Source organism: Porites lutea, chromosome 6, assembly GCF_958299795.1.
Source record: "Porites lutea chromosome 6, jaPorLute2.1, whole genome shotgun sequence".
Lineage (NCBI taxonomy): Eukaryota > Metazoa > Cnidaria > Anthozoa > Scleractinia > Poritidae > Porites > Porites lutea.
The window spans coordinates 5,391,460-5,463,028 of NC_133206.1; the positions used below are offsets into that span (position 1 = coordinate 5,391,460).

The 71,569-nt window shown below is 38.2% G+C and overlaps 4 protein-coding genes across 4 annotated transcripts; 3 read left to right on the forward strand and 1 right to left on the reverse strand.

Moving 5' to 3' along the window:
• The first annotated feature begins 1,788 nt into the window (after positions 1–1,788).
• Positions 1,789–6,052, forward strand: LOC140942373 (hemagglutinin/amebocyte aggregation factor-like). The gene is made up of 5 exons (XM_073391332.1): positions 1,789–1,942; positions 3,209–3,421; positions 4,856–5,078; positions 5,183–5,335; positions 5,776–6,052. The coding sequence occupies exons 1-5, from the start codon at positions 1,801–1,803 to the stop codon at positions 5,825–5,827; spliced, it is 783 nt and encodes a 260-aa protein (XP_073247433.1). The 5' UTR covers positions 1,789–1,800; the 3' UTR covers positions 5,828–6,052.
• Positions 6,053–30,864: 24,812 nt separating this feature from the next.
• Positions 30,865–35,777, forward strand: LOC140941115 (ribosomal L1 domain-containing protein 1-like). Its single transcript, XM_073390080.1, has 6 exons — positions 30,865–30,931; positions 31,057–31,199; positions 31,822–31,933; positions 32,397–32,545; positions 33,600–33,698; positions 35,149–35,777. Exons 1-6 carry the CDS (start codon positions 30,878–30,880, stop codon positions 35,375–35,377), a joined length of 786 nt encoding a protein of 261 aa, XP_073246181.1. The 5' UTR covers positions 30,865–30,877; the 3' UTR covers positions 35,378–35,777.
• Positions 35,778–38,643: 2,866 nt separating this feature from the next.
• On the forward strand, positions 38,644–57,395 carry LOC140940352 (splicing factor U2AF 50 kDa subunit-like). The gene is made up of 14 exons (XM_073389304.1): positions 38,644–38,810; positions 40,217–40,349; positions 40,510–40,542; positions 40,883–40,953; positions 41,890–42,023; positions 43,837–43,953; positions 44,098–44,154; positions 44,335–44,392; positions 44,876–44,979; positions 47,910–48,032; positions 49,827–49,916; positions 50,280–50,424; positions 55,509–55,612; positions 56,604–57,395. The coding sequence occupies exons 1-14, from the start codon at positions 38,702–38,704 to the stop codon at positions 56,736–56,738; spliced, it is 1,413 nt and encodes a 470-aa protein (XP_073245405.1). The 5' UTR covers positions 38,644–38,701; the 3' UTR covers positions 56,739–57,395.
• A 3,212-nt stretch (positions 57,396–60,607) lies between these two features.
• On the reverse strand, positions 60,608–70,360 carry LOC140941801 (polyunsaturated fatty acid 5-lipoxygenase-like). Its single transcript, XM_073390815.1, has 12 exons — positions 70,110–70,360; positions 69,074–69,184; positions 68,110–68,464; positions 67,252–67,396; positions 66,947–67,053; positions 66,613–66,814; positions 65,917–66,023; positions 64,932–65,186; positions 64,183–64,289; positions 63,772–63,880; positions 62,298–62,516; positions 60,608–60,841 (listed from the first exon to the last, which is right to left on the reverse strand). The coding sequence occupies exons 1-12, from the start codon at positions 70,358–70,360 to the stop codon at positions 60,608–60,610; spliced, it is 2,202 nt and encodes a 733-aa protein (XP_073246916.1).
• Positions 70,361–71,569: the final 1,209 nt, after the last annotated feature.

Here is a 71,569-nt window from a genome sequence, read left to right on the forward strand (position 1 = left end):
CGAACCAAAATCGATTTCCCCTGGATTTCCTTCCTACATTTACTAGGATTTTACTCTAGATCGGTAACAAAAACCCTCGATATCTCGAACCTCCCGTTAACTCGAAGCAATTTTCGCTTTCCTTCCGATCAATTCTATCATATGTTATAAATTTACCCTGTCGAACCATGCTTTAAGCGCCTGACAAGTAGGGAAAAAGTGTCACGCAGTCCGGAAAATTGAAATTATTTTTGTCTTAGTCTTTACTTTCTTTTTCAGTCCAGTTTAAATACAGCGTCCAACACTGTGTATTTATCAAGCTTTGTCGTGGCATTTTTCATAATTCATTCACCATCCCATTTCCATATTTCCAGTTGTTTGCTCCGTCAACTCCCGATTCCTCGAACTCCCGCTAACTCGAACTTTTTTCGATCTTTCTAGAAGGTTCGAGTTATCGGGAGTCGTCTGTATTGCAGCTCTTTTTTTATTTTCATCTCGTTTAATATACTAATGAGATCTTCCGAAATAGGCTTCCTGCTTTTTGGCACCTGAGGCAGTTTCAGAACTCCTGGTTGTCGACATGAAGAGGAATAATGGGTGTATAAACTTGGCGGTAAGAGCGTTTTCCCACTCTTTCATTTCGGTACGAAAAGTATAATTTTTGGAAATAAAAATAATAAAAAGCGATTACGAAAATTCTAATGATAATGAAACATTGGTTCAGTTGATCTCAAACATGTGAAAAGAAAAGACCTTGGATTTTGTGTTTCATTCTCTTTTGTAAAATATTCCGTTTTAATAAAGAAACAAACTGAAGGCCAAAGCAATTCTTTTCAGTTCATTCAATGAAGAATTTGGGTTTATAATTCGCTTTTAAATTTGTAACGGCTCGGCAACATTAGGGCGAAATATCTTTAAACAAGTAACCTATAGATTTTTCATAAAACGAAAATAATTTCGTGAGCAGTATTTACAAAGAAAATTTCTTCTGGCGTTTTCAGGACTCGACTTTTCTCTTAGGGTTGATTTCTATTGTCGCGTAATTTTTTACGCGTGTACGTGCGTAAAATTTACGTTCGCAAATAAAATATAGGCAATTTAAGCTCAGCACTTTTTGTCTTGCCCCTGCTTTATTTACGTGATTAAAATTTAGTATACGTGCGTTAACGTGCGTAGCCAAAAACGCGTCAGTGGAATCAACCTTTAATCTTATCCATTCATTTGAGGGTGATCTACAGTTCTAAACAAGTGTTTGAATTTGGAGAAGTCAAATATTTGGAAAACAGAAGAACAATACCTGCGAAGAAGAAATGATTAGTAAGGGTAGTAACTCAAAACTGAGCCTCACTATCAAGGAAAACCGACTCAATATTATCCCGGCCACATCAATTTAATCATGAGGAAATAACATAAGAACATTTCAAGCCGCAACTTAAATTTTACTTCCCTGTTATACGATTATTTTTTTGTACTCCTTGCGGCTGCCTGTCTCCAATAATATGTAGTAAAAACAATGTCTATGATAGTCATCCTATCGTCTACTAATGAGCTGCCGAGTCGAGAAATAAATTTGTTGTCTAAGGAAAGCGAGGCATCCATGAAACTCGATCATAAAAGGCCAAGACGTAAGGCAACTTGGAAGTCATTTTGGGTTAATTGGAACGGGTAGGGCGCCTTTGGGGGAGGGGGGGGGGGGGAGATGCTCTGCAAACACGTTATTTTGACCATGTTTTTGTTCAACGTCCTGTAACATTTATTAGCATTTGTTTTTTCTTTCAAACGTGTTTTGAACTTGTGGCCATAAAATAGTCTTACGTAAGAATGTCTATATTAATATACACACATCAGACTATAAAATACGGAAGACTTCTGCGTTTTCTATCACTATTTACCAACAAAACTCTCTTAATTGTTGTTCAAGCTAAAGATTTTTTGTGCCAAGGCCTTAGTTACTGCGCTGAAGGTGAGTCCCTGCTGTTCGGCGGCCGTTTCTAAAGTCTAGATACACATAAGTTTCGCTCGCCTACGCTGCACTTTATTTATTGTGGCGATTTTAAGCCGTACTTTGTTGTTGCGAAAATTGCTGTAAGGTTGTTTCAAACCAAATTTTGATACTACAATTAATTGTCATCTAATTTGGCGGATACTGTTTACATCAAATGACCTGATTCCCTAGGTTAACCTTTCCATAAAGGCAAGAGAGAATGAGACATTATTTTTTTCTTGATAAAGCTTAGAATATCGTATCCTCAAGACATCGTAGCAAATCGCGCAAAAAACAAAAAGTTAGAGTCGCCCTTTACATCTCTCAGATAACGCGAATGTAATACAAATATAAATGATCAGCTACAAAGCCAGCAAGGAAGTACTGCAGTGCAAACTTGTCTCCAACTTGTTTCTGTTAATAGTATAAAATAATGAGACAATCGGCGGAAATATTGTGATTCATTGAATAAAGGCGTATTGTGATTCATTGAATAAATACAGATCATGAATGCGGCCCTCTGTTTCACAACCAACTGGTCAGGTCCGGAGTAGCTCGAGATTCCTTGATCAAGATATTTTTGGCCGGTTCTTTCTGTTCAACTTAATTACTGTAGGAGGTGATTAAATGACTTGATTTACGGTCAAATAATTATTTGGTCAAAATGATGTTTTGTCTAACTGGATATATATCAGTGACTAAAAGCTGGTTAGGTAAAATTTTATCCTGATATAACAAATATTTTTGGTAGCTTTTGGTCGCGCCCAATGATCATAAAACTCTAATGTCTGTATATTGCTCAGTTCAATTCATCCAAGTCATTTTGTCCGTGTGATACTAACGCAAATTGAAATCGTAACTGAATCGTTAGGGACGGACCATCAGCACTGTTATGGGGTGGGGGGCGGGAATTTTCGAGGTGCATGAATTTGAAGTGATTATTATGATTTCCCTTGCATAAATTCTTTTAGGCCAGCGCAGGAAAATTTTTAAGAACCACTAAGCGTGTATGATCCTTTTCTTTTTTCATAAGATTTCCCCTTGCGAGAACATCTTTTTTGTACTTCGCCCCCACCTTCTTGTAAAAACTTTTCAAATGGTTCGTCCCTTTTTAATTATTAAGAGTTAAACCCTGTCAGTTTTCATTCTATAAGGAAATGAAGACAAAGAAGACAACTTTTTAGAGATTAGCAGCAAAACGGTGGTTTTCTCTTTCCTTAAGCTCATTTTCTCTTGCCAGTCTAGAGACGACCATGGATGGAAACAAAATGGCGAAATTTCTGTTGTTGCTGATAGCTGTTGACCTGCTGTTGTTTTCGTCGACTGAGGGTAAACCATGGTGGCGACGTCGAAGATCAAGACGTCGTCGTACCCAGTCGTACTGCCCTTCGTCCACGCCAAGTGGAGTTGCATGGAAGAACAACTGGCACGGTTCCTTGTACTTCAAATGCCCAGCCAGTACGCCAATTGATACTTTTATATAGAATCACTACATGACGATCTTTTCTATCAACCTTGTCCCAAGGGCTTTTCCCTTCATTTTTTTAAGGGAAAAGCCCTGGGGACGAGGTTGCCTTTCTGTAAAGTTGCCTTCCTGTAAAGATTCAACTCACTCGCGTTTACCGTATGTAATACAGATACCCCGAAGCGTTTTTCACAACTTTTAAACTGAATTCCTGCACACAGGAGCGTAGCTTGGGGTTGGGGGGGGGGGGGAGGGGGGGGGAGTCTGGGGTGCCCGTGACCCCCTCTTTGTGAAATAATTGTTTGTCCCCATAAATCAGCCGGCGAAAACGCGCATCCGAGGAATCAACATGCGATAAATCTTTTCCAGAGCTAGATAGCTATATACTTCAACTAGAGGAGCACACATGCACACATCTGCAGTTGGCCATGCTCAATTATGAACAAGATAACAAATGACACAATAATAGACAACACATTCGATCCCTCTCGCCTCTTAGTAAAATACATTCTGACTGATGGCAGTGAGACATTAGACTAAATTATATTACGTTGAACTTAACTCATCTGTTCATCTATGCAGCTATTTTGTAGGCTTGTTCCTCTCCCCACTCTCACTGCTCATCCAAAAAAGTGTCTCTTTCAGTAAAACACGGTGTGGATGTCATCATGCCAATCTGGTAAGAACCCTAGGGATGACACAGTGTGGGCACTCACCTCCTTCCCCCTAAAAAACTCTTAGCTACGCACCTGGCATATGTTCAGTCTAAATATACGAATGGGAATATTATTATTATTATTATTATTATTATTATTATTATTATTATTATTATTATGTTGATTTTATAATTATCATTATCATTATTACTAGTAATAGTTGACACTACAGCTGGCCCCGCTCTGTATATTGTCGGTCAATAGTATGTGTTGCTCTTTAAAATATAGCGATTCAAAATGAACATTTTCACACATATTCCATACAACACGTGAGATAAAAACAGGAAACGCAAGGTTCCACCACCCACAGTTTCAGTTCGATTTACACAGCTTTGATTAAAAAAATTCTCAGTTTCGAGAATGGTTTTTTCTAAACCATAAGAAAAAGAAAAGATTTCTTTTTTTCTCTTTCATTTTTAACATACAGTTCATTTTATTTTCCGGAAACTAAGCCTTAGAAATTAAGAGGACGTTTGATCAATTCACGCTCGCGGACAAAGTAATGGACAAAGTAATGGATCATATAACTTTAAATTATGTTTGGCAAACTGACACACACGTTTTTTGGTACACAGTAATTAACGCTTTCTCCTGACTGAATAAACAAACGGAACTGAAGAAAGATTAGAATTGCATACATTGTCCTGTATGCTTGCACAAGTTTTCAACTTCGTCTTTATTTCTAATTTCATTCGCTTGTGTAATGTTTAGGCCAATCTGTTAGGCTTTGGCAGAGCGTCCATAGAAACTGCAAACAAGACCGCATCCACTATTTCGAATGTGGGTATGGTCCGATACGATACAGTGAGAGAAACTGCCGATGGACCAATCATTACGTGAATGACTATGACGGCCCAGTGACGTTCCAATGTGAATATAATGGATTTATCACAGGAGTGCAGAGCCGTTATGGCGGCGGTGCAAGAGACCGCAGGTACTTGATATCTCTTTCCCTGCCTCTCTGAAACTACTGAAAATATTATTTTTGAACAAATAGTTAACGTGTCCGTTTCTCTCTTCCCTTTTAATTTCATCCAGGTTTCATTTCCGCTGCTGTCATAAACCGCGGTATGTTGCCTACAACTGTAAGCACACTACTTATGTGAACGGTTGGGATGCTGAGTTGAAGTACAGAGTCCCGTCTGGATACTTTTTGACAGGAGCGTACAGTTATCATGAAAACCGTTATGAGTAAGTTTTAACAACCATCTTCTCGTCTGAATTTCAGCTGTCTCCTCTAGTCACAAACTCCGGTCATAGCGGAGACGGTTGAAATTCGGGTTAGAATCTTCTCAGAAGGTCATCATTCTTTGCCTACTTTAAGCGTTTACTGCTGGTGAAAGTCCGTATTTCTAAAATTACTGCCAAATATGTATCACAAGGGAGGCTGTACGCAAATCGCAACAAAACTTTTGAAACATTAATTATATTGTCCTATGGGATTTTAACCTCAGCACTTGAAATATTCTTCCGTCAGCTCTTAGAACTGAGAGACAACACATAAATTTCACTTTCTAACACAAAACAAGGATTGTAATGATAAATTTGCCATATCATTATTATTATTATTATTATTATTTTAGAATGAAACTTTTTTACAATTTAACTTTTTGTGTCCATATTATTTCTAGGGATCGCCGCTGGAATTTTAAGATCTGTCAATTCAAAAAAGGCCGTTATTAGCAAAGGCGTGTTGCAAGCAAGGCATCAGCAAAGACGGATTTTAAATCATCAGCAGAAATGAATAAGTTAAGCTAAGCTAACTGGTGAAGGGAAAGTGGATTGATTGAACCACATTTTTAGATGGATTTAAATTAAGGAAAAATTTTAAAAACTCTCGCGATTTCCTTTGCTGAAAAGAGTTGGCTGTATGGTGATGGGAAAATAAAATTACTTTTTGAATACACAATAAAAGGTGTTTTTGTTTGCTTAACAAAATCGGTTTAACCTTTTATCTAGACAAGCTCAACTATCGAGATACAACAAAGGTATTTCCTAGGTAGTTCAACAAATCGGAAAAACTAGCCTTTTGGAAGAGAAGATAAGAAGATAATTAAAAAGCCTCCATTTAAGACAATTTTCAGAGAAGTAAAAGGCGCTGACGAACTCTGATAACTGTTATCCTTCTTTTTTTGATGCGTACATTCCAAAAGTCCAGCTAATTTGCTTTAAGAAGGCAGGTCATTTAAACCTCTCATATGAATCCCTGATACTGCCCTATGTTCTTGTACCTTATTATAGGAAGTTAACGCTCCATGAAATTAACGCGGATCGTTAAAATTCGCTTAAATTTAAGTCGCGTTAATTTTGTTGAGCGTTAATTTCCGCGACGTTAATTAAGTGCAGCGTTAATTTCCGCGCTCTTAATTTCCAGTATTTTTAAAACTCCAAGTTTGGAACCTGTCCAGACATTCTTGTTACCAAAAAACGTTAACTACAAGCTTTCTTTCTTTCCATTTACCCTTTATTTTTCATCTTTCACAAAAACTAAGTCGAAGTTTTACAATATCCGGTCAATATCTCGAGTTCATCCATCGTTGTCGCCGTCATAAGTGATGTCAGCTCAGTTTTGTTCAGTTTTGAATTTTTTTTGCATCCAGTGTTGAAATAAATTTGTTCCAGTTGTCACCACCACATGTGCCTTAATCACGTTAAATTCCTTTATTATGAAATTCTACCTCCTCCTTCACGTTAATTTTCTTTATTCGAAAGTCGTTTTCCATTTTTTATATTAAATTCGCGTTAATTTAAGTCGCGTTAATTTCCAATACCTTAATTTCATGGAGCGTTTATTCCCTATAATAAGGTATTTCGTATTCTTTTGTAATACTGTAATTATGATAAATTAAATATTAAAAGACCCTTCAAACGGTTTTTTCTCCTTTTCGACTTTTGACATGCAAAAGTTAGAGAAAACCTGTGGGCACCATCAGAAAGAGGGCCTTAAAGGGGCTGTGTCACGGCAGTCCAGTTCACTTTGTTTAATTTTGCCAATTACTCGCCCTCCATCGCTATGAAACTTAAAGTTAAAGCAAAGAAATTATATGGAAATGACAAAATCAGAGTTTCGAGACAAACAAATATGTCTCCTGAGCATTATTTTCGAAGTTGCAAACAGCAGAGATCAACTTTGAAAAACTGTTAGGCTGAACAGTTTTCAAAAACCCTTCTTATTTCAATCCATTTCAATCTTCTTCAGTTTTGCCCATCCGTGGCATCTGTTGTATATATTGTGTTATTTTAACCTTTTTTTCAGTTTAGCTTCCTTTAATGTTTTGATAAGCGGCTATTTTTACGTTTCACTTAATTTAACGGGCATTTAATTTGTAATTAACTAATTTGGCTGAATTTCGTGACACAGCTCCTTTAAATTGCTAAATTTGAAAGTAATTTGTTGAAAACTAGTACTGGTACTTTTTCAGCGAGCGAAGATACAGCTCCTTAAAAGCACCTTTTGCTGTTCATTACGAGAAAATACGCAATCATTTGCGTGAAACGGCGACGAATAGTGCGAAGATACATTCATTAGCGCGAAAATACGAACATTTGCGCATAAATCAGATTCAGTTACGATTTTTGCATTTTAATCAACTTTCAATAATACTTTTGGGCATTCATATGCGTCATTGAGCATACAAAAGAGAAAAATATACTTTCACTAACGCCAACCTCAAAGTCATTAACACCATCTTGAGAGTCAATAGGGACAACTGACATACCTTACAGTGCAAACACTATTCATTAACATTTTTATGACACTGTTTGCAATTCAACAGCATTCCTGGACAACCTTAGGAAGGATAAGACAAACATTAATGCGCTTGTACAATCAATTGAGTGTTCTTTACATTTAATATACAAAATTCGGCTTTCAATTAAACAACAGAAATTCAAACAAATTTGGCCTGAATTTCAGTCCTTTAAATGTATATCCCTCGAAAACCTCGCTATTTAAACATTTGGGGAAGTAGGTTTGCATGAAATGGTACCCTTTAGCACATTTAGCTGCGGTCACAATGTCATGTTTCTGCGCAGAGCTTCAAGCACTGCAATTGTTGTTTCCGAACTCCGCTAGTGGGATTACTAGGGCTCATTCCTATCATACATCTGTAAACTTCCGAACTCGAGATGTCGGCCTAACGGCCTTTGATATCGCTTCCTGACAACTTAAATCCTTTTCAACGATGTCGAGGGGGGAAGCATAAGCTGTGTACGTATGGGGCGGGAATGGCCAAATCTAGGTGGGCTGGCACCCCGTCATACGCAAAGACCACCGACTTATCGGGATCCATTTTTTCCCCGCCCGTGCTAGAAAGTCACCGAAAAACCGACACAGTATTCTTTACTTCAGCAGCTGCCAAGGAAAACAGTTGATAGGTAATATTGCCATGGTCATAGTCAAGTTTCGTCCTCGTTGGCCGCACACTTTACGGTACGCCCTCCACTCCCTGTCGCGCCTCACCATGACTTCTGGCCGTCTAAGGTAAATGTATAGCCGCAGCCGTCGACGAACACACAGTGGCGAAGTACGGCGTGATTCTTTAAACAAATTCGGGCCAATTTTGGGGGGGAATTGGTATTGTTTAATTGAAAATATATTTTTGTATATTAAATGTAAAGAAGGTTCAATTGATTGTAGAAGCGCATTAATGTTTGTCTTATCCATTCTTAAGCTGTCCAGGTATGCTATTGAATTGCAAACAGTGTCAGAAGAATGTTAATGAATAGCATTTGCACTTAAATGTTTGCCTATTGTCCCTGATGATTTTCAAGATAATGTTAATGACTCGAATGTTGGCGTTAATGAAAGTATATTTTCTCTTTTGTATGCCCAGTGACGCAAATGAGTGCCGAAAAATGTTATTGAATGTTGATTAAAATGCAAAAATCGTTATTGAATCTGATTTATGCGCAAATGTTCGTTTTTTCGATGAATGTATCTTCGCGCTGTTGGTCGCCGTTTTACGCAAATGAATGCGTATTTTCTCGTAATGAACAGCAAAAAGTGTAGTATTAGTCGTCTGTTTGTCACACTCCATCATGTGGTGGTCACGAAATGTCCTCAGTCATGAAAGATGGCGAAGGCCGCCGACGATGACGTCATCAAAAAGTCGGATGGTGTTCGGAGAGTGTTCGCAACTAGTTGCTAAGCGCCAAGGTAGAAAGTGTCTATATATATGAGAATAAACATGTCAGCTCACACTTGTGGGATAGTATTTGTGTCCCCTGCGCAGCTGTGCAATACGCATGCGTAGTAGTGAAACTTGTGTCAAACCGTTTGAAAACGATTTTAACGTAGGTTTAAGGGATAGCAAAGTGAATGGGAGTGTGTAGAACGCATGCGCAGTCAAAGACTAGAGGCTTATTCACTGTAAACCATTGCTATGTGTCAAGCGCTATCGATCGTTCGATCCATGGATTTTTAACTGTACGTGTATCGATCGTGAGTGTTTATGGGCGAAGAAATGACACTATCCTTGTTCGTTGTTCTGCAGAGCGCTTTCCTAGGTTTTTTTCGATGCTATACATCTGTGTGAATTTTGATCGTAGAGGTCTTTGCTATGAAGCTGTACTGTTTTGTCTATGGATCGTCACCTAAGATCGTGGATTCCTTGTCTCGTGGTGACTTTGTCTGCTATAAAATTCTTCAATTGAACTATTGGAATAGCTAGGGCTATGTATCTAAAAGGTTTAGCAGTTGAATTCAAGTAAATTGGGTCAGTCTTGTCACCGCTACGTTCGTTTAGCTTAGAAAGAGGTTTCCTCTGCGGTCCGCTATAGTAAAATGTATGGGTTCAGTTATGTGTCAAGCGCTATCGATCGTTCGATCTGTGGATTTTACTGCACGTGTATCGATCGTGAGTGATTATGGGCGAAGAAATGACCCTATCCTTGTTTGTTGCTTTGCTTTCCTAGGTTTTTCGGTGCTAAACATGAGTGTGAATTGGATCGTAGAGGTCTTTGCTGTGATGTTGTACTGTTTTGTCTATGGATCATCACCTAAGATCGTGGAGTTTTTGACTCGTGGTGACTTTGTCTGCTATCTATCCGTAGATGGAGCTAGGTGAATAACTAGGGCTATGTATCTGAAAGATTAAGCAGTAGAATTCAGGTGAATGGGGCTAGTCTTGTCACCGCTACGTTCGTTTAGCTTAGAAAGAGGTTTCCTCTGCGGTCCGCTATAGTAACATGTATGGGAAATCGGCGATTTAGTACGCAAAAGAGGTAGAGACAGTGTGTAAATTTATAAAAACATGTTTAATTGACAAAATTATTACAATGTGTCCTATTGTAGGTTATTCGTATATGACTTTAGGACCGAATCCTTTGTGTTGTCTAGCAATTGTAATAAGTTGGTCCTGGAAGGTCGCTGTAGGATTCAACGATTCGTCCTCAGAACTAAACGGTTCCGCCTCAGAGTTAAACTCTTCCTCCTCAGAGCTCAGAATCTCTCTTAGTGGTGTTGCAATAAACCGGGCTTATAGACTTTCTGCTTTGCCTGCTTCTTCTTTGCTTTCTTTGTGGGTTTCGGTTGCTTCTTTGCTTTCTTTGCAGGTAGTTTCGTAATATAAGGTACACTTTACGTTTGACTGATACTTAGAACGTCTTAGGAGAATGGTTTGGTCTTTGTTTTTTAACGTCTGACTCTTCAATAGGTAATGATCCCATGTCAGGCATACGTTGGGTTACCACAGGGATGGAATGTGTACTTGTCGTGATGTGCGGGTAACTGTGGCAAGAACCAAACACATCGGAGACAACTTGTTTATCTGTTGTCGTCTTGGGTTGATTGTCCACCAACACATATCCATAAGGCTTTGCGGTTACACTTTCGTACGCACTCATTACGTTTGGACGGTCTTTTCCAAAAATCCTCTCTGCTATAATGTCGATCTGCTTACCATCGCTGGGACTACGAAACAAAACCATATACCGTGCGTTTCTTGAGATATCTGTGTTGAATTTTCCTTTCAGAAACATATTTTGTAGCAATAATATCACGCTAGCGTTGCGGTGTCTCCCTTAATTGTGTAAATATTGGGAAAGCACTGGACTATCTGTGGCCTGTCACATCAAATCGTCAAACACAAGTAGATTGTTAAACTTTGGACTGATTTCATGTAAATCTTCACTCAGCTCAGGTAAGCCTTGAGTAAACTGTATCTCATCACCGAGTGTTGATTTCAAGGACGCATAGCGAGGTTGCCATTAATTGTAAAACCAGTAAATACGCTTCGGTTTCTTGCTCGGATACTTGACACAGTTCTTTGTTAAGAGTTGCTCTACAGAATACGTTTTCCCACACTGACGAAGCATCCAAAGTCAATGTATCTACACCTAATCTGCACTCTGGAAAACGTTACATACTTCATGAGTTTAACCAGCCTAGACAGAAGCGAGCAAAACCCGCACACCTACAGGTTAAAACCAAACAACGAGTCAAGGTAAAACTCCACACAATCACCTGTTAAGAAAACACGGAAGCAGTCAAAACCCGCAAAGAAACAGGCTAAAGCGAAACCAAACGCTAAGAAGAAACCACGTACTCCCAAGAAGCAGGCAAAACCGAAAGTCTACAAACCCAGGTTTATTGTAACACCACCAAGAGAGACTCCGAGTTCTGAGGAGGAAGAGTTTAACTCTGAGGCGGAACCGTTTAGTTCTTAGGACGAATCGTTGAATCCTACAGCGACCTTCCAGGACCAACTTATTACAATTGCTAGACAACACAAAAGATTCGGTCCTAAAATTATATACGAATAACCTACAATAGGACACATTGTAATAAGTCTGTCAATAAAACATGTTTTTATAAACTTACACACTGTCTCTACCTCTTTTGCGTACTAAATCACCGATTTCCCATACATGTTACTATAGCGGACCGCAGAGGAAACCTCTTTCTAAGCTAAACGACCGTAGCGGTGACAAGACTAGCCCCATTCACCTGAATTCTACTGCTAAACCTTTCAGATACATAGCCCTAGCTATTCACTATTAGGGTAGTCTTTTCATTCCGGTTGGTACGAACCAAACGGAATGTTGCTTACAATTAACCAATTTCTCGGTTCCAGACTCACGCTACACAAATTCGCCCTTTTTTGGATTCAAACCGTAACGGATGTGGCATTTCTTCGGTAAACTGGTAAATCGCTTACCATTACGCTTTCGACATCCCAACCGGATTTTTATTTCTGTCAAATGGTAAGCAACTTTGGTAACTAGTTCCAAACACTCTCCGACTTTTTGATGACGTCATCGTCGGTGGCCTTCGGCCGCCATCTTGGATTTTCATGACTGAGGACATTTCGTGACCACTACTTGATTGAGTGTGACAAACAGACGACTAATACTACTCTCAAAGGGGCGAAATTTTACAGACGTTTGTATAGTGGGGAGCACAATAACTTGCCCCCGCCCACCACCATACAAACGTCTGTAAATTTTCGTAATTATGCGGAGTCATATCTTCGCTCCCTTAAGACATAGTCCAGCTTCAAATTTGGCAATTTTTCTAATTTAACTTATGGCGCTCTTTCCAGTAGTGTCGACGGATTTTCCCTTATTCAGGGCCCATGTCAAACGTAGAAAAAACCTTGGAAGGGTCTATTTGGAACAATTTTGTATTATCGAATTTAACGCATTTGACAAATGTTGAGTTATTCATAAGTTATTGGAAACAAAAAAAAGAGAGTAACTGAAGACCCATCAATGTTCAATTTTACCTTTGTCTTCAGATCTTATTATGGCTAAGGCGCGTAGAAATAAGCCTCCTGCTTTTTGGCACCTGAGGCAGTTTCACAACTGTTACTCCTGGTTCGCGACTTGAAGTGGGATAAAGAGTGTTCAAAATTATTTTGTAAAAAAATCCGTGGTGGATCAGAGAACTTTGGAGGGTTTCAAGTGCTATTTCCGCAGTCGCCGATCTGGGATAAAAACTGACCGATTTCCTAAACGAGCGCCAATGGTGCAAGTTTCTAGAGGGAGTCTGGGGGCATTCTTTCCCGAAAATGTTTTTGGATTTTAATTCCCTAAAATAAGTCACCTTTCCAAGGCTTCTGAGACATTTAGAAAGTATTTTTACTAGAATTTAACTTGGAACGTTTTTTTTTTCATTAAAGATATATTTATTTATGAAAATTTGACTTATTTTCGTAAAACCTTGAAAAACCGGTATGGATCCGCGCCTGTACAGAGTACTGTACAATAAAAACGCGAGAAATACAGTGTGAGGCACATGGCTAGTTAATTTGCTCAGAAAAATTATTGCGAAAATTTAAGAATATTTTTTAAAGAATAAAGTCGAGGCTGTGATTTTAAAAATGACTCAATTTTGTCTTTGAAAATAATAAATACCGTACAATTTATGTAATTTTAAAACTGAACCGTTGAAAATTCTTCCCGTTACTAAACGGCAAGGACACTGCTAATCGAAACCCCAGTACATTCTAAAGAGAAATTGCCATAAGCTATAGTTTATAATTAAGAATAATTATCAGCCTGAAATAGACAGAAATAGGTATGTGCCGCTGTGAAGGGTATGGTTTTCAAGCAGTTTACTCTAGGATAGGGTATATAAATCAGAGCGTTTGGGTCTAGAATAGGGTATCATTTTTCAGGAAACTGATCAGTTGGTTGAAGATTTTATCTAGACTAGGGATTGTGGTATAAGCTTTTGTTTTCGCTAGACTGTGCTAGTGACCTCAGTAGTTTTTGGAGAACAGCTGCTTTAGGATAGGGGGGATTTGGGGAGTTTACTCCAGTATAGGGTAACAAAATTCAGCTGAACTAGCTCTGGTATAGCTTAAGAGTTCCAGGGTCCCAGCGGCACATCCCCACCCAGAAATTCCTAAAGTATCCCCTCCCCCGGGCGCTTTCATAGCTTTCGCCGTCGTTGTTAAGCTTTTAGAAGCTCCCTATTCTTTCCCCAGAGTGGAGCCTGGTCCCTACCAAATCCAACACTGTTTTGAATCAACCACCACGTGCGTCCACCTCCCATAGGCGACCACCTTCCCAAAACACCAAAAATGTTCTCAGTCAAAGCCTTACACTGGAACCTCTCGTAAACGACCACCTCCGGTTAGCGACCACTTGACACATGGGCTTATCTTTTGCGGGTGAAAATTGGATGACGCGATATCAGGCGAAGAAGTCTCCTCAAGTGTCCACGCTCTGGGGCGCCATTAAGCTCGCAAATAATTTGACAGAGTTCGATGACTGGAGGAATAAAGAAGAATTGTCTTTGGCAGTAGCACGTGTAAATGACTTGCTATGTGTCTTGCAGCTAAAGAATAGCAAGCAAGTCACCCTTGATTCCTAATTTACTAAACAGTGAAGTACATTGCAAAATTAAAATGGACAAAAAGGAATTTATTCTTTGGTTGTCATTTTTGTCTTCACATCTCTTACTATGTTTATTAGTTCGTTCTATAACAGAGGCACCCGATGGGACAAAGCAACTACTCTAGACAAGAAATACCCTCAGACGCCCAGAATTGTCTTTTTCCCCAAAACACTTTCCATCCATTTACATATTATTACTTAAACATCTCCCAGCAAGCAAAAATTGGCCTGAAGAACAGATATTTGGAGGAACAAATCCATTTGGTGTCCCTGTTTATAGCTACAATATTAATAATATTACCCCTGAGAAAAAAAAAACACTCACATTTCCAGGTTTCAGTTTAAAGAGTTAAGTTTTTGTTCGTCAGACGTTTTAGGGACATTTCTGTACAAACAATCACGTATACACAAGTAAAATTTTTTAACCACAAATTTACAACTCAGGTTCTCTAATTAAGTGCACTTCCGTAAATGAACTTTCTCATAGAATAGCTATGATTTTATCAATAAAACTAGATGTAATTGACAGGGGAAACTAAACTTTCATTATTTAATTTTTAGAATAAATATGCCACTCCATTCTTGGTTGACTTCAAAATTTTGCCCTTGCGGTCCGACTCTAGTTCTCGTACGCGACCACCTTCCATAAATGACCACTAAGCCTTTGCATTTTGGGTGGTCGCTTACGGGAGGTTCGACTGCAGTGGAACCTCCATGTGCGACCACCTCTCGTAAGCAACCACCTCTCATAAGCGACCGCCTATCCAAAACACCAAAGCCTATCCAGTTTAAGTCTTACAGTTGGAACCTCTCGTAAACGACCACCTCCTGTAAGAAACCGCAACCACTATTTGGGGATTACGGTTGGATGATTTTCCATTGTTTTTAACCTCTTGTAGGCGACCACTTGACGATTTGTCTGATCTGCTATGTTCGCTCTGTGTACTATACTTAGAATATACAAAGAATTTTAGTATCAACATGGAACTACACATGGCGCAACTTAGAAATTGGATGCAATAAATTGTATTCCATAAAGTAGATGTGCCCGGGCATCTTCTCGGAAGAGGCCCCTTGTGGTTCGATTCTTCTAAGAGACCACCTCACGTAAGCGACCGCTATGTCTTCGCATCTTGGGTGGTCGCTTATAGGATTGTATGTTTATACATTCGGTGAGCATTCGGAAGTCAGCCAAGCGTGGTCATTGCACGCGTGCTGAACAAGAATGCTGTATAATGACAGACTAGAAACAATAGACAACTCCCAAAGCACAAACTCAGCCAAAACGCTAAAAATCTTCAATGTTTACTCAAGTTTGGGATTATAGAAGGTAATGTCACAGTTTTTCAATGACCATGAAATTCAGAGTCCGGTAGTTAGTTAATCAATTGTGGCCCTGAAAAAAATTTGAAGGAAAAAAAACTACGAATTTTTAAGAAAATGCTTTTTTCGTGAGAAGGACTCTTAAACGCTGACAAACGTCAACAAATAGCGAAAACTATAATTTCTATATGTTTGCTTTGCTCGAAATCGCGCGCATTTACAAGGCCCTAAAGCGTTTTGCTGACTTGCAGGGACCCATCTGTTATACGGATGCCCAAAATACAGAGGTGAATCTCATAGTTTATTAGACATAATCCGTGTAAAGTTTGCTTATCATTTTCGGATAAATTATGACCTTAATTTGGAAACCGCTGAATTTCTCGAATTGGGTCTTTGCGATTTTGGTGAAACTCTGTTCAGCGCAAGGCACTAATGCGCACTATGTGTAGCCGAGAGATTTTCACGAAAAAATGCCGGCAAGAGCAGATTTTCGACTTAGACCTCGAAGGGGCGTGGCATTATAACCACGTGACATTTACTCCGATCGCCAAAAATTTTATGTTATATTGTAAATTGATCTATATGTTATCCATTCTATGTGTTAGACTTACGATAAAAGTAAAGGTGGGGAAACCAGAGAGCTTCAAAGTAGGATGGTACCCCCCCCAAAAAAACTGCGTCGAGTCACCTTAATGAAGTGATTTTGAAGACGCTCTGCAAAATTTGGGAAAATAATAATAATATTTTATATATACCTGGATTGTTGAAAACCAGGCCTTGGCAAAAAAATCAACTCATTCTACTACTTGGCACTTTAAAACAATAAAAAAATCACTCAAAGGCCTATTAAAAACCTTTATCTGGAGCCGGGCAGTAATTTGGTGGTCCCTAGAAGCATTTCAACAAGTTCAAATTTAAAATGACACAACGTTTAGAACATTTATTCAGTAAACTGACTCCTTGAAGTTTCAATGAAGTTTCAGTCAAGTGAACTGCAGCTAAAAAGTGCCTGCTAAGGCTTACATATCAACTTAAATAGTTAGCAAAACACTACTTTTTCGCAGTCCGATAAACGACAGGAATAGACAACAAACTGATTGAAACATAGTACGCAAACTGTATTAACCAAACACCAAAACAGACTCAGAATCTTGTTTTGGAAACAGGCAGTTTATTCTAATTATCATATTCCTTACTTACATAAACCACTAGATATATCTAATCAAGAGTTCATTTTTGATAACCTAACTACGGTCCATACAATAACTGATTCATAAGGATATCAAAGATAAACACTACTTACAAACAACCAAACACGAAACAATAAGAAACTTCCTGTGGAGTGGGTGGGAGGGAAAAGTGAAATTCAAATTCAAATTATAGCTTAATCTTGCTTGCTTCTTGTCTTGCATATCAAAAGTACCCTGACCTGAAATACTAAGCCTTAGTCTAATAACATCATACATTGAGCAATAGTATACATACAGCGTGGGGTATTACAATTGGTTCCGAATAGTCTTATGACTCTCTTACAATATATTGCTTAATCCTGAAATAGGGCGCCTCCTATACAATGTACAACTGCTTGTTCCCGGCCCAGACCTCTCCTTCCTTTAAGTGTCTAGATACCATCAAACTTACACGGAAAAACTCATTCTATTGGCAGATAAACACCATTGGAGTTTTCTCTTACACTCGTCTTAGCTTGTTCCCGGATGTACCGTCTTGGCCCGGGTCAAAGTTAACCTGCAATTTCGATCTTGCCCAATATACTTGACTCCTAGAAGTCTGTTTCCGAGGCCAAAGACTTATTGGCCACCTTACAAAAACAAACAATATCGTAGCTTTTTGTTTCAGCCCGGATCAGGGTGACGTGATTAATCTGTTTAGCCAAATGAGACGAGAATACAATACCGCATTGTGGACGATGTAGGCTCTGCGAATCGTATTAACTTTGTCCCATCTCAGAGCTTTACATGATGCTCTCCGGGAAATAATTACTGACATTTAATTAGCTTTAGAATTTCTCCCTTAACTCTCTTGTTTCCTCTATAATACAATATCGGGTTTATGCACGAACATATGGTAGCTAGAGGAATTAAGGCGCGATTAACTAGTTTTATATATTCCTTTTTTGTAATAGCAGTTATAATCATTCCAGTGGAAATGGGTATGAAGACCAGTGCTAGAACGCCCACCACATATGCTGTTGTTTTGCTCAGTCTGCGCTCAATCGCGGCATTGACAGTGTTAGCAGAGTTAGTTTGATTTTCTGTGTCCCTCATTTCCACAACTTTGTTGTTATGACGACGGAGGTAATAAATTGTCATACTCTGGCATATTATAATGACAGCAGCCGGTAGAATGATGACTCCAACCGAAAACGAGTTAAATGATTGTGACCGGAAACCTTCATGTTCTCTTAGAGCACCCAATGTTATGGAAGTCAACCAGACCACGACGCAAGAGACGACTGCCCGTCGCCTTGTCACCCAGAACCTGTACTGAGTAAAACACTTCACTGCTAGGAAGCGATCGATGCTGAGGATAGCGAGATTGAAAATTGTACCAGCATAGAGTACTACCGGAGGAGCAATCAATGGTATATCTGTAACTTCCGAGTATACTTCACAAACCTGAGTGTTAAGTAAATGTTTAAGTCTCAGGCCGGATTCCACTGGAGCGACAGTTGCTCCCCAAAGAAGGTCAGTAATGGAGAGGCTACATAGCATTAACAAGCCAGGGCGAATGGACTTGAATCCAATTCTATATAACGCTATAATGACGGCCGCATTCGAAACAACACACCAAATACTCAAAAGCATTGTTACCGGAGAAAACCAATTGATAATGAAGAAGAAACTCTTCTGGAACGACACAGAAATTTCTGGGATGAAGCACGACTGGTCAGCTTGATCTTCCATGGTGCTGGTACTTGTGTCTGTATTATGTCGTTGTGTCAGCTACGAAAGAAAGTAAAAATAAACAAATTCCCTGGTAAAGGTGGATACAAGGTGAAGAACGACGGATTTTAATTCAGTTTCGATTCCAAAAGTAATCAGAACGAAAGTTAGATAACTTCATTAAGAATGTGGCCTAAAGCATTTGTAACTACTCCAAGAAAGTGCGAGGATAAGGACATTTGCACGATGACGTCATTTTACTACTACGACCAGAATCCTTCTAGTTTTACTTCTTTTGCAAATTAAGGTTTTTGTCATCTGACCCTCGCTGGGATCTGAAAAGAAAGACGAAAAAGATTCTGGTCTTAGTAATAAAGTGACGCCATCGTGCAAATGGTCTATTCAAGCGCTTGCCTATCGAAAATCCCCCAATACTCAGTGTTACTTGACAACTTAACATCATTTCTAGTTTAGCGAGATAGAGTCACGTTTGTTCCAGAGCCACCCGGATATATTTGTCACCACGTGACCCACCAAGGTGACGGGTCCTGGGGTCGAGTTTGTTTCAGTTTCGCGCAGGCACACAAAACGAAAACTTTTAAAATCAATGATAATTAAGGCTGAACGAGAGAGGATCGATTATCCTCTCTTGGCCTTAAAATCCCCAGTCTTTTTACTGCAATTTTTTGAAATTTAACTGCGGCGATGATTATTTCTTCGCTTAATCTACTTTTAATTCATTTTCTATATGATATATTTCCTTTAGGTCATCTTGAATCATTTTCACTTTTACGGGATCTGGGGCCCGTTTCTCGAAAATCCTGGTAATCACATATTCAAATCAACTTTAAAGACAAAGAGCGCTAGTCCTAGCAGACTGATCATTCCATTTTATTTTGTTATAGTCTTTGTACTAGAAAACATGATAAAGTTTATAACGTTTTCGCAAAACTATTAAAATCTCTCTCCTGAATGTAATCATCAACGGCAGCTTTCCGGGCCGGCCCGTTAATTACAGGGACTTTCGAGAAACGGGCCCCAGTGCGTTTGCAGTAAAAGCAGGTCAAGCGTTCCCTTCCCTAACGAACTAATAAATTCATTAATGGAAAAAAGATTTCGTTTTTTGGTACAATAATCCATTCATAAAACGAACAATCCAATATTCATATCCAGCCTCGATTCAATAATCGAATGTTGATTCGATTACTGGTTTTTGAAAAACTGCACTTTCCACAAGTCGACCTCAGAATTTTGTTTTTTCTCCTTTTTTTCTAAGAGTCGAGTGCAGGCGAGTTCTGAAGTTTAAACCCAAACAAACTGTTACAACTTGTACGCCATTTTGCTGCCAGACGTGCCAGTAATCAGTGTAACAGACCTGACCTCTTAGAAAACACGATGGCCAAACTGAGGTCAGTGTAAGTGCGGTGATTGGTGGATTTCCATCCTTGGCCTTTGTCAGTTTCTTTGCGTTTGCGGTCTGTCTATTCTAGCCGTTATTTTGATTAAAGGCAATGAAAAACGCAATTATCGTAAACGGTAGGAAAAGGGAAGCAAATATGATTGAACACAACAGACAAGAATAAAGAACAGGTAGATTTTGTTCATAAACCAAATCAACATTTGTAATGAATCGAGGTCCAATTTGACTATTGGATTATTCAGTTTATGAAAGAATTATTGAATCGACGACCCGAATCATTTTTTCATTCATGAATTTATTAGTCCACTAGCGACAGGAACGCTTGACATGCTTTCACTGTAAGTGCGTTTCAGGATTAATCTCGCTTGCCAGTTTGAACCATGTGATTGACTGATCATCCACGAAGCTCATTGCGTGCATAATTGCCAATATCATTTCTTCATTTAGTTTCACTTCAGTGGTTTTATAATGATTTGTTTCAATTAAAACCATTCGTCTAAATTTAGTTGTGCACAGATTTTGATACAAATACGTTTGTTAGTGGAATCGTCTTTGTTTGTAACCAAGGCAAGCTCCTGAGTCTTCAGTCTTAAAATGAAAATCACTGCAAACACTGAACTGTGGCCTAACTGTCTGCTTGCCAGTATATAGAAGGCCCAATATGTAAATAATCGAATTCAGGTTAATTGTAAAATGTTTCGAGCCAATTATTAGTGGGAAATGTATTCCTAATGGTATGCTGACAGAGTCTACATAAAACAATTTTCTTTCAGTATAAATTACATCCTCGTTGATATACACAACTCCGCTTGTTAGAGATACTCATTATCTTAAGTTATAGGTGGGCATGAATTCATTGTTAAATTTTCAGAGGCAAAACTGAGAAGAGTTTCAATCACCCACGCCAACGAACTCGCTCGTCACTGCTTTTTGTGAGAACAAAATAGCGTTGTTTACAGTATCTGAAAGAGCTTTCGATGCATGAACAACCAGGGGTAATCAGCTTGAGAAAGGCTAAAAATCTCTGGATAACCGTTCCACTCGTCTACGATATTCGGAGGATTTCTAATACCGGTAACTTAACTACGATTTTTGGAGGTTGACCAATGTGTTATTCACATTTTAATACCGAGTTATTGCAATTATTGTTAAAAAGGTCTCCTAAAACTTTCGGTATAAAGAAAAAACGTCCCCTATAATTTTCTAATGCAAGCAAGGCTATATACTTCATGTTCTCGAACTTTCGACCGGACGCATAAGGGTAGCTAACACTTTTAGATGAGACGAAAAAGCCACATATTCTTGACGACCAAATTAGCAAAGTTCTCCTAAGACATCCGAACAGATAAATAGTTTTTAGGGCAACTCCAAATTAACCAAACAGGCTTTTGAAGCATAGAGAAAACCATCTGAGATATTTCTGGAGTATTCAAGGGAAACATTCGTTCGTTGGGTGCCCCTGAAAAATCTTCTTAAAAAGGCTTTACACTGTTTTAAAGCTGGATTCAATATGAAAACTACGAATTGTTTCGGAATTTCGTTAAACCTAACATTAAGAGCAAAGAAGGTACAATATTGTTCCTTACTTGTTAACTGTTAAATCCGTCGATGTCTTATCGCGTCTCGTGTCGGTAGCGGTGCTCGGATTAGGGATTCCTCGGGATTTTTTTTTTTACATGAGAATAACGATTTATAGGAAACTTGGCAACGATCGTAGTTCAGTAATAAGGTCTCAGAAACTTAATACCTTGAAAACCCCAATCCAGGCGGAAGTACCTGATTACACTAATCTTGCTCACTATCCGAATAATGATCTTCCGTGACTACCAACGATTACAATATCAAGCTGAGAGGCTCACGCCTAAGTTGCCTCAAGAGGAAAAGTATGTTGACATTAAAACACATTCAATAACCTAGCTTTTCAAGATTACCGTCCAATATCCTTAATGTCTATTGTGTGCGCTAGTGAAAATGAAAAACATTTGCCCTGAACGGAACCACCTTGGACAACTAAACGGTTCTCTGTGTTCAATTATATAATCAAATAAGAGTGAAACAACATAAAAGTTGGTGAAAGAATGAAAGATGGTAAATATTAAGCTCGGTGAAACAAATGTAAAAATGAATTAATCAGCGAGTCACAAGCGTAGGACAAAGAAAAAATCTGAGTTCCAGACAGGATTCGAACCTATGAGTTCTCCGTAGCTCAAGTGAATAGAACGCCTGCCCCGTTGGGCGGTCATAGGTTCGAATCCTGTCGGGGATTCAGATTTTTTCAGTTGTTCCACGCTCGTGACATGCTAATCGATTAATTCATTTTTAACATAAAACTTGGTGCGTTTAATAGTCGGTGCCAAATAGACTAACAATATAACGATGTTTTTTCTTTAACAATGACCCCCACCGTATACCACTTACACACGAGGCCTGATTTATTTAATACATAATTCAAAACGCAAAGTAAAGCCATAAAATCTCGATTGAGGGATTTAGTATAATCAACCTGTTTGGTCGCTGATTTTCGCGCTCTTCTTCACGCTCACCCGAATAAACAACAAAAAAAATCATCTCACGTAAGCGATATTGTTAAGAGTCATGAAAGAATACCACAGGAGGTCTTGTCATTGTGGTGAATGAAATAAGCAATGTAAAACGCTTTTAAATGATGCCCTGTATTATAAAGCTAATTCTTGTGAGCAGAAATAACGTTTTACTTGCTTACATCTTTATAAAATGCTTGAGAAACGTTTTGAGGAGATGTATCTAATCAATGTGTTCGACCCCAGGAGAACGCAACTCCTAATAGTTCTAGGTTATCCGTTGGTGTTTTATGTCAGCGGTTCGTCTGCTTTTTCAACGCCAGTTTTGATTACGTCACGAGCAGACCATGCATTTCAACCTGCCAGGCAACAAACAAAGCCCACGAACAGCAAGTTTTTTTTTTCGTTTGTGCGGTCCTCTTCGCTTTCGACTCTTTGACTTTGTCGAAATTTAGATACATAAGACTCTAAACACATGTCAGAAAAAGACCGAAATACAATGTTTTCAAGAGGACATTATGCTCTTGTCATTTCTTCTTCTTCTTGGTCGCAAATAGCTTATCAGCATGTATGAAAAAGTTTCAAAATTTGCCGGAAGAACGCATTTAAACGCTTGCCCTCTATAGACTATTGAAACTTTCATAATATTTATTTAAAAGGAGTAACTAGCAGGTATTTGTCTTCTTAAATTGTACAATGGATGAAATATTTAGCGACATTTCAGGAGGCCAAGGTAGGGCGAGACATTAGGACGCATCTTGATAAGCCATTAAGCCATTTCCGAGTTGCAAAATCACTCGATAAAACGAGACTATAAGTGAAAACCGTTCTTGTGAAAATGAATTTCATTTTTTTATGAGAATAAAGAAAGTCATTTTCAAATCAATGGCTTTGCAATTAGTCTTGCTTTAAAACAGAGGCGAGATTCGACTCGGAAAAGGCCTATTATACACGAGTCCTTTTGGTTAAGTAATCGATTATATAAAGAGCATTGCATGTAAACTTCTAAACTCGACATTTTGGGCTTCACTGTACTTGCTTGTCCTTTTATCGTCTCTTACTTGCATGGGTTTCGATAGTATATACAGATCGTATATCAAGAAGAATATTCACATATTGTCAAGTCAGTTTGGAAGTCAATTTGCAGCACACGGATATTTGAGCCGCCATTGTCCAGTGTAAATGGTGGAGAAAAATTGTGTTAATCATGTCGGCCTTTTCAATGTCCCATACAGCCAGTATACTGTCATTGCCTTTAAGGAGACCAATTATTTCGCAGCATTTGAAAAAATCCATATTGCAGTCTTCACGAGCCTCCAGTAGGTACTAGAACTTTGGACATCATCAAAACGCTGCCCTGCCCTTCTTGCGTCAGCCATACTCTCATAGATATTGAAACAAATTGTTAATAACCCACCGCTATAATTGGTATAGGAATGAAGATGATAATTGTACAGTAATAATAATAATAATAATAATAATAATAATAATAATAATAATAATAATAATAATAATAATAATAATAATATCAATAACGATTATGATCATAAAGCTGACAAACTAGTGGCCATTTTGCACATATACAATTAATGCACAATTACCTAAAATATGAAAAGTCAAGGATAAAAGTTCGCAGTTTTTTAAAATTAGTTTTTGCTTGTTTGGTTATGTTTTTATTTATTTATTTATTTATTTTGCAGAGAGGTTTCTTTTAATTTTGTTTGTTGTTTTCTTTTCAAAACCTTTGCACTCAAGTTTTCAGTGGTTTTCTGCCAATATGGGTTTTGGCCTGTTGATCCAGTAGTTTTAAGTTGCACTTTAAGCCAAAAGGGAATCATTGGTTTAGTAGTTCAGTTCAGTTTGCTTTGGCTAGAGTGTAAAATGTTCACAGTATTCGGGGTCAGACATGGAGTACGAAGTATGAATAGTCGGAATATGAACCATGCATGTGCAAGCGTTAAAAAGGCGCAGAATTGTAACAAGGATTGCATTATTACTGGCATTTCATTAGATACAAAACAGACCTTTTGTTTGACTGTTCGCGCGTATTTGAATACGCAAAAATACGGATTGTTTTGTAGTCTAGCATTTAATAATCTTTAATATTTCTACCCTCACTCTCCTGTTTTCCCTATAATACAATACTGGGTTGATGCTCGAACATATGGTAGCTAGAGGAATTAAGGCAGGATTAACTAGTTTTAAATATTGCTTTTTTATGACAGAAGTCATTATCATTCCAATGGCAATGGGAAAGAATACCAGTGCCAGGACACCCACCACATATGCTGTTGTTTTGCTCAGTTTGCGCTCAATGGCGGCATTTACAGTGTCAGCAGAGTTGGTGTAAATTCCTTGGTCTCTCATTTCAGCAACTTTGTTGTTATGACGACGAAGCCAATAAATTGTCATACTTTGGCATATTATAACAACAATTGCTGGAAGAATGATTATTCCCACTGCTACTGAGTTAATTGCAAATGGTTCAAACCGGAAACTTGTCTGTTCTCTGACAGCGCCCAGTGTAATGGAAATCAGCCAGACAATGACGCAAGCGACAACTGCCCTTCGCCTTGTCACCCAGAACCTGTACTGAGCAAAATGCTTCACAGCTAGGAAACGATCGATGCTGACAATGGTGAGGTTAAAAATTGTACAGATATATAGCACTACCGGAGGAGAAATGAATGGTATCTTCGAAAATTCCGAGTACATTTCACAAACCTGAGAATTCAGTAAGTGTTTAAGTCTCAGGCCGGATTCCACTGGAGCGACAGTTACCCCCCAAAGAAGGTCAGTGATGGAGAGACTACATAGAATAGACAAGCCAGGGCGAATGAACTTGATTCCACTTCTATATAATGCTATAATGACGGCCGCATTCGATACAACACACCACACACTCAAAAGCATTGTAAATGGAGAAAACCAGTTGATGATGTGGAAGAAACTCTTCTGGAACGAGACGGAAAATCCTGGGATGAAGCACGACTGGTCAACTTGATCTTCCATGCTGCTGGTGGATGTCTGAGTGTCGTTAACGTTGTACCAGCTTCTCTAGGAAAGAAAATAATATAGTTAGAATTAACTTTAAATTTCCGGGTATTGCCAAAAGTAGGAGTACTAGCTGTAGAACTTTCATGGTTTTAAATTCAGTTTATTCCTAGGAAACTGAAACGAGTGTTGGATAACTTCAGTCAAGATATGACTTTTTTTTTTCTTGCTGGCCAAGAAAATGCGTGGAATTTAGGTCACGCGTGACCTTCCCGTAGCAGAAATATCCCTAAAGTCAATTGCTTGACCACGAACTTGTTTTCGTTTCTAGCTAGTGTACTACGAAGAGGAATGCAAATAAGGCCTCCTCGCCTCCAGGGCCGACACCAAGTGGTGGGAAAAAAGACGGGCTTTTAGGAAGAGAATGATCAAAATAAGCCTGAACAGGGAAGAGATAACTCAAAATCCCTTGACTCCGGACGTGTTGGCATGTCGATCTTTTTACAACGCCAAGGTAAGCCCCTCTTTCTCGCCCTCCGCTCTTGCTTTCCCCGCTTCGCTCACATTTTAATTTCCCGTTTCTTTTTTAGCTCGACCTGTGTTCAAGTCTAACAAGAGCAAGTTAGTGGTACTACGTAAATGTCCTGAATTTTTCTAAGCTGCTAGCGCTTTTCTTAGATTGCCATGATATAGGCTCTTTTTCAGGGCTATCAAGGCGTAGAACGCACTGGGAAATGACAAACGTACCAAGGAAGAAATTCCCATTCTAAATGTTTTAAACTCGTTGTTCGTCTTGTCCTAGCACCGCGAGTTAATCTTGCCCTCCAGAAAGGCTTTTTTTCCCACCACGTTCATAATCAGCTGTAAAGGGCCCAATGTATGATTGCATAATTTCTGTCAGCAATTATAATTTCTTAATCTAGGTTCACTTCGGCAGTTTAATATTACAATGAATTCATGATCATTTCACATTATCTCAATTTATTGTTCCAAAGATTTGACGTCTTGTTTGTGTGGAACAGTTTATTTTTCTTTTTTTCTTTTCTTTTTTTTTTTTTTTTGATCGCATGGCATTTTCCTTACAAAAAGAGTGACAATTGGGAAACATTTACACGATCGATTGTAGACTTTTAACGCAACTTGCGTAAGCTACCAATACTCCGCAGAAACCACTCCGAAAACGCCGTTTAAGTTTTTTGTGTGAACCAAAGCCAACTCCGATATGGTTACGTGCTGGCGTAAAACCAATCATGGCTTCAGTCGATTACCTGTATAAACTGAAGCCTTTCGTATCTTAGATCAAGTTTGCGCACTGACCTGATCGCTATTAACACAAGTTTTAAAAAGAAAAAGCCATCAGAGAAACATATACTTGACTGTAACTAACCGATGCGTGAGTGAACACGAAAAAAGTCAACAGTGTTCACTCCTATCTGCAGACGAAATAGCGGAATTTCTGACTAAAACTGAACTGAAGAAATGCAAGAACTTGCCAAAAGTATCACTTGATGGATATCATCTCAGTGCTTTTGATATCAGCAAAAAAAGTTGACATCTGTTTTAATAAATTTTGAAACCATGCCAACGGAAAGAGGCAAATGTTTTGAAGGAAGTCTACGAGGAGGAAAGGTTGTTAAAGAAAAAATTGGAGGCTCTAATTCACTCTTCAAATCATACTCAGCCTAATTCCATTACTGTTAACTTTATATATCTGGGGGAAACTATTTGGTTTAGTTGCCTATCAATAAAACAGGGACCTCTCCCTCAATAGCTGGAGGAAAGAACCTGATTTTGAAATTTCCTTAAATTTAATATAAGCATAAAAGGTGCACTCTATTGTAGCTGCTCATTTGATAGTTGATGAATCTACTGATCGATGTTATGGACATTCTTCTATTTTTCACTTAAGGAATGTTATGTATGTGACGTCCATCAATTACCATCAAGCCACCAGGCTCGTTGCCGCAAAAGTAAAAGCCTCTTGATATCAAATTACCACTCAAGAAGTTAAGCGTTCCAAAAAAAAAACCTCCGTTCAATATCCCTGATGTCTATTGTGTGTACAAGAGCTGAAAATTGTCATCGACGTAATTGTTTCTACTACGGTGCAAAAGTCTGTGACGAGATACTGAAATTAAAAACCCCTCCAGTTTTTCGCCCCTACAAATACTATATTCCTTCACTGTTAACTTCTTTGTCGTGAGAGAATTAGCAGGTATTGGGCTTTTCAAGAAAACGTGTGTAAAAGCTGAAAAAATGCCCAGACGCTGTTAGGAGAAATTTACTGGTTTGGTTGCTTTTATCGTATCGCGTGATCTCAGCGACGGAGCGCAGAAGTATTGAGCAAGTGTTGACTTTCATAGGGGGAATCTTTAAATCTGCTCATTAGAATTTAACAAAATTTGGCAGAATTCCTGTTAACATCGCACTTCAATTAATGAAAACCCAAAAATACAAGTTCAACGAAGGAGTTTTGTGACACAATAAATTTCGCATGATAGCTATTTTCTTAAAAATTTCAAAACTCTTTGTCACAATTCGGTTAATTAAATTGTTTTATAAAAACATGAATGAGGATTACTAATTGTTAGCCTTCTAACTAATTGTAAGCTTTGCGCAAATTCTTAATTAAGGAACTGAATTTTTTCGTAAACCTAGTGAATTCTGTCTAAATTTTTAGACTTATTTTAAAACATCCATGTTGCCATGGCAATAATCCAAATCTTCTCTTTAACCTTATAAAGTTAATTTCTCATAGGGTGCGTTCATTTAGGCTGATCACGATCAGAGTGATTCAAGATCACTCTGATCATGGTAGATCAAACTCGGAACAGATGAATCCTTGTCCACAGTGGATTCATCGGTTCATTTGATCTACCATGATCCGAGTGATCTCGGATCACTGATCCTGATCCGGATCATCTCAAAGGAACGCACCCTAAATAAAGCTTGTCTGTGCCAAATTCGTGATTGCTGCAACCGGTCTTAAATAACATTCAAATGAATGGCAACGAATCACAACCTATCAAACTCTGTTCAGCCACCTTAATTTTGCGATTTTTGGTAAGTCTGACAAATTAATCGGGAAAAATTATAGTAATCATTTTTCTCATTTCCGAATGTTTCTAAAAAACAGTTTATTTCAGGACTGCTTCTAGACCTGAAGATCCGACGACGGCGACGGCAACGAGAACATCAAGAAAGCAATAGGTGTAATAAGCACTTGCGGCATACTTTTTTGTACATTTCTTAGCCGCCTCTGCACGACTACGACGTAAAAGTGCCTAAATTTCCGTTTTATGGAGGACGTAAACAGGCCACGACGAAATTTTCTTTTCCTTTTGAAAATGAGAACCTATTCAAGAACCTAAATACCCTAAATTTGTGCTAAGCACCATTTATGTACCTGCCTGTTTTCGTTATGTTGGGAAAACGGCAGGTTCTTACTCGTCTTTTTTTTTCCTACTGGAATCGCAATGAAGATTGGAAAACGCAAATTCACATTTAGCACCGTTAGCGCACTTTCGTTGCCCTCACTGTCCTATCATCTTATAATTAGAGGGTGTCAATGGGGTTATTAAACTGTCTGGCGCACGCGACGAATTTTTTTCTGTCGTAACTGTGCTGGCAAAAAAATGCGGGTTTATCAAGATTCGGCGAGAGTCAAAGATGCCCTGTTGTAGGCGGCCTTAGCAGGGGACACACCAAAATTTCTTACCTTAAATGACATTTTAAAAAACTAATACTGGTGAAAAAAATTTCAACGAAAATGTAAACAATATTACCGTGAATAATAGGGCCTGTATCAATTTTAACTGGCACAAAAAGGAAAGAAAAAATTCTAAACCTATATCTTAGCTAGTCAGAAACACATCTCGGCTTCTGCATGGCCGGTGTGCCACAATTCTTCTAATCTAGGATTTTAGGCCCCCGAAAGCGTTATTTACATAAGTACTATTCACACCTGTTAGGAAAGATTGGATTTTTTACATATTTGACAGAGATAAAAATATAAAAGAAATAAAAAATGCCGTTGTAATGCATAATGACCGGAAATGCCGGTCCGATATTGTTAATAACGAATAAGGGACGGACCATTAGAAAACTTATTGGGGGGGGGGGGGGGGGGGGGCGGGACCGATGTACAAAAAAAAATAGTCGCTCACGGGAATGAAAAAAATTCATGCTGGCCAATTAACCCTAAAAAATATTCATACTACGGCCTAAAAAGATTCATACAAGGATTTGATAACGAAAAAAAAAATGATTATACTTTTTTTTATTTTTTGGCGAGAATACCGTATCAAAGCCTTAATGCATACATACATGCACACATACGTACACATTTATTGGGTCGTCCCACAGCGCTTTTCAGAGTCAATGTTACAGTTATAGTAATAAACACAGAAAACTAAAAACACGAAAAATAATTAACTAACTAAAGGAGGCGTTGAAGAAGTCGCTTTGCTTGGGTGGCTCTGGCTGCAACTTATTAGGGACGTCACTCTTTTCGAAGGACCTTTGGCCACTAGCAGTGCAGAAGAGTGGTATTCTCAACATTTCCGAGTTCCTGGTTGTCCTTGTCGAAACGGCCGATCTTTTTACGAACTTTGATCGATGTTAAGTACGCTGGAGCACACCCAGTCATGCACTTAAATAATAAAACTGAGCAAGTCGAAAGTATAGCTGTTGCTTCCCTGGGAGCCAGCGCAAGTCCTTTAACATTCAAGGCAGTGGTATGATCAAGTTTTCCAGCCCCGCTCACAGTTCTATAGGCGAAATTCTGTACAGCTTGGAGTTTGTCCAGATTAGTTTGGGTGGTGTTGCTCCAAACAGAGGAGCAATAAAATAGCTTACTCAAAAGTAGTGCGTTTATGATAATAACCAAAGCGTTTTTGTCAAAAACATGCTTAACACGATTGATCTGCGGCAAAGGCGGATAAACTAAGCGAATAAACATGCATTATCACTGATCCACTGACAACAGGAGCCGATACTAATCGGCTCTTGCCACTGATTTGCCTCTTTGTTGTTGTTATTTGTTATTATAACAACGAGGGGAAAATCTAAGTGAGGTCAATTGCTTGGTATAAAGTCGTAACCAATTTTGTTACCCATAGTGCTCCTCGAAGCGCGAGATCCGCCAAGTTTCCGGGCAGTATTTCATGTAACGGACATCTAATTGTCCCGGCCACATGCTTCTTTCAAAATGGCGGATTCAGGGAGCAAAGCCATACGCGAGAGTCAATTGGAAAGAAAACAGGTTTTTAACCCATAAGATGTCTTAAACACGGTTGCTTCTTTCGTGTTACACACAAATATCGACTTGTTGCCGTACTCTGTAGCATTTACTCACTTTTGAAGCTCACATGGGTGTTTCTCTTCAAGGTTGAACAGGCCATTCCAGCTCTCATGAAACATACGGACCAGAAAAAAGGCAAACAACTGCATCTCTTGAGTGGCCACGACACCATTCTCTTGATTTTATCTCTAAAGAAAATTCCAAATCCTGACAAGAAGCCGAGGAAAATGTAAGTGTTTCAAGGCGAAGATGCGTTTAACCGCCAGCACAAGGCAAATAATTTAAGCTTAATATAAATACAACTTATTTTCAAGTTTTGTTACTTTGTATCGTTTTCATTTTAATCCCCTACTGTACATGTATATTCATGGCTGCATTGTGGTAATACTAAATATATGTAGCTCTAAACGTTCTCTGTAAAATGGCCATGCAATTCTTTTTAGAGTCTCTAGAACAAGGCATAAATGTGAAATACTTTTCGTTTACATAATAGCCACGAGAAAATTATTTGTTTCCATTCTTTAATCCTGCAACCAATATTTTTATACTAAGTGTTTTCTCTTACAGCATATATAGCGATTAGAAAGGTTAGAGTTGCAGGGTGTCCTTTAATATACAGGCCATTTCCAAGTTCCAAAATCTCTTAATTTCAAGCCGATGCCAAGTGCAAAAGCTTTATTGTGAAAATGAGCTTTTATCTGCATGAGAATAAAAATTCATTTTCATATCAATGGACCTTTGCGCTTAGCCTGTCCTTGGCACAGAGGGCTGAGGCGATCCAGAAATTGCCTTATTGCTCTTTTTTCTGGGATGTACGTCTTTTGTTACAAGTATTTTTTTCTTTACTTCAGCCTGTTACCACACTCACTGTACTCAGATGACGTGGAAGTTTGTTTATTTACAAAAGAAGAAAGTTCAAAGGCAAAGGAAATGTTAAAAGCCAAGGGAGTTAATGTTAAAAAGGTGATTCTTATTATACATTTCACCAATTTTTGAGATTAGTCAAGGAATGGAAAAATTATAGCTTCTTACTGTTACATTTTTTTTTCAACAGAACATTGAGGTGGCATCACAATTAAATACATTATTTAAATTTTATATAAATTGAATAAAATTAACAAAAGAAAAACTACCTCTCAACTTCATATTGGATTATTAGTTGTATCTCTGTTGCCAATGATATTTGAAATTATTAGTGTGGACATGGAACAAATAAAATGAAATATGCAGCCATAGTTTTTATTTCACTCATATTACTTAAATGCTATTTTCTTTAAACTTGCAAGTTAGATGTACATTTACATTGTGCAATTTTTAGAATGGCTTCTTTTAGTCAAAATGTAATGGTTGTGTTGTTCACATACCTTTCTTCTGCTGATGAGTTAGTCCTAATCTTTGCATAACTTATTTCCTATTTGACATGTAGGTAGTGTCTCTGACCAAGCTAAGAAAGAATTATCATTCATTTGAAGCGAAACGACAGCTTTGTTCATTGTATGACGTTTTTATCTGTGATGAAGCAATCTACCATTTTTTGCCACGACTGCTTGGAAAAACTTTCTACTCCAGAAAAAAGTAAGTAACTCACTAAATGTTTATTTACATGTAAATTTGCGATTAAAAAAATATAATATGCTGATGCAGTAGATGTACAGTATGTTCATTGTTGGGAGGAGGGCTTTTTCTTTGATTTTTTTTATGTTTTTTTTCTTTTCACTGCAAATTAATTTCAGTGAGTCATAAACTAAAAAGGAATATACTGGTGTTGTTCACTGCTTTTTAGTTTTTGAGTCTTCAAACTGATATTATTATTCATTCAAAATATTTCTCCATTTTTGATTGGCTGATTTCTGATTGGCAATATAAGAAAAACGTGGTCAATAAATATTGTGTGACATAATTGCCAGAAAACTGAACAGTTAACTTAGAAGACCTGCGGATAAGGCTGTCAAGTTTTTTTGGTAGAGAGTTCAAATTGGTGAAACATTTCACTCCTTTCACGAGGAAGAAATAGGTGAAAAATTGAATAAATAATAAATAATGAATAATAAACCATTTATTGAATTCGGCTCTTGTATCATCTGAAGAATTATCGAGATCTCAGATGGCACTATCCGCCTCAGCCTAATTGGCCTTGTCGGATAACACCCTCAGCCTTATCCAAAAATTGTTATTTAACAATTAATTAAAATTATGAAATGGGATCACTTTGCCCTCTGTGTAAGCAAAAAATGGACTTTGTGTACTGGTTTGAACACTGTTTTTACCATTGCTATGATGATGAGAATGATGATGAGAATGATGGTGATGGAATTATTTTTATTTCATAATAATGATAATATTATTATTATTGCTGTTATTGTTGTTGTTTGGTTGTTTTTTTTGTTTCCTGCTTTTCAGCCTAGCTAAACTGAAACATTAAATTTTAGCACTGTTAAATGAAAAAGAGATTGTATACATTAATAGTGTTGGACTTGTAGTATTTCCCATTTCGTTATTGACACTTCCATGTAAAAGGTGATCAAGAACTGCAAAAAGCCACTAAGAATATATATTTGAATGGCAGCAAATGGTAATGTTAACAACAACCACAACAACAGAACTAATGCTTTAAATTGTATGTCTGCAGGTTTCCTGTCCCAGTAGATCTAAAGAAAACCAATCTAGAGAAGGAATTAGACAAAGTTCTTCATTGTTCTCTTTTGAGCTTGGGTCATGGACCATGCAGGTACAAGTTCTCATAAGATATTAATCTGTAGTCTACCTGGCAGGCTTTAAAAGGAAAAGGGGCAATTTGGGAATGAAAGCATGAGGGGAGCGGGATGAAAGGAAATTAATCTCTTCCTCACTTGTCCATTGCACTCTCATGTGCCCAAGTACCCCCTTTCCCTTCCCCTTTCTCACCTTTTAATGCCTGCCACACAAGCTAATTGATGTGCTGACGTTTGACCACAGTTACAAAGTACAATGAATATGAAGCCGAGCAGACTTCTTTGCTATATGCTTTAAGCTTTTCAGACTTCACCATCCAAAATGTTCAGTGACCTCTTTGGCAGAACTTTTATTTTTTTAGGAATTTACATTGCCTGCTTGGTATGTGCAAAAAAAGAGGCGGGGAGGGCGGTAGAGGAGAACTCCCTTTTTCTTTTTGTCCAGATTACCCACCCCTTTTGGCACCTGCCAGGCAGGCTTGGTTTTACAAAAAGGAACAAATGATGGAAATGTTATGGTTGAGAGGACAACAGATATGTCCTCTTTATTATATCAGCATGTTAACAGTAAGTTCCAAGGTGAGCAAAGAAGGGCACCGGTGTAGCTGGTCATTCCGGTTATGGGGAGAGGTGACAACCCAGAAATATGCCTGCATTTGCAGGCTACTATAAGTTCATTTATGAGCTTACTGTAACCCACCCAACCCATGATATGAAATGATGTGTGCAAGGTACACACCACCAGGGATACTTCCCCTGCTCTTTTCGACCAGTAGTGTGGGTTCTTTTGCATCCCCTTCCCTTCCATTTGACCAATGAAAGGAGGGTGAAGGGGACAAGCGTAATGGCTTAACACCCAAAGACTTTTTATTCTGAACTGAGACCAGGAGCTGTTACCATTTACACAAACCACCCGGGTGGAAGTCTTGTGCGTAAACATAATACTATAAAATTTGAAGTGATGGGAGAATGACTCGCTGCAAAGTCTATCCAAATTAGCTGAACAGACTAAAAAGAGTAGAAAAAATGGCATCGCCTCGTATTTTTTTTTTTTTTTTTTTATCAGCCCATTTTTTTTAAGCCTTCCAACGGAATGGGGCGAACCATTTGATTTTCCAACCGGAATTTCCAGTTTTCCCATTTAAACGAAAAATACGCCAATTCTCGAACCCCAGCCAGCATGATCTTACTTAATTTTTTAAACACCTTGGTGTTGGTCCTTGTTGGGTTTGAACCTACGACCTGCCGCTTGGCAGACCGACGCACACTAATAAAATCCGTTACTGGTCATTTTGATAGATTTCACGCGCAAACTATACTTGAAGGGAACGAAATTTTTGTGTCATTTCACTGCTTGAATTCGTATCAAAACGACTTGTTTAGAAACGACTTTTTAACAAAACGACCGGTTTCCATTAAAATCACTATCTCTGCTTTAATTTTCTATCTTCTTTTTTACCAATACAGCGCACTTAAGGTGGCGCACACCGGCCAGTCAGTGGAGGAAGCTGTGGAAAATGTTGTTGCTGCTGTGTCTGAAATCGCTAGGATAGTTCCGAGAGGTTGGAACAACATTCAGTCTTTGAACCTGAAGACAACAGACTCTATATCTCTTCCCATTTATACCTCGCTACCAGAAAAATCCCTTGCTCTTGAAACATCAGAACCACCGAAGAAAAAGAAGAAAAAAGCGTGACCATCAATCTTTTCAAGTTCCTTTTATATTTTGTACTTGTAAGAGGATCAGGGATGAATTGTTTGGTTATTTTGCCTTCGAGGTTGACCGGCATTGGAACCATCAAATAGTTTGCCAATAAATGGCTGGAACCGTTTGCAGAGTGCAACCTTTTGCATCAAAATAATTAACTTAAGGAATGATCAACCAATTGTTGTACCTATTCAGTTGAAGAAGTTGCGAATTGAAGCCTTGAACAAAATAGACCTTTAAGAAGTTTAACGGAATTCGAACATTGACATGCGGATATGAAGTATCGTTCTGTACGGTTTATATGTGATGTATTTCTTATAATAAACATCATTTAGGACCACTCCTTGTCCAGGAGTACATTAGCCCTTGATCTGCTGCTGACGTCAGCTCTGCTGGTAAGATAAACACAACGGTCACATGCACCCACGGTTCATTCCTCCGAGTGTTCTCATTTCTCTGTCCTTCCCATGCAGGTTATAACGTGGTTGAAAAGACAACGCAACAAGTAATTTGTTTCGTGATGTAATTTTATCGTCACGCTGGATTAATTTACGGACTAGAAGCTGACTCGTCCCCAGACGTCTCTCACTCTCTCTCCCTAGTGGCGGCGCGCGGGGTGTGATGGGAAGGAGGAAAGCGAGGGAGAGAGACCGCTCCCGCCCGCGCGCGTTACGCGAAGACGACTGGGGACGAGTCAGGACTAGAAGAGCATTTCTCACCACCCCAGCTGTTTTTGACTTAAATACCAAGAACGAAAAACTCTACCCATACCGAGATTTTTGGATAAAAAGTTGGCTTTTCTGTGAATCCTTCTGACAATGAACTAAAATAAAATATGAAATAGCATTAGCCAGACAAACGCTTGCTTGGTTGTTATATGCGTGTTCATTTTAAGTGCTTTATATGTTGTAAAAATAGGAAGGAAGAAATGGTTACCAATTATATGTGTTTGGGGAGCAAGGGTGGCGAAGTATTAAGAGCACTACCTTCCGCCAGTGTGGCCTGGCTTCTAGTCCCGGCGTCAACGCTTTATGTGCGGGATTGCTGTTTGTTAACATGCGTTTCCCAAGACTCCCAAAAATATTTCGGCCCTGCAAAAAACATTCTATAGGATCGCAAAATTTATTAGCAGAAATGCGATTTTGATTTCTTTCATATAAATGGAAAAATTTCAAAACTTTAAAAGATCCTAACTGAATGTTGGCTTTCTTTGCACAAACCTCGCAATGATCGTTTAAATAAAATGATAGCCTGTTTCGGGCGTTCAGATAGTGGGGAGCGGTGCGAAGTAAAAATGATCGCTTTCTTTACTTCGCACCGCTCTCCACTATCTGAACGCTTGGAACAGGCTAATAAAATTAATGAGGACAAACAAATGTGAAAAATGTAATTTTCTGGGCCAAAAAACTCTTCGGGAGTTTTAGGAAATGCTCGTCTGCTCCGAGTAGTTTTTCCCTGGCGGGTTCATCCGGTCTCTCCCTTTCTCACCTCGACAAACAGCTAGTTCACTCTCGCCTTGCGGAGACCCCGCTATAACGTACACCCTGATAATACGGACAGCAGCTCAGCAAATCCAAGGCAAAAATAAATTGCAGTTGTTTGACTGAAATAAACTCCCGGCTGATTACGAACTCTCGCTAATGTCGACAGCTACGAAACCGTCGCACTGCCTCAAACTTTATCTCGCTTATTCCATCTCGTTTGATTCGTCAAATGTTGGCAATTTGTTTTGTAGTTGAATTCAAAAGGACTGTATAAAAGTTCAGGAAAAGAAGAAGAAAGTTGTTTTGTCTTGTGTTCACTTCCTCGACCGAAAACGTGAAGGCACTTTCACGTTGTAGTCGTGCAATGACGGCAAAGAAATGTGATGCACGTGCAAAGTTGTTATTTTGCTAATCTAAACTTATTGCTTTTTTCCCGCCCTTGCTGCCGTCTCTGTCGTCGTTGCTTAAGCTCCGTACTAACTCGAGGTTCCTGGCTACAGTGTCTGTTACAAAGGGAGTTGACTGTACTCAATATGATCTGAATAGTGGCTTCAGTTAGTTGGGGACACTTATTGGACCGCAAGTTTACTAGCTTTTAGAAGAGTCAAGTGTCATCCCCTCTCAGCCCTCTAAAATGAATGTTAGGTTAGTTTTCACTTTAAGTTTCAATAAAGGGATTAGTTTTTAATTCCGAAATGCACAAAAAAATGTTTTTATCAACCGATTTGATGAAATCAATTTACCGCCAAAAAAATATTGAAATAGTGACGCTGTGAATTGACTTCATTACTGAACTCACTCTAATTCAAATCTGTGCATAAAAAACGTCGCACAGAGAAAACTTGCATTACTGGACGCTTGATAAGTGTAAAGGGCAGGGGCATTCTTCGAATTTTTCTGTAAAATATTGTTAGGAGAAAATATTGCCCAGAAATTCTTAAGAAATTCTAAAAACTTCTGAATAACTGTTCCGATCTAAGATGATATTTTATAACTTACATGTTACATTTAAGGTCTCCTGAAACTTTCAGTTTAAAGACATTGCGTCCCTTAGGATTTTCTAATGAAAATACGGCTACTCCAAACATATTGGCAACAACCGTTTAGATAGCAAAATTCCTCGATAAAAGACGCTTTTTTAACCTAAATGACAGCTGTCTCAGCCGTCATGTAAATGTTGCGTCACGCAAAAGCTTAGAAATTCAAGCGTACTCTATTACAAAACCAAGAAACCTTTTCGAGCGAAAATTTGTTTGAAAATTAGTTTTCAGCTGCTGTAATAGACCATGACAGTAAAATCTCGGTAGAATCGATAGTTTTGTAGTTTGAATTTTAGTGACGTCATGTGAAAACCAACAATAGGAAACGGATCGAGTTTTGGCAGTTTAAAGGCAGTGGAACTCATGAGATCTCGTCGTGCGCAATTTAGTTATGACAGAAATTATAATCGAATTGGATTACAGCCACGGGGTCATGCACCTTGCAGACTTCCAGTAAAGAAGTTAAGACGTCTGTAACACAAAAGGAGAAAAGGAAGGGTATTTGTATGGAAGGGTATCCGGAAAAAATATCAGTTCTTACTATTCGTCCACATTAACAATTAATCTACAACCATGACGCCTAAGTTTACGCTCCATAGCGTCTTGTTTCTTTGTTTCGTTGCGACTTCCGAGAAGCCCCTGGGGACCAGTGGCGTTGCCTCGTTTTCAGGTTGCCCTCTATCCCATGAGACAAGTCGAGCGCGGCGCTTGATTGCCGTCCATATTGAAAGACCCATGTGTGTCGAGTGAATGAGCAGGGAAAAAGCTTAAAACTTTGCTTAGGAATTATGGCAGCGGTTGATGGAAATGGTTTTAAGTTGGAAGATGATATTAGTGCTAAAATAAGTGGTTTTCGCAAGGAATATGACAATGATCGTGACAGTAGAGACGAATATGGTAAGTCACTCTAGTCATCGCATTCGATGCTATTGGAATGGTCTTACCTAGCCTGTAGACAGTCTTTAAATTTTTTACATTTATTTCATAAAGCAGGTAAAATAGACAACTATGCAGCTGATGTGCTGATTTGCTGGCTCTTGTTGGTTGTTTTCGAGGATGTAAAAATTTGTTGTAATTATAAATAAGTGGTACACTGAATTGGAAGCTTACTGAATTTTCAAGAAGTCGTAAACAGTCCCGTTTTAGTCTCTCTTGCCGTCTACAGTGCATATTTAAACTCGAATTGAAAGCTAGTAATACTGCTAATTAGTAAAAAATAATTCTTAGTAAAGTGGGCATGTTGTCAAGTAGATGCTGGACAGTACTACACACTGTAACTCATTAAAATGTTATTTGGCACACCAACATTTTATTGCCGATCTCATCATGAACATCACAGAAATATTGCTGTTATCAAGAGTTATCAGTGTAACTTATCAAAGTTTAAATTGATCAAGAAGATAAAATTTCAGTGGTTATGCTTTACTTTCGAATTCTATAGCACTTGATTCATGTTGTAAATGTTGAATCATTGCATAAGTGTCTGTTTGATTTGGGCACAAAGATCCGTTTGGATGTTCCGTTTTCTTTTAACTGCAACCCCCCCCCCCCCACTACCTCCAAAGATGACTGGAATCTGTACCCTCAAATTTTTGTTGGCACCCTTTGAAAAATGAAATCCCAAGGGTTCGTTCTTTGTTGACCTTTGAAAAATTTGTGTGAAGGGTCCAAATTTTTTGGGCTTCTTCAAAGAAAAAATCAAAACCCCCAATTAGAAAATCCGTCATCCGTGAGGTGGTTGTTCTAATATGCTTTTAAAGATCATCATGTTTTGTGATTTTAAGTATGTAGTAATTAACCTTGCACATCTGGAACCAGTTGCCATCTGCTGTAAAAAACGCACCTAATGCATCATCCTCTCAGAGACCTTTCGGAGACTTTTAACTAAGTTAAATTTTATTGGTTGTCAATGCAGCAATTGCCTTTGACCCGATTTATTTTTATAGATAGATGTTATTATTATTTTTTTAAATTTAATTAGTTGCTATTGAGATATTAATTAATTAATTTTTCTTTTATATTGTCAAACACTTTTATCATGAGCCCGTGGCTCGGGGGATTGGGAGACCACCCCTGTGTATCTGACATTAAATAAATTATCTTATCTTATCTTATCTTAACGGTAATTAGTTTGTGATATTTATTGAGATTTGCTTGCATGTTCTGAACTTTATTGTTATTGGCTACTACACAATCAACATTCCTGAAATTTTTCAGGTGTTCATAGTTTTGAGTTTGACAGTAAATGTCTCAATAAATTATAATTTCAATGCTCACATTGTATTTCTCATTGAAATTTTTAGGTGGAGGGAGTGATCGATCGAGAGATAGAGACCAAAGGCGAGATCGTCGACGAAGGTCAAGATCACGGTCAAGAAGCCCTAGAGATCGCCGAAGTTATGGTGGTGGTGGAAGAGACAGATATAATCGAGGAAGGTAAGACTTGTAGATACAGTTTTGTAGATACAGTTTTATCCCTAGATCTTCTTTATTTATTCAAGCTTTTGCTTTCCTTGTACCCTCGTAGCAGGATTGAAACAACCCTTACTGTTCATGAAACGCATTATCTTGAGCATTTTATTTTTACTTCATTTAGATCACCCTCTCCTCCAAGAAGAAGAAAGAAGAGGTACAGGAATTTTATTTCATGACATTAATAATAACTTCTTTTACTTTTTACTTTTATACCTTTTGTGAGAATGTACGGTGTACATTGACATTGTACCTGCAGGGTTGTCAAAAGTAGTCGGCTGCCAGTAAACTGCCCACTTGGTTAGTACTGATGATGTTTTTTTAAATAAAATATCCCTTGACTGGCCGCTTGCTTTGACAACTCAGCGGTCGACTTTAAAACTTTGTGACAACCCTGACCTGTAAATTGTTGATGCATGTACTGTTTTGAAGTGCTGTTTCAGTGTACAATGTAAATCAGTGATTTACAATTTCCTTTTTCTTTGTTTATTTTCCAGAGAAAGCTTGTGGGACAGACCTCCAATTGGATATGAACATATGACACCAGCACAGTATAAAGCCATGAGAGGTGTGTTAGTTGCATCGTGCAATCTCTCATTTCTAGTCTGGAATATAATTTTACCTGTCAGGTCTGTCATTTAGTTTTAAAACAGCCGTAGGAAATGAAGATTCACCTGTAACATCTCGGAAACAGTTTACAGTCTCGCCTTTAGCTTTCCACTGATGATCACCTGTAACATCAAGCAAGCTTTAGCTACAACAGATGTCATGGTTAGGGCCCTTAAGTCTAATACATGTCAGGGGTTTCAATAATAATTGAAGTAGCCAACAGGTTTGAATCAGAGTACCCGACTGTATCAACAAGGGGCTGTTAATCCATTGCCTCTAGGGAAGTCTGAGGGCATGCTCCCTCAGAAAATTTTGAAATTTTAAAGCCCTAAAATGCGATTTCCATTGTTCAGGGGACTAAATTGAGTACAAAAGAGTGTGCTTTTCATTCAGGTCAAACGCACATTTGAATGAGAACAAATTCTGTGTAAACCTCCAAACGTTTGCATAACAAAAGCATAACTCAAAACCAGTGGGCCTTTACGTTTTCTTTCAGATTTTATGATATGCTTTCTGTTTACAACATTGTAGGAACTACATGTAGCTGCCTCTTCTGTCAGAGAGAAAAGTAGCCGACTTCTCTTAGCAAAATAACTGACGCGTTTCGTCGGTCATCGGTGCTTATTGAAACCCCTGACATGTACATGAAGTATTGCCTTTCCACAAATAGTTGTTGTCTAGTTAAACTTTTAAGCTGTTAATAAATTATTTAAAATCACCAATTACAAACAGTCACGCTGTACAGTCATATAATTATGTTAATTTTTTCAATTAATGAGTTACATTTGCATTGTACAGGTTTATTGCTTGGGATGTGTTGGATTGTGATAGGTGTTTGTTATTAATATTATTAGTTATACATGTGCACGTCTGTATTTCTTTTTATTATAAATAGCGGCAGGGCAGATTCCAGTCAATGCAGGTGGTCCAGTTCCTGGTGGAACTGTTAGTAGTTTGCCACAAGGAAGTCAGATGACAAGACAGGCTCGAAGATTGTATGTTGGAAACATACCATTTGGAATAACTGAGGTGGGTTATTTTTTTATTCAATGTTATTTTTGATGCCTTCAGTTCTTGATTCCCAGTTCTGTAACAGTGCTCTACACTTGTGCCATGAAAAGAGATTATAAACTGGGTTACATGTACATGTGCAGACTGTGTGTGCACAGTGTATTTAAGAATCAACTTCACTTCATGATTCTGAAACACATGTATATATATGTTGTGGTTTAATAGCATGTTCCACTTCAACTAAAAATAGATTAATTTTTGTAACTGTAGACCACCCCCAACCCCCCTGCTTGACTCAGACACGCTGTGCATTCTACTCAAAGGCTTTATATGAACAAGATGCATTTCCCACAAGAATATTATTCATAAAATTCACAATTAAGGTTTTAAAAGGCATTTGACCTTTATTCTATCATAAAAAAGGCATTACTCTTAGCAAAAACCTGGTCCAAGTACATGTACACAGTGATTTTGTTACAAATAGTTACTGTGAGTCCTGGGACTCATCTTGTGAAAAATCATGAGTCCCAATCCAGAACCATTAACCCATTTGCTCCTGAACTGCCCGTAACCGCCCGTGCAAATCCAGATCCTTTCTACCCATTGTGACGTCATCAGTTTTAACGGTCAAGGACAACTTTCTTCACTAACTTGTGCAGAGTGAAGAGATCTTTCAAACCATACCAGAATGAGCACAATTCAGTCAAGGGCACCGGAGAAACAAGCAAAAAACCACGTGACATTGACCTGAAAATCTCCATGAAAATCTTGTTCCATTAGCCACCTACCTTTCCTTTCGCCTAATCCTAAGATCCTAAAAGCTTTCCTAAAAACTCTTCCCACCAAAATCAAGCCTACTAAATGCCCAGCAAGAGAAAAAAAAATGAGGCCAGAAAAGCAAAAAAAGAAGGGAGGAGAGAAAGCGAAAAGTAAAAGTCAAGACTGCTGTGTCACTTTTAAACCCAAAAACTATGTCAAAATTTTGCTTTCTGCGCATGCCCGAACTTCGCAAGCTGATATTTTGCATCTGGATCAGAAGGCCGCGAAGTGTTCGACCTGTAAACCAGTTTGTGGTAAGTTTTAGCTCTTTATAGCACGTCAGTGACCAGAAAACCACTCGACTAGCTTCAAAACGCGTTTTTCGGCAAAATCTCCAGGAGCGAATGGGTTAAGTCCCAGTTCAAAAAACAATGACTTCTAAACTGAAAATGCTTGGGTATAATCTAACCAGGCAGTTACTGAATCTGAAGACAGACTCCAACAGTCTTTATCACAGTTTACTGAATTAAAATAGTTCTTCCATTTAAACAACAAAAATGAGGGGACTAAAATAAATATGCATCATTAAACAACAGCCACATTAACAGCCACAGAAATTACACAAAGAGGATTTTCTACAAAGACATCTTCAGATCAATTGATTGATCTTTGCGTCCTATGGGACGCATCCATTGAATTATTTTGTGTCCGTGGGAATTTTTATGCGTCAGGAATGCAGGATGCAGAGATAACAAAATCACTGTGTACATGTAACTCAAAGGATTGGTTTTCATGTAAATCAGAAAATAAAGTGACCTGGTCAAAGAAGGATACTGAAATTGGATCCGTAGCTCTCTCTTAGTGTCAGCAGTGAAACAAGACGTAACATTTCTGACTTAGACCAACATATGTGTAATACTTTTTTTTTTAAATTTTGTGTGAAAGAATATGGTTGCAAAATATTAAAGGGACATGGTCAAATCAATGGGTTGGTTTTAATACATGTATATTTTTTCACAGTTAGTTGGCATAATAATAATTACAGTAATTGTTGATTTATGTCTGATTTTAGAGCTTGATGATAGAGTTCTTCAATGCCAGAATGCAAGAAGCAAAGTTAAACACAGCTCCTGGTAACCCAGTTATTGCTGCACAAATCAACTTGGAACAGAATTTTGCCTTCATTGAGGTACATGTATGGCTGTGTGTTTTGATGGTGATTTCATTGACTATGTCTCCGTTCTTGGAAAGCATACATTGTACTATTCCCTGGTATTAACTTGATTAGCCTTCTTGATGATACCAACCTCATGTACCTGCAAAATGTTTTCAGCTCCGTTCAGTTGAAGAGACTACCCAGGCAATGGCATTTGATGGGATCATATTAGAGGTATTGAAAGAATTCTTGTTATTGTGCTGAGTGTTTTGTAGCTCTAGAGTGTATGTGTTATTGTACTCTAGTTATTGATGATTTCAGGTGTCCTTTGTCCTGTCACATCCTTCAGTTGATTACCTGTAGGCTGCTGCACACTGTACATTTGGTTACTGAATTATGATTAATTTATCTTAGGGCCAGTCACTGAAGATAAGAAGACCCAAGGACTATCAGCCCATTCCTGGAATGTCAGGTAATCTCCTATTCATTTTCCAAACAAGAACTTTAAAAATATATTCCATGTACACTGTACAGTTGTATGGACAAAAGTATAATTATTACAATACTATGTACAACTAACTACATCTGTACAGTCATGTATCATTAATATTTGCATACTGTATTAATTATTATAGTTGTTGTCAACATAAAAGATAAAAAACATCTACAGGTAAAGCATATATGCAATGGTTTATTATGTGTATGAGAACTGGAAACATTAAGAACTTATCGTATTAACTAATGAGTCTGCTCTGGTTTAATTTTATCCTTGGTTTAAATGCGTTAAATTCATTATCATCCATTAACAAACTCAAAAACAAGTACATTGTATATAAGGAGGAGGATGAATAGATTATAGAAATTTTACTATTTTGTAGTACTCTGTGGATATCCTCAGTAAAGACTGATTGTTTTTAATGGGCAGCTGTACATGTTTGTTTGTGTTGCTTTACAGAAACAGCAACAATCCATGTTCCGGGTGTGGTTTCAACAGTTGTACCAGATTCTCCTCACAAGATTTTCATTGGAGGATTACCAAACTACTTAAATGAAGATCAGGTAAAGTTGGCAGCATAAGGCAGTGTTGAGTGGAAAGCATTACAGAGTCAAGTCAAGATTCTGTGTATGATGGCAGTATAAATTACTGTCACATTGTAGATAAATTATTTTAAATCTTTCAAGAAAGCTTGAGAAAGAAGAATATGCTATGATATGAATTGAAGAATTAGCTGTACCTTTTGAGTTGTCTTTTTTTGGTACAGCGTTTCACATCATTGTAATAAATTATTAGTTATTGCTCTTCTCTCTCCTGCTTTGTTGAATACCTTAAGGTAAGATTGCTATTTTGTGTTCTAAACATTTTTAAGTTTATTTTTTTAGCTTTCAAATTTGGCTATATTTTACCACATAATTATATCTTGTGCTGCTTGAACAACATTGATCACAAATTTAACAACTTATCATCTTATTTCAAACGTGGAGTGCAAGAAACCATTACACATTAACTCTGGAACATCACTAGAACAGTGCACAGTCATAAAGAATTTCTCTGCAGACACATTGAACCAGATGAATTTTGAAGGGAATTCGATCTAGAACTTTTTTTGCAGGAATATCAAACCAGAAACTAATGCCAAAATCGTACTTTTGTTTTTTCAGCCATTTCTTTTCAGCAATTTTTTTCTAGATCATCCCATTGCCTTCGGCTTACTGAAAGACAGCACTCGGCAACTTTCTTTTTCAGCTTTTCTTTTTAGGAAATCAGCATATCATTATAACTTCTTGGCATGGCAGCTAGCTTGGATTATTTCTAATAAATTGCATTTTAGTCTCCAAATTTTTTACATATATTTATACACATCAGAATTCACAATTCCATAAACCATTATTATGTACAGTTGAACCTTCACTAACAGCCACCTCTCTACAGCAGCCCCTTTTTTGGTGGACAGTCCTTACATTGACTCTTGACTAAATTTTTAACCCTTAAGTCCCAATAGTGACCAACATTAATTTTCTCCTAACAATATCCATGTGTTGCCAAGAGAAATGGTTATGAGAGTTAATAAAATGATCAGTAAAGAGAAAATGCTTTGATCTGTTATAAAACTCTCTCAACTTATTCTTTAAAGAAATGTATGAAGATCAGTATGGAGAATTTATATGTGGATATTGGGGCTTAAAGGGTTAAACCTCCCTCCTCTTCTGTTCCCGATGTGGTAGTTGTGAAGAGGTTCAGCTGTAGTATGATGTATAGCCTGCATGTAGTTGTCTCTTATTTCTGTTGTTGCTCCCTGCTTTTTCTGAGAGAAACAAATGAAACATGTGTAGGCAATGTCTCCATGCAGGCTAGATGTGTCTTAACCCATGTTCCTCTGCAACAAGCCATCAAAAAAAAGTGATGGAAGGGACTTGGATGGAAGCAACTGGCAGTGCTTAGTGTTCAGTTTTAGCTAGTTCTGTTTCAAAATAGAATTTTTGCTTCAGATTTTTGTTGTGTGCAGCACAGTACTTTCTACAAAAACAACATTTTTTAGTTTCTGTCCTACAAGCCAGTTGGTCAGAGCTTCACGTATATTTTTTTAAATCAAGCCCCTCAATAAATTATTATCCACTATTCTATAAATTGAAGTAATTTCACACCCTTAGTCAGATAATGATAAAATTGAAGGCATGTCCATCTGAAAATAACCAGCTTGCCTGAAATGAGTTTTACAGTTTCCAACCTTGGGTGGAAATTAACCAGCATTTTTCAGGAGACTGTTCTTAAATTGTTTTGCAAAGGATGACTTGGTAGAAACTAATTGCCTACATTTTACTTGTCTGTCAAGTTTGTTTGATTATCTTCTATCTGTGGTGTGAATTTGGTTATCAGTGTTAATGACAAGATCAATTGGCATTTGGAAGTTACTACCCTTGGTCCTTTGAGCTGTTACTCATAACAGGCTAAAAGTAATGACCACTACAATGAAATTTTGAGTGCCACATATTCCTCAATCTCCTCGGAACAAAGCAAAGTTTCTTAGCTTTAATATTATTGATTCAAATACGACTGACATATTTTGAATTTTATTTCCCCCTCATTTAATCCCTAGCTTAGGGGGGCCTAAAATGGTCATCAAATCTGGCTAAAGGCAAGTTCTAATTCTACATTGAGGGTGTGGAAAGAGAGCTTGAAAGAGTGATGTATGCACTGCTTGTTAAAACATTCCAACAACCTCATACAGGCATGAATCACCAGAGTTCCTCTCCTTAGCAGCTTTTAAGCTTGTTTTCCTTAATATTATTTTGCCATGATTGCTGGGATTGCTTGGATCACTACTTAAAAGGTCAATAAACAATAAATTCAATGATCTTAACTCTCAGTTGTTGGCATTATATACCACTTCAAAGCTCCAAATTAATTTGTGACAAGTTCATTAATTTTTCCTTTAGGGTAATGTCAACAATTCAGTTTAAATTTTAGTGCCTTATAACTATTTTTAACCAGGTTGCAGCTGGTTAGGAAGATAAAATGTGCAACGGTGATGGTGTTTCATGCCTGCTATGTGCTTGTTAATTTATTGTCTATGAACTATGACTTGCCTGCATACCAGCTCTCTGTACAGTGTTCATTTTCAATTCCTTAATAGGTTGCTGCAAATAGCAAGTCCTTGTTTGGGAAAATGTATTTATTGTGAATTATTTTATTTTCAAGAACAATTAATAATTTGGAGAGAACATAGGTAATGGAAATTAAATAACGACCTGGGGATCAAAAATAATCCAAAACAAAGAATTGTTATAAGAGTAAACAAACCTACATGTTAGAGTTTTTGAAGACATTCAATAAAATTAATTTGCAGTTTCTGCTTTATCAAGTGTCAAACAAATGCTTATAGTGAAACCCTGGGGTTGGTTTATTGAAGAGTGCACCAAAAAATTACTTAGAGTGCTTCTGTATTAATTTGTAGCTTGCTCTGATTTTTTGGTTGTATCTTCCATGACAGGTCAAAGAGCTGTTATCATCATTTGGTGAACTCAAAGCCTTCAATTTAGTGAAAGATAGTGCCACTGGCCTCTCCAAGGGATATGCCTTCTGCGAATATGTGGATATGAATATCACTGATGTGGTGAGTTACCCAATCTTCAACAGTGTACAGTGTTGTTGTTATTTTTTTGTATGTGTTAATAGTTTCCATAGAAACTGTTAAACACTATGCAGTCGTGTCATTTCCATAATGTCTGTTAGTAAGAAATGCAATAATTCTGAAGGTCAGATACAAAACATAAATACTGTATGATTCAGTTACCAAACAAGGGGAGTATATTATGCTTAACTTGTTGCTTGTCATTATATCAATTTTTCAAAAAAAAGGGTAATTGTGGTCATTGGTGTGCTACAATGTACATAACGTGAAGGTCGAGTGTGACCTGTTACATCAGACAAATACATGTAAGCATGACCTGTTGCGTCAAAGAAATATTATAGTTTTCTTGATGCAAGAAGTCATGCTACATTTTCATTGATGCTAGTCATTGGCATTCTATATGACATAAAGGAGAACTGAAATTGTCGGTCAGATAAATTAGCGTCACCTTGTCAAAAATCTCTTCTTCGATGCAAGAAATCTTGCTCTATTTTCTTTGACAAAATAGGTTACATCTCATGCTTAAATGACATTGCAAGCCAATAAAATGGCATGTGCGCAACATACATAACAAAACTGTAAACACGTACTCTCTCTAGAGAGCTATTTTTCCCACTGACATACAAGTAGCCTAAAGAAGATGTCCCTGTTAGTACAATTAAGGTCAACTGTTGAGGGGAAAAAAGGTCATTTTGAACAATTTTTGTAATTTTCAGCTCTTTGCAAGCAATATCAAAGGAAATACAGTAGCAGCAACCAAAATTTGCAGAAATTGGTGGTTGACAGAAAGCTTTAATGAGCCTAAACATTCCTTGTAAAATTTTAAGTTTTTCAGTGAGAATTTCTCTGAAACTATTCATTTTGATATAATTATCAGGCTCAAATTTTCACAGATAACTGAAATTATAATGCTCTTTTAATATTCAAGGCTGTAGTTTGTAATTAATAGTTTGATCAGATAATGAAAGGCATAATAAATGAGGCAAAAAAAATGTAAGCAAAGATTCCTACTGAATCGTAGCCAATAGTTACCAGCGCCGTACAAACGACTTATTGACGAGATCAAGCAAAACTAACTACGAGACAATGACTGGAGAACTGACAATTTTGACCAACAATAGACGACTGTTTAACTGTGACAATAGACGGATCGAAACGCACCAATTACTGATTACGAGTCTTCATAGCCAATAACAGCACGGCTTAGCTGACAGACGACCAATAACATCGCGACGTAATTGACCAATCAGATCATCAACTGAGGTGATACAACTCACTTTGACTCTAAAGATGACTACCGCACAGGTTGTCGAAACTTCAGTCACTGTCAACAACAACAGTCCTATTCAGAACTACGTTCACCCGGACGATCAAACTCAACCTAGTTTTGAAAGATTGCTATATTGGTTTTGCATTATCAATTTTCAATAACGTCTAACACTGCAAAATAAATGACTCTGTGAGCAGAGAACAGAGGTTTCTTTCTGGCGTGGCTTTTAGCACGTGTGGTGTTATTCATGTTGCTGGCATTCACATAGTTGGCTTGTTTACACCCCTTTTCAGGAAGGTAAACAAGCCAATGACGCAAATTTCAGCAATGCAAACGACTTGTAAATGCTTAAAACCATGCCAGAATGAAATCTCTTCTGACAGGGTAGGAATATATTCACAAGCTTCCAGTGGCATTTCCTAGTGTGATTTTTGTTGCTTTCCAGTATCAGGTACCTGGTTAGCTCAGTTGTTTATTCATCCTTTAACTGATTGTTTCTTTTCTAGGCAATCACGGGACTAAATGGCATGCAACTTGGTGAGAAAAAGTTGATTGTTCAAAGAGCAAGTGTTGGGGCCAAGACAAATATGAACAATGTGAGTAAATCATTATGTCAGGCTGGTCTGGAGAAAATTACACTATTAAATCAAACTAATAGACGTCAATAAACGTCGAAGGGTTTGTTACAGCCAAGAACTTCTTTCTTGTCGGATCAAAGCAGAAAATTCCATGTGTACAAGATAGGTCGTCCTTGCCGTCTTGGAGTGAGTGAATTTATACATGCTAGCTTGAAATTGTCTTTCAGAAATAAATTTAAAAACACCCTTAAATTATTTAACGGCAAGAAATAATCACAGTAGGATTGTGAATCATCGTCATCGTCCCCATCGTCACCGTTAACATTAGTTTTTTTCTGTTTTGTGTTTTTTGTTGAACCTTTCTGTATTTCTTTATTTTAGCCGGATGCAATGAGCATGATTCCTGCTCAGATGCAGATCCCCGGACTGGACTTGTCTGCCAGCCTCCACAACACAGCCACTGAAGTGCTGTGTCTCATGAACATGGTGGAAATTGAAGAACTCATGGATGATGAGGAATATGAAGGTACTGAGCGTTTCCTCTCAACTAAAACAGTGACTTCCAGTTGCACAAAAGTGTCAGCCGAACGGCTAACATGTTGGGCGCTTTCGTTTAGCCCGGTTAGAAATCAAATGGAACGGACCATTTCGGTTCGGTCCGACCGGAACATTTGAGACCACCTTTGAGGGTAGTCCACTTGACCGATCCGGTCATTTCGGTTGGTCGGACCAAAATTTTCCATACCATTTTGCAAATTGTTGTCCCCAGTACCGCTCTTCTATATATTGCTTACAAGAACAATAACCGAACGCGGGGTGGCTTGGATCGGGTTTGTGCAACCAGAACTATGTACCGTTCCATTGGGCACTTGGAGTATCCGAAATTTCAAACCGGAATTTTTTTTAAATGAAAAACGCCTCTAGCGGTAAAATAGAGTTTAAAAACTGTACTGAACGTCAAACGTTAGCTACGGCGTCAAACGTTGAGATTTATGGAACTGGCCCGTGATAACATGTGTTAAACCGAACCATGATACATGTAGTTATCACAAACTGGAGGAATTTTGACACCTCTGTAGCCTGGACAACATATAAATTTTAAAACTGGTGCAATGATTACTGGTAATAGGATTAAGTGAACTCCAATTCACGCCGTCATGTGATTTTGTTGATCATTCGTATAAGTACAGGCCAAATTGCGCCACCTATGTCCAGAAATGCATGCAATGGCGGAAATGGCGAAACTGGCGAAAAATCGCCAGCCGCTGGTGATTTGAATTGGATGCCAAAAGTGGCCCCTTGGAGGCTGGCGATTTTGGCGAAAATGGCGATTTTGGCGAAATTGGCGATTTTGGCAAAAATCGCCATGCATGCAATGGCGAAAATGGCGAAACTGGCGAAAAATCACCAGCCTCTGGCGATTTGAATTGGATGCCAAAAGTGGCCCCTTGGAGGCTGGCGATTTTGGCGAAAATGGCGATTTTGGCGAAATTGGCGATTTTGGCAAAAATTGCCAGAGGGCTGGCGATATGTGGCAAAATATTCAAATTGGATGCCAAAAGTGGCCCCTTCAAAGTAGATAACTAGAGAGGTCCTTATAACTGTGAGGCAACAGTACTAAAAAAAAGTTCAAATTACTTGCCTAATAAGAGGCCCCAATAACTGTGAGGCAACATTTATCAAATACAACTGAATCAAATATATGACAAAACAGCTTTACGTAATATATCAAACATGAGATGCAGTGTTTCATCACCAGATGAAACACCGAGAAGAGAGTTGAAAATACGACGCGCAGCAGAGTATTTTTGACGAACTTCGAGGTGTTTCATCTGGTGATGAAACACTGTGTCGAATGTTTGATATTTCTTCTCAAACAAAATCATTTTTGAAGGAGAAATTAAGGATGCAAATACTAAGCAGTGTTTCATCCGATTTCCAAACACTCATTAAACATTAATTTCCTTTGTATTTTCTTAATGAATTATTAATGAGTTTGAGAACTAACTGTCAAACAACATTATTTTATCAAATACAACTGAATCAAATATATCTGAAAACAACAAATGGAAGACGTTTCAGTTAAGCTAATATGTATTTGTGCCATGTACTTCACAGGTTAAGTAAACATTTCCTTACTTTCGATGTCGCTTGACTTACCAAAAGTGATGCGATGATATCACACTAGCATCATTTGCTTTTGTATGGTTCATTCCTTTCAAAGACTTACAAGTCCACTAATTACTCGAGGAGAGAACTACCAAGTCCTTTAAATCTTAATAATTCCTTGCCATGGACACTCTAACTTTTGAGGTTCGATGTAGACCTTAACAATCCTCACTGGTTACAATTCTCTTCACATTGGTTCCATTAAATTGTGAGGCAGCCTTAAATGAAAAGCGATTGCGAAACGCATGGTTCCTGGCTAAAAGATGCTTTCACGATAACCATTGTGTGCTCTTCATTCTTTTTTGGTTCTCCACTATACACATTATCTTCTTCCGTCGTTTTAAACTCTTCACTTTCTTCTCGCACTTACTTGTTTTGCTCTTTAGAGAAACGGTCCCCTAAAAGTATCGAAAGCCGAAGAGTCCAGCAGCTTGTATGCGCCATTTTGAAATGTGTGAATTCGCTTATTTCCGCTTTATGTAAACCTGCACGAAATGTCACTTGTGCCCAATACTTCACCGCATTTATTGAACATAAACATTGGATCAAAATAATAACTTGTTTGTCTCTTTCATAAAACATATCCCATTCAAACTAATTCTGTATCTTTTCATCAACTAGATATATAAAAAGAGAGTGTACATGTTTGTCTCGTTCTTAAAAAATGTGTCCCATTATTGCTTTATGAGATGGGGCCAGAAATTTAGAAAATGTATTGTTTTTTGCGCTGAGACCACCAAACCAATTCTCAGTACAATATGTGTTCCATTAAATTGCTAATGCTAATGCTCGTCGAAACACGTCACCCGACCTTTTTACCTTCTATTTTAACAATTGCCTGAGAGTCCCTGTGAACGACATTAATCGTTTTGCTTACATAGAGTGACCACCAAAGTCGGCTGGGAATGACACTAATCGTTTCTACTTACATAAAGTAGTTATCCAAAATCGACTATTTCAACATGGCCGCCGCGTCAAAATAACAAATACTAAACCTTACACGTTCATGTTCTGTGAAACTGCAATGAACCACCTCGTTTATATATACTTGTACGATTGAACGCCATTATAACAAACAGGATGGATATACAAGGCAATACGGACCATCTAATTATCTGAATGCGTAGCCAAGAACCCACCTGGATTCCTCGTAATATATAATGTTGAACTGTCGCTATTCAAACAATGCCTACAAGCCTGGAAAATTAAGGATATCTATCTTGGATTTTTTGGTAAGAAAGTTGCCATGAACATTACGAAGATTACCATTTACTGATAATCGAATACAGCTCGTTGGCTATTCGATTTGAATTGAGCAAGAAATTAGTTATAAGTGGTAATTCCCGACCAAACACTCTTGTCTGGGACGAATTTCAAATCACAAGAGGTTATCAATTAAAGGTAAAAGGATTAAAAACAGATTAATGACACTTAAGTTACAGTAGCGTTGTCATTATTAGTATACAATTATACTACTGGAAACATTTTTATATTAATATGTGGTACTATTTGGCAATTAATAGCCATTTCAAAAGGGACCCTTTGCTATGTCATTTCCATTTGTCTTGACAAATTAGGTATTTCATCGAGTAATTGCCATTTCTGCCAAAACACGTTTTAAGAACAAGGCCAACATGCACTCTCTCTATATTTTTTTTTATTTGTGGTTGATGAAAAGATACAGAATTAGTGCGCGCCATTTTCGCCAAAATCGTCACTTTCCAAAGGGCCCCTTTGCCATCTCATTTGCATTTTTGTTTATAATTTGGCGATTTCGGCGACTCATCGCCATTTCCGCCATTTTCGCCAATATCGCCATTTTCCGAAGGCCCCCTTTGCCATCTCATTTGAATTTTTGTTTACAGTTTGGCGATTTCGGAGATTAATCGCCATTTCCGCCAAATACGCCATTTTCGCCAATATCGCCATTTTTCAAAGGGCCCCTTTGCCATCTCATTTGAATTTTTGTTTACAGTTTGGCGTGTTTGGCGATTAATCGCCATTTCTGCCATTTTCGCCAAATATGCCATTTTCGCCGAAATCGCCACTTTCCAAAGGGCCCCTTTGTCATCTCATTTGAATTTTTGTTGACAGTTTGGCGATTTTGGCGATTAAGCGCCATTTCTGCCATTTTCGTCAAATACGCCATTTTCGCTAATATTGCCACTTTCCAAAGGGCCCCTTTGCCATCTCATTTGAATTTTTGTTTATAGTTTGGCGATTTTACCGATTAATTACCATTTCTGCCATTTTCGCCAAATACGCCATTTTTGCCGAAATCGCCACTTTGCAAAGGGCCCCTTTGCCATCTCATTTGAATTTTTGTTTACAGTTTGGCGATTTTGGCGATTAATTGCCATTTCTGCCATTTTCGCCAAATACGCCATTTTCGCCAAAATCGCCACTTTGCAAAGGGCCTCTTTGCCATCTCATTTGAATTTGTGTTTATAGTTTGGCGATTTTGGCGATTAAGCGCCATTTCTGCCATTTTCACCAAATACGCCATTTTTGCCGAAATCGCCACTTTGCAAAGGGCCCCTTTGCCATCTCATTTGAATTTCTGTTTATAGTTTGGCGATTTTGTCGATTAATTGCCATTTCTGCCATTTTCGCCAAATACGCCATTTTCGCCGAAATCGCCACTTTGCAAAGGGCCCCTTTGCCATCTCATTTGAATTTCTGTTTACAGTTTGGCAATTTTGGCGATTAAGCGCCATTTCTGCCATTTCTGCCATTTTCGCCAAATACGCCATTTTCGCCAAGATCGCCACTTTGCAAAGGGCCCCTTTGCCATCTCTTTGAATTTTTGTTTATAGTTTGGCGAATTTGGCGATTAATTGCCATTTCTGCCATTTTCGCCAATGCGTGCATTTCTGGACATATCTCAATTGCGCGACACGAAGTTCTGTTACCAATTAATCGTAACCATAATATAATTTGTGTCAATTGAAGCCTTCTTAAAATTCAAACACAAGATCTTTTAAGAGCACGCGCACGGTGGCGCTCATTGTCCAATTACTTAAGCATGACGCGAACTGTTGTATCACAGCGTACTAGTGATGCTGAGCTCAGGACAGGTGATCTGATAGCCAGTCAGATTAGAGAAGGTTGTTTAACTCAGAATCCAACTAGGGAATTAAGAATGACAAAAGAAGGGAGTGCTACAACAATCATGTGACCGAGACCTCCTCCCCCTCCCCCTCTCCCTCCGCCCCGCCTTTTCTCTCCTCTCACACACGCACACATACACTAATTCTCAGACCCCAAACAGAACGTTTCTGCCCTTTTTTGGCTAGAAAATAAGCCGGCCATATATTCTATAACTTAAATATTATTGTAGCGCTATACAGTGACATGCTGCTCTTTATAGTTTGTAGCTCTGGTTGTTATTAGTGCATTCACCTCAATTGGCTCAGTTTGCTCATTTTTTTTTACTTACAGAAATCCATGAAGATGTGAGAACGGAGTGTTCAAAGTATGGCAAAGTCATGAGCCTGGAAATACCAAGACCTGTAGAAGATTTTCAGCCACCTGGCTGCGGAAAGGTAAAGCGGAACCTTCCACCAAATTGTTGTGCAGTTTTATCAAGAAACTGTAATTGTACGGTTCATTTTTATTGCCTTGTTGCGGTGAACACTCACCAGCCAAACCTCAATTTTGTCTTTGAGTCAGAGAGCACTATGGTGGACTGAACTCTAGAACATGGCCCTCTAGCTTGTGAGCAATCTCTCAATCTTGGGGGTATCGTAGGAAGTCACGCGCGAACGCGCGCTTGCGTGGCTCGCTTAGCTTGACACTCGTGAAGTATAGCGTGCTCACAAGCCAACGACCCTCTTACCTAAACAACCAAGATCACTATCTGGGGTGATAATTGAACCTTTTTCCTAGTTTTTGAGACCTTTTGTAAGCGAGCACTAGGCACGTGATGTGATCTCCTACCGGTGCATCTTCGGCAAGCACTTAAGGTGACAACTCGCCATGACGATTTTTAACGCATCACAACTTTGTTGCGACATGGTTTCGAATGGTTGCAACATTTTTCCAACATTGCAACGCTGTGTTGCGCTAAAAAATTCGTCGTTGTTAATCGTCTTCTGTAACTTCACCTTTAAAGGGCAGTAAAATGTGTTCTTCATTGCTGATCCTTTGGATAAGCAGTTCTCACATTTTGTTTGCTCGGTGCCATCGTTTGCTTGTCTTAGGTAATGCTTTAACTACAGGATGATTTTCCTGGACCTTTTGGTCACTATAAATGTAAACTTAAACTTACTTGGCCAGCAGTAAAATGTAATTGTCCCAAACGGCAACGAGGGAACTTGCTTTGGAGCTCTGAATATAGTTCTACTTGTTTTGTGGCTCAGGAATGGTATGTAATACGTGTGTATGTTAAGCGGGCACTATACGGGTAACCTCTTGATCCTCCTCCAGGAACCCTAATGGCTGCCTGTAAAATAAGATGAATATGAACCACACCAACTTAGCCCGAATTTCCTTAACAACTCACCCCTTTCATTCTTTTTCTTTTTTTTTTTCTAGATATACGTGGAGTTTGCGTCCCCTGAAGAGTCAAAGAGTGCTGCCCAGGCCCTTGCGGGTCGGAAGTTTGCCAACCGTGTTGTCGTGACGTCATTTTATCAGCCAGACATGTACCACCGAAAAGAGTTCCTTTAACTGCTGTTATCTTTTCACTTAAGATATCTTCTAAATTATTATATATTACTGGTACCCTGTAAAAGATACCGACTGATCCTTTAACTTGTGCATGCTGCATTTGAAAATATCTCTCTTAGACTCGCTTGTCACCAAAATGGTACTTTTTAATCATATATAGAGACAACTGAAAGTCTTAAAACAAAGTTAATTGAGTAGCTAGGCTAGCCTGAGGCGGAATTCTTTGTTGCATTTCACGCGAGTTCTAGAACTGAGTAGCCGTGTGCATATGGACATGCGAGTGGCACTAAACAAGTTCGGTAGCAGGCTCTGATTTCAATATTTTGATTCGATCCACTTAATGCCGATGTTGTTATGTAATCCTGGAAAACCCTTAAAACGGAAGATTTTGATTCATGGGTTCGATTTTGACAGCAGCACCTCTTTTTCTTTAGACCGCTGTTTTTCTTTTTTACAGCACACTATTGCAAAGAACCTTTTGGGAAGATGCCAGGCAACAATACAGCCAACGGTACCTATAATATATTGAATGTCGTTAAGATCAATATTGTTTTCATGGACGCTTTGGAAAAGCAGCGTCTGCCTTTTGAGCGCATTTTATACTTGTAAGGCCTGTGATGTGAATAAATAAACTTAATCACCCTTTTAAGAATTGAATGTAATTTTTGGGTCAAGCGTATTTTTTTTCCGTTATACGAAGTGCTCCTAATTTTCTCTGCTCTATCTACCGCCCTATTGACATTTTTGAGGATGCAACTGGGATCAAACTGAGTCGGTATTTGTGTTCAATAGGACTATGGAACTGTGTTGAGGAATAGACCTATTCGGCTAACTCAATGTTGTACCCAATTCAAACCCTTTGGGAATAAAACGTTTTGTTTCAGGAATTTCCATATCATTTAAATGTGAATGCCACATTGTAATGCAAATGCAATACACAAAGAATCTTATCCCCAGGAGATTTGAATTGGGTACAACATTGAGTTAGCCGAATAGGTCTATGAACTTTGACCCAGTGTCCTGCGCGAATTTGCAATAGCCAATGAAAGAAGCGATTGACAGCGTCGCGAAAATTGTCACATGGTGCATTTCGACGCTATACCCACTCAGTGATGCGTGTAACCAACAACTTTTAGACCCTGTTTACATGGAGTGGGGGACCCCGGTCTAGTGGGGTAAGTTTCTTTTGTTTTGTGTCCCACAGAGCGTGAAAACAAAAGAAACCAACCCCACTAGACCGGGGTCCCCCACTCCATGTAAACAGGCCCTTAATGTCTGGAACAGGAAAAATATTTACAGATTTTTCTGTGACCGTAAGTATTAAAAGATTATCGAGCTCGGGAAAGAAACTGTTGGGACTCATGTTTGTTACACCCAATTCATGATCAGTACCAGTTGTTCAAGGGAATGTGGAATTTATGCCGTTTTAAGCATTTTGTCTCTCTCCACCACAGAGACTTCTTTGTGTCGAAGGGAGGCATGCGCGCTTTCTATTTTTCGATTATTGCTATTTTTATTGGTATACCCAGCGGAAACCTCTGCGAAGGAAAGAGGCATTTAGTTGCCTACACCTCATTCGGATAATAGCATTCGAGATATTTAGAACCATTTTTTCAGCAAGCATTAATTTCTAGTACATGACCAGGGTCGTTTTACCTTTTCCTTTCGTTTACTGTTTATTATATCTACACGAAAATAATTAGTCAAGATTCATACCATTCTCGTTCGCAAGAATTTCTCTGAGCGGCGTTAATGCTGGTTTAGTAATTTGAGATCCTGTCAACTATTAATCTGACTTTTGCCGTTAATGTGATCCTGAAAGAACCAAACTTAAGAGCCCTCTTATCTTCCGAAGGTTTTATGCAACCTGGCCCTGGAGTGAGGGAATCTTGCCTGCGAATACAGACCTCTCACCTCGCTACGCCACATGGAGCGGGGAAAGACGGCTGTATTCTTTGGCCAGGTTAATTCTTGGTTTGCAACCACGTGACAAGGCCATGTTGGGGTTGAATACAATAGAATAGCCCACGTTCGATGTATAAAAATTCTAACATGACTCCGAGGCTTTAAGGACAAATTTGCAAATTTTTTCAGACTCCATTGGCCCGAAATAGGCTATTTGCAGGAGGACGTCATTTTACTACTATGACCAGAATCCTTCAGGGTTAAATGAGGGCTTTTGTTGTTGAAACCCTTCTGGGATTACCAAATTAAAATGTGAAAGGAAAAACCTAGAGGATTCTGGTCCTAGTAGTAAAATGACGCCATCGTGCAAATGGCCTATTCCCAGAAGTGACTTGAGCACAAAGAAAACCAAGCCAAATATAGAAAAATGACCAGAAAGCCTCGGAGTCATGTTAGAATTTTAATATATAGATAGTGGAATTTAGACGAAAATAGAATTTAATTCCAAAGAACGACGTTGTTCCCAGGGTTCTCTCCCACCCGCCCTACGGAGGGCAGGTAGAAGAGAGACCTGGTAACGAGGTTGAGGAGGGAAATGCTTTTTTTCTTGACTACCAACATGGCCGCCGTGACGTCACGTGCAAACCAGCATTGTTTTTAGGCCTAAAAACAATAGAAAATTCCTGCGATCATGAGAATGTGACAGTTCAGTACGCGTGTGTTGCAAATGAATCCACCCTTTGCAAAACAAATCACTCTTTTTTGTACATTTCTTTGCCTTCACTGCACGACTACAAACAACGTGAAAATGCCTAATTTCACGTTTTGTGGAGGACGTGAACACAAGACAATGGCTTTCTCTTTCCCTTCCTGACCTTCGATACAGAGTTTAAGCATTTAGCTACAGAAATAGTTGCCAACATTTTACAAATTGAACGAGATGGAATAAGCATGATAACATTTCAAGCATCGACTTCACCTTTTAAGTGACGTTTTCGTAGCCGTAGCCGTCGTTGTTGCTTAAGGTCCCTTTTTAGCGCAACACAGCGTTACAAAATTATATTGTTGCGATATTGTTTCGAATGGTTACAACATTGTTCCAGCATTGTATGCAACGCTGTGTTGCACTAAAAATCGTTGTTGCGAATCGTCCCGTGTAACATCACCTTAAATATGATGTTGCACGAGACGATTCGCAACGACCATTTTTAGCGCAACACAGGGTTCAAATGGAACAATGTTGCAGCCCAGTTTCGAAACGATGTTGCAACAGTGTTGTTACGCTGTGTTGCGCTAAAATTCGTCGTTGCAAATCGCCCCGAGTGAAACATCACCGACACTGAGAAGTCAGGAGACGTAGAGAGGAGCCGGCTGGGAATGACCTGAGGGTCTATATTAAGAGGGGTCAAGGTATTCAAACTAAGAATGCACCATTTATTCAAACAAAATACTAAAAAATAGAACAGGTCAATGGTATCGTCAAACTAACAAAACTAATGAACATCTCTAACTTTGAAAAAGACATTCGGTGGGACTATGTTCGTGGGGACACTCGGAAGTCTCCCATTTTCAACAAGTTATTGTCGAGCAAACGGCTTTCACACGGAAACTGGTTGAAAATCAAGCAAGACAAAATTTCTTAATTACGTCCAACCGGCATAACTTTCACTTCCAAAGAAACTACATAGGAACATTACTAGAGATCCTTTGTTTCAATGGCCTGCCGAGCTTTTCTTGTGTCAAGCTAACTTACAAACAGATAACTATCTCAAAAGGTTTTCAACACTTATCAACTACCCCTATTACTATTATACTGCTAGACTCACACATCTGGACAGTGAAACTTGCCAGCACTGGAGACTGCTTTCTCCTTAGATTACTCAGAAAAGATTCAAGCACACAAACAAACAAACAAACAAACTCGTGACGAGCATTCTACTCGTTTAATCTGGTTGGCAAATAATTTAGGTCTGAATTCCATTAGGTATCCATCTTGGGATAAGGTAGGGGTAGGTCAGATCACCTCTTTCCTTTCGTTCTTCATTCACTTCTTGCATCTCAGGCTGAACTTCGTACAAGAGGTAGCTGTAATAATCGTTGATAAGATTGAGAGCTTTCATGTCCTCAAGGTTGTTGCCGTAGTCCAATAAAGTGTCAAAACGATATAACGCCAGCGAGTTGCTGAAGCTGGCCTCGATCTGGAAATTAAGAGGTGAAATAGCTGTCCATTAAAGAGTTAAAAGATTAAAAGCGCTAGCACTTCGTTAAAGTGGATCAAAGAATTGTTCGTCCGTCTGTGGCAGCTTATAATGGAGCACCAAAAAATATACATCAAATAAAATCACGAAACAAAACTTGAACTAAAAGAATAGAACAAATTAGTTGGATGTAATTAGGCTTTCTTCGATTCCTTGGACATGGGTGCTGATCGATTGAAAAAAAATATTTTTATTCTTGATTATGTTTTGACATTGTTTTACTGACAGACGTTCAAAAACTTAATAGCCGAGATTGGCTGACAAAAACGTGGAATAAATTAAAGTTTGCCGCAGATGACTCAGTCCTGCTGACGCTAACAAGAATATATATTCCATTGCCAAAACACTCTTTAGATCTTTTAAAAGGGATCATACCCTCTAATTACTTAACCAGAGGAACAGCTGAGAGAAAGAAATTAGTAAAGTTATGAATAAGTAGCCACGAACTAATTATAGAACTTGGTAGATACAATCAATCTACCAGAGATAATAGGAATTGCACTTTTTGTGGATCTAGATGCAATCAAATAGAAGAAGTACTCTTGATTAGGAATAATTTTTACAATAAAGTTAAGATTCTGATTCCAAATATTATCCAGTTAACTGTGAACGTTTTGATCAATGAACTGATGAACACATCTAACTACTATTAATATACCATTCCTAAAATATATTTCAGCTTGCTTTGACTTACACGACGAATTCTTATCAAAGTAGTTTAATTGTCCGGTGATTAAATTTTAGTTCTTATTCTTAAAAAATAATTGTAAATAACTTTTGCAATACTGTATGTACTTTACCTTCATTACAGTAAGGGACCATAAATTAAAAATAGAGGTGGGCTGGAGGAAAATTAAGCAATCCAAAAAATTCACTGCCTCCCCCCCTCCCCCCCCCCCCCCCCACATTGACTGTATTTTTTTTGCATCACCTCCCCCACTTTCTTTAGATATATTTCAGAGCCCCCCCTCCTACCTTCACCTTTCCGACAACCTAATTTAACCAGGAATAAAACGAATGTATCTTTTATTAGTAGAGAATAACCCTATGGAGATAATAACAATAGCAGTGACACAAAAGGTAGTGAAAATGACTGCAAAAACTGAAAGTAAGATCATATTCTAACTAAAATGTTTATGTCCTTGATAACGATAATCTGATGAAATAAAAGATTTAAAAACAGTTTATTTTTCCAAGCCCCCCCCCCCTCATAAGACTAAGCAATTTTGGGATCCCCCCTCCTCCTTGTTTAATTTTTTTTTCGATGCCCCCCCCCCCCCCCCGCCTCTAATTTTCCCTCAGCCGATAATTAATGAACGGTTCCTTAGAACTACACTGACCGACTCAAAATTTTAGTCCGGCGTAACGCCAAACACACCTAATATGAAAAACTTACAGCAGATGTATTTCTGTTTGGCAGACGCAAAACCGAGAATTCCCCCTCCTTCAGTCTGGTGTCATTGTACAGCTTCGTTGGTAGGTTAGGAATGTACTCAGCATAGTCTGATAGCGGGTAGTTGACTGTGGAGTGTTGAAGGCTCAGTTGTGAGATGATCCGAGTTAAAATATCACAGAGTTCTTCTTTAGTGTTTATCTTTGGGGGTAACCCTTGAATCTGTTAAAATTAACAATTAACATGATGGTGATTCATATATAGAGTGGTTTTCGTTTGAGTGTCGTAAAACCAAAACCAAAGTAATTACTCTGGCCAATCACATAGGACACAGACAATACATTGAACCAATCAAAACTCGAAGTAATTACATGTGGCTGGCGCAAAGCGCGGGAAAATGCATGCGAGCGCGTCACAATTGGCTTTGGTTTTACTTCTGATTGGATGAAAAGGTGGCGCGAATCTTTTAAGCCAATCGCATCGTGTAGAAAGTGCAAAACCAATACTTTTCGACACTCAAATGAAAACCGCTCTATGCGGCTCTCCATTTATAAACGCAGGAGCTCAGGCTCCTGATGAACATCAGTAAATTTGACTTTGGAACAGAAGATCTTCTTAAGCGCGGATTTTTTAATGAGAGTAGAGAGTCTAAGAATCTATAACCAAAGGAAATAAAAATAGTAATGTTATTACCCTCTGGGTAATAGTAATAATAATAATGATAATAATAATAATAATAATAATAATAATAATAATAATAATAATAATAATAATAATAATATAATTTACAGAAATATTTGAAGTAAGAATTAAGCACTATATAACATTAAGAATTCTATAAATCATAAAAATAGCAATCACAGTGTCAATAACGATTTCGCAAATACATTCCTTGCGGCTCAGATGCGGTCAATGACTCTTGACTCGTCCAGAGTTTTAAATTAAGTCATTACAAAAGAGAATTATCAGTCTCTGATATTAAAAAGAAAACAAGTTAAAAATAATAAAATCTCGTATTCCTAAATTCCTAATTCTTAAAAAAAAGATTCTTAAAAAGATTAATTCGGGCAGGCTCTAATATTATCGATCTGTAGGTCTGAGTCAACAAAATTTAGCTGTCTTCTTCTGGATCTTGAGCCTCTCAAGCACAGTATCGCAGAGCGTGCGATGGCGAAAGATACTTTAGCTCTTATCCATGAAATTGCACTTGAGTAGCTTTCTTCTTATTTGTCTAATTGCGATCAGCTCCGCAAGTCTGCTCCTTACTCAAGATTTCCTGAGACAGAGTTAAATAGCCAGAAACTCTTTTAGTACGAGGCACAATATTTCGCCACAGCAAGAAGCAAGAAAGTGTCACAGAAAGTCTCCGGGGGGGAAAGACTATTTCGCCTATCTTAGTAGTACAGCTGCAGCTTAGTAGGTTCTACGGTAGAGACAATTAAGCAACATCTAATATAAAAACACTCTGTAAGCTTACCCTTCCAATGCGGCCGTGCAATGAAAGCGGTTTTCCATCAATGGACAATTCATTGAGGTAATTGCCAAATTCCTTGTCATTCCTAACGTCTTGATTGTCGTAATAATACCTTAAATACGATAAAGGCAATGCAATAATTCAATTAACTGGACAGAAATGCTCCTTTACCAAATTTGCATCCGCCAGCTAGTATATGTAGAGGAAAGGTTTTCATTATTTTTATTATCACTTTGAATTTACAAAAACCTCCTTTCTTTACTGTTTTTATTCCTATTATTTCATTGACGTGGGCATGGCAAAAAAATAGAGGGCCACCAGACACTGAAGAAAAAATATTGAAAGTATTATTAATGACAGCTTCGCTTTTAGGTTTGGCTTAATAATTACCTTTTCATAATTTTTTGTACTTACAAGTCTACGTATCCTTTCACCAAGTTTTCAATAACCTCCAAGATTTTCTCCCCATCGTCTCGGTAAGGGAAGTATGGAAGAAGATCCTTATCATCCACCCCGCGTTTCTAATAGATAGAGGAAAAATGAATTGTGAAATGCAGTCGACTCCCGATATCTCGAACCTTCTAGGGAAATCGAAAAAAATTCGAGTCAACGGGACGAAGTTTGAACTAAATAACCGGAAATAAGCAAATAAGCAAATAGATGAGAAGGGAATAAAAAGCTTGATTGATATACAAGAATGAACACTTAATTAGTCCATATTTTTTCAGTTTTGCTGCTAAATTGCCTTGAAAGCTTACGAAAGAGATAACTTGGGAAGTACGAAATGACCTCGGCTACTGTCTCAAAAATCATTGATTGAAAGTTACAAACAAGAGAAGTCAACTTTAAAACTGTTTGACAAAGACCCAGGCGGTTTGGTTGCCATATCTATTTGCTATCTTTTTGCAATATTCCTTCACAGTTTTAAGCGTTGCGGTATTCCATTCGAGGTAGTTTTTCTGTCTCGTGCCCAGTCCCCCGGAAGGAGATTTTATTTATTTTACTATCTCGCTCATTTTGGCGGCTTTGGCTTATTTTGGCTAAATATCAAGACATACATTATTTTATGCACAAGCATCACAGGATTACATTAGGTGAGACAGCTAGCTGGCATAACTTACCGTGATAAACTAAAAGAATTGGAAGTCGTCACAATAACGCACCTTTAACTCGTTTCTAAAATCTGTGACTTCCCATGTGGATAATGGATGTGCATCTTTCAGTAGACGATCTGTTCCCACATTTCCAAATGCAAACAGCTGATCCATATATTCTCCTTCGCCAACAAGAACAGGAGCTCCGATTGTGTTCGGTACTGTAACATCTCGACAGTGATACTGTAGTATTTGATACAACGGGTGTCGAGAAGATAAGGTGCGTCGCAGTACAACACAGAATGGTTCCATCAGGAAATGAACCTTGAACAATAGGAATACGTAAACCTCCAAATCAAATGGTTAATCGGAAGAAAATTATTGTACTCCTAATATATTATTTAAACAAGAGAGTAATAAAGGTAGAAAAGAGCCAGAGGTTCGGAATAGTCATCGTTGTAGGCATTTGCTTCTCCACAACCTGAGCCCACGATACGATTATTCGATGCTGGTCAGCGCATACCCTGTTTTGACAGCTGTCAATTCATTAAATTTTGGATGTGCCATATCAGGTGGCAGGCTCCCTCACTAGTTAGCTCGGAAAGTGTGAGAAATTACATTGGTTTCCTGCAATGCGGACGGACGGACGGTCACGTGAGTACCAAAATTTCTTGAATGGTCAGTCAACCAAATTTTCTTGCTCGTTAAAAATCTTGCTCGGCATGCGCGCGCTTCGCGCTTGCGTGTTGCTCCTCTAAAAATCCAAACCAATCGATAGATAACGACAAAATAGGAGAGAAGCTGGACTAACATCTAAATAGTAATCGTCCTAAAAGATTCAATCTTGTGTCGTTTAATACAGTTGATATATTCAGAGAAATTTATCACCCAAAATTGTAAAAGTAAGACATTGAAGACCCATTACACTCAACTATCATAGGTAAGGATGCCGAACCTCTCACCTTCACATGCTACGCCCGACGCGAGAATAAAAACTAAAATTCAATTTTTGGTAGAGGTGATTATCTATTACAGAATAATTTTATCATTCTACCTTAGCAAGATGTTCTACTATTTGTGCGTATCCAAGATCTGTGACTTGAACGTTCAGTTTAGCCATCATCCAGTTGCCTTCGTCTTCGGGTGTAAATACCGGTGAGTCTAGAAAAAGAAAGAAAGAAAGAAGAAAGAAGAAAAAAAAACTATGTTAGTTTAATTCAAGTCAACAGCTCAACAAATATTGTATTATTTCTTTTCCCTCTTTTGTGTTCTGTGGTTTTTGGATCTTTTCAGCTTTTATCAATTACATTTTCCCAGGTGAATGCCATGTTATTGTTTCTTTGGGAACTGTTTCTGTCAAATTTCTACTTCTTCACGTGCATATGTAAGCTTTGTTTATCAGAGGCAAAGGCAAATACCCTTGAGAACATCACATGACCTGCAGGCAAAAAACAGATCACATTTTTATTACTGACCAGCGCAATTTCTATTTTTTTTTTAACCAAACTTGTTGACGCAATACCAGCTCGTCTTACTAACTTTTGTGAAAGCAATTTTTTCTTTCAGGCTTTTCTTTCTTTTTTAAGCACTTCGGATAAGAGCTTATAATTGTATGTATAGTTTTGTTTACAGGTAGTTGGGCCTATATCAGGGGGGAGGGCTTATTTGTGGGGGAGGGGCTTAAAAACAGACATTTACGGCAGGTAAATTAAATGTTGGCAGAAGGAAGACCAAAGAAAATGTCCCTTACCGGGGGTGTGGTCCATTTGAATAGCCACAGGAACAAGATTATTATGTTCCGTTACAAAGTCCGGTGTAGATACAAACAGAGCAATTGGAGAAAGGGTTTTCCACATGGTCCTTTTTGGATCACTATCCGTGAGGTCCTTTTCTTTGGGCAAGTCGTCGCACAGCTCGTAACGAAGGGCATAAATGCGACCCTGCATAATAACCTAAAAAGGAGTCAAGGAATAGTGAGAAACAAATTAAAGCGGAATTAAATTATTAAATCGGACTTAATGTTCACGTTAGTTGATGTACTTAAAAACTAGCAACAAAATGCAAACAAATATAAGAAAACACACCTTCTCTATCGCCTCTTCGTTACCCAAGGCTCTTTGAACAGCTGTTTCCCAGTCAAAATCAGTGTTCAGCTTTTCCTTAAGTTTATTCCAATCCAGTCCTATTGGTTCTGAGGGATTGACATATATGTATGAAAGTGAAACTGAATGACATGAAATAATTTAACTCATTATTTTACACCCCAACTCAAAGTTTTCCTGCAAGTCTATTTTACTTAAGAGTTCCAACCCTTGTTCCTTGAATTTAGTTTTCCTTAATTCTTGTTTCCGTGAACAATAGAGGCAGAGAGGCAAAGGGAATCACTGACCTTCAGAGAGGGCATGGAAAGTTACTCGTCTCAAAGACATTGGATTGACTCCTGCCAAACGTTGTTGAATGAAGTACTTGTCACTAATCCATTCCTTTTTGTCGTCAATAAAGGGTTCGTATTCGGACGCTCGCATCGCAACCTCCTAAAACAAGCCCGAACAATGACAACAACAAAAACATCCGTCAAGAGTTTTAGAAATCTTCTTCGGCATAAGCCTGTTTTATCTGTGGTTACCTAGACTTCTTCACGAAAACGAACATCTATTTGTCAATGACCGTTAGGTTCTTTTTACAGTTATTTGCTTAATGTTCACTTTAGGATTCGAGATTTTATTATACTTTTTAAGTTAATATTTCTTAACCATATGAGAATATTTATGTCTATTCTTATAAAACAAAATAAATGATTTTCATAATTGACCCCACAGCAAGCAAGCTTGAGACATTTAAGAGCTGTAGTGGATGAGGCTGTATGTAGCCAGAAAGGCAGACAGACAGACAGACGGACATACAGACAGAAACTAGACAGACAGAATAATGTACAGACACACAGATGAACGGACACTACAGACAGCTTTATGCAGGTTGGGTTTGCTATCTTTTCTTCCCTGGGGGCTCAGGTATTGCCCTTTCCTCCACAACCATACTTCAGATTCCAATGTGCTACCACCATAATTTTTTAAGCCCGCCAGGGGCGCGAAGGAGGCGGGTATAATCACAACTGTTTTTTCTTGAGTTCCATTTTATTACCTTGAAACAATTTGCTATTTTTTGTCTTAAAAAAATGGGTAACAAAAAGAAAAAACAAACAAGCAAACAAAAACTAAACATGAAAAACAAAACAAAAAAAGCTTACCCCTCCAAGTTTGGCAGCCAACTCGAAGTACTTTGACAAAACCTGGTAGTTATAGTTGTGGCTAATTTCCTTTTTTGTAATATTGTTGACCAGACCTCTGTAGATGGCCCCACTTAAATCGCTCACAAGAACAGTTTGAAGATATCCCTCTATGTAGAATCTTCTAAATGGATCAATGAAAGCTCTAGCTATGAAGGACCACGGATCCTCCACGTCCAGCAGAGCGAATCCCCACTTGCTTTTCTGCAAATCCCATATCTTCTTCTTTTTCCTAAGTTCCTGGAACCTCTTTGTTCTACAAGCACGGCTGGTCTTCTGAGGAAGTGAGATCTCACATTGACGAGTCAACAAATACCTTAAAAGCAATTAAATACCTAATCAGCTTAGATGATACCGACTCGTATCTCTGCAGAACCGGGTATTATTAATGGCCACGCTTTTGATGTGGACAATATCAGGTGAGAAGCAATTCGTTATGACACCCTTTCACATTAAAATGCTTTTAAATTCTAGTCTGTACTGTTAGATGAAAGCACAGGTGGCCCAAGCCCCGGGGGTTGGGGGAGTAGCCGACGAATGTGAAAGGTGATTTAGCTAACCCGGCTTAGGCTGTTTGTCAGTCCTCTTTCCGTGCCGATTTATGTCCCTTGAATGGGTTTTATTGGAACCTAGGTGCTCGACCAAAAGACTACGAGTAGTCCTCATTTTTTCTCAGGGATAGTAGAGCGAGCGAAACGCGAGAGCGCGTGAAAACCACCCCACGCGAGAAAGGCACGTCTTGGCTTTCTCGCGTGGGGTGATTCTCACGCGCGCTCGCGTTTCACTCGCTCTACTATCCCCGAGGGAAAATGGGGTCTACTCGTAGTCTACTCGACCAATGAAGCAACTTTTTATTTTAGTTTAATTATTCACGAAAATTGGTCTGTTTTCGGTATAGATAAGATCACATGACAATGGTACTTACAGTTCAGCTGCTTGTAAAAGTTTCTTGTTGATGGTAATGTTTGGCATCTTTGGTCCTGGTATAATTTTGACATCGCTTCCTCGAGATTCATCTCTTTTCATAGACGAAGAACTGCGAAAAGATTGCAATGTCTTGTTAGGGTAACAGGAATTTTTTTACTGTTAAAATGAGTGGATGCATGCTTCAGTCTTTCATTCTCGTGGCTTCGTTTAGTACCTTTTTTCTCTATTACTTTTCAGGACTACTAAATACTCTTTTATTTGCGGGATGTAGCATTGGAATATTTTTTAAGCAAAGCATAGAAATTCAACAAAATCTAAACAAGAATTTTTCTCAAATATTTTGTGTAATTGGCAGGAAATGAAAATGAAGTAATTCAACAACACAAACATATCATCGCATGGCTTAATTTTGACGACCCAAAAAAGATTTTGCATGAATCGAGTAGTTTGCTAGGATATAGTTTTTAAAAAACCCAGGCCTAATAGCCATGCGCTTGGTTCAGCGGGCTCAAATATTATGTACCAGTCTATCAATAATCTCAAATCTCAAATCTTTATTTTAACACGGTAAAAAACTCATCAGGTTTTTTGTTACATATAAAGTATAACTACATAACAATATTTAATAATAATAAATACATATCTAAAGAGTCTCTTAAAACTACTACTCAAAATTACACTAAACTATACCTTTTTTCCATGAATGCCGTGTATCTAACTTAATTAACTAAAATGAAAGTTTAACAATTGTTTAAAACGATTTAGAGATTTCTCTTGCCTAAGATTGCAGGGCAGACTGTTCCAGAGAGTTGCACCTCTATAGCTAAAGCTCCTTTTTAGGTAGTTGGTTCTTGGTAAAGGGACATTTAATTTGTTTGTAGAGTCCCTTAAGACATAGCCTGACGTACTGCGCTCAGTAAACACAGAGGATAAATAGTCAGGAGCCAGATCATCGAGAGCTTTGAACACCATTAAAGCTACTTGAATTTGACGCTGGGTGATCAGGTCTTTCCAACCAATGCTGTAACAAGTACCGAGCGTCAGCATCATTGGAGGAGGAAGTCAAAATGCAAGCAGCACGATTCTGCAGTTTTTGTAATCTTTCAGACAGCGTTTTGCCGCAATTACCCCAGACAATACTATAGTAATCGAAATGGGGTTGTACCAAGGCATTGTAGATGTAATGTAGTATTTCTGGCGAAACAAAAGGTCTAATTCGCTCTATGGCGCCAATGCCGGAGGCAATCTTTTTGGATAGTTTGTCGATATGACTATGCCATGCCATGTTATTATCAATGATTTAGTAGTTGAAACTTGCTTTATAGGGATATTATCTATCGAAAGTTCAAGGGATTTAGATAATGTACTCAGTTTTTGTCTAGAACCAATTAACATAAACTCGGTTTTAGTTGAATGCTCACAGTCGAAAAACCAGTTTTGACGAGAGATAACAAGATTAACTCAAGTCTAAACGTTTGGTCTGCGGCAACTTCAAAGGCTTGATGTGATTCAAACAGAATCTCATTTTCTTCTCGTAGATCAAGAAGAAGACAAAAGAAGGCTCTGCGCATGCTCGCTGGGTGTAAATAGCCCTAACGCAGCCTCTTTACAGAAAAGTAGTTTGCTTATAACGCCGTTTTTAACGATACTTGAAAACCATTTTGTAGAGAAATAACATAAAGAATAATCAAGTAAATCCTTTGATTGTATTGATATCGAATATGTAAACTAAAGAATTAAATAGCAAGAACTGTATTATAATCCTATACCTCGAAACTGCAACACTGCCTCCCACTAAAGCTATCAGGATAATAATGACCACCATCTTCATCCTGAAGCTCAAAATCTCGTTGTCTGAACGCGACGCTTTAGCTTGCTACTGAAATACTGAAAATATCACTCTGCAGTCTTTGAGTTTCAGGAGAACCGCCTACAAAAAAAAAGAGTGTAAAAAAAAAAAAGAAGTAAAAATTAGAAGGAATACCATAAAAGGTACCTGGAATAATTTTTTAGCAGGTAAGAATGAAGTATACTTTCTGCAAAGTTACGATGTGTTCAGGATTGCCAACTGGTATTGGCAAACTGCATTACCTAAAAGCACAGTACGGTTGTGTTGTTTCTTATTTCGAGAGATGTTTATTAAAATCCAACAACAATTTTGATTATCTAATCCCAAGTTTTCTAGTTATTTATATTTAATTTATAATCTTATAATAAACAAGTTTGTTTTTAGGGTAGCAGACCTCACGTTTGTGTATTTATAGCAGTCTAGGACACAAAAGGGAAAGGTTCAGGCCGCACCCTCTTTTGCGTATAAACACAGAATTGCCCTTACTAAGCTATTAATAATATCTATCAAAAAGAGACAAGTTAGGATTTCACACAGGTGCAAAGATAACATAGTTTTCGATTAAAGTGCATGTATATTTTCTTTCCGGAAAAGAACACCATCAAACAATGGCAGCTACTTGAACTTACCTTTAGAGCTCAGAAA

What these genes read in the sequence shown, in the direction of transcription:
- LOC140942373 (XM_073391332.1), top strand. Translation starts at nt 1,801, where the DNA reads ATGTCTATATTAATATACACACATCAGACTATAAAATACGGAAGACTT. An exon ending in CCTTAGTTACTGCGCTGAAG is followed by an intron (nt 1,943 to 3,208) that starts GTGAGTCCCTGC and finishes TTGCCAGTCTAG; the next exon opens with AGACGACCATGGATGGAAAC. An exon ending in GTACTTCAAATGCCCAGCCA is followed by an intron (nt 3,422 to 4,855) that starts GTACGCCAATTG and finishes TGTAATGTTTAG; the next exon opens with GCCAATCTGTTAGGCTTTGG.
- LOC140941115 (XM_073390080.1), top strand. Translation starts at nt 30,878, where the DNA reads ATGGCGGATTCAGGGAGCAAAGCCATACGCGAGAGTCAATTGGAAAGA. An exon ending in GTCAATTGGAAAGAAAACAG is followed by an intron (nt 30,932 to 31,056) that starts GTTTTTAACCCA and finishes TTTCTCTTCAAG; the next exon opens with GTTGAACAGGCCATTCCAGC. An exon ending in TTGGGTCATGGACCATGCAG is followed by an intron (nt 33,699 to 35,148) that starts GTACAAGTTCTC and finishes TTACCAATACAG; the next exon opens with CGCACTTAAGGTGGCGCACA.
- LOC140940352 (XM_073389304.1), top strand. Translation starts at nt 38,702, where the DNA reads ATGGCAGCGGTTGATGGAAATGGTTTTAAGTTGGAAGATGATATTAGT. An exon ending in CCAAGAAGAAGAAAGAAGAG is followed by an intron (nt 40,543 to 40,882) that starts GTACAGGAATTT and finishes TTTATTTTCCAG; the next exon opens with AGAAAGCTTGTGGGACAGAC. An exon ending in ACTACTTAAATGAAGATCAG is followed by an intron (nt 44,980 to 47,909) that starts GTAAAGTTGGCA and finishes CTTCCATGACAG; the next exon opens with GTCAAAGAGCTGTTATCATC.
- LOC140941801 (XM_073390815.1), bottom strand. Translation starts at nt 70,360, where the DNA reads ATGGCATGGCATAGTCATATCGACAAACTATCCAAAAAGATTGCCTCC. An exon ending in TCCAATGATGCTGACGCTCG is followed by an intron (nt 69,185 to 70,109) that starts GTACTTGTTACA and finishes ATCTTTTCGCAG; the next exon opens with TTCTTCGTCTATGAAAAGAG. An exon ending in CTTTTACAAGCAGCTGAACT is followed by an intron (nt 68,465 to 69,073) that starts GTAAGTACCATT and finishes ATTGCTTTTAAG; the next exon opens with GTATTTGTTGACTCGTCAAT.